General features: G+C 43.7%; 2 protein-coding genes across 2 annotated transcripts in view; one reads left to right on the top strand and one right to left on the bottom strand.

Moving 5' to 3' along the window:
* The first annotated feature begins 19,993 nt into the window (after positions 1 to 19,993).
* On the top strand, positions 19,994 to 43,184 carry shisal1b (shisa like 1b). The gene is given in 5 exon segments (XM_048256146.1): positions 19,994 to 20,236; positions 34,281 to 34,468; positions 37,574 to 37,787; positions 42,862 to 43,078; positions 43,080 to 43,184. Coding segments are annotated over 4 exon segments (603 nt in total). The 5' UTR covers positions 19,994 to 20,236; positions 34,281 to 34,401.
* Positions 43,185 to 63,360: 20,176 nt separating this feature from the next.
* Positions 63,361 to 72,089, bottom strand: part of parvg (parvin, gamma) — a 24,020-nt gene continuing 15,291 nt past the window's right edge. The window contains exons 3-13 of the mRNA XM_048256366.1: positions 70,941 to 71,005; positions 70,133 to 70,235; positions 69,612 to 69,752; positions 69,207 to 69,322; positions 68,765 to 68,823; positions 68,607 to 68,659; positions 68,388 to 68,449; positions 68,204 to 68,272; positions 67,820 to 67,921; positions 67,021 to 67,093; positions 63,361 to 64,241 (exon numbers count right to left, since the gene is read on the bottom strand). Of these exons, the coding sequence (XP_048112323.1) occupies positions 64,168 to 64,241; positions 67,021 to 67,093; positions 67,820 to 67,921; positions 68,204 to 68,272; positions 68,388 to 68,449; positions 68,607 to 68,659; positions 68,765 to 68,823; positions 69,207 to 69,322; positions 69,612 to 69,752; positions 70,133 to 70,235; positions 70,941 to 71,005 (917 nt within the window). The 3' untranslated portion in view covers positions 63,361 to 64,167. The remainder of the gene's footprint in view (positions 64,242 to 67,020; positions 67,094 to 67,819; positions 67,922 to 68,203; positions 68,273 to 68,387; positions 68,450 to 68,606; positions 68,660 to 68,764; positions 68,824 to 69,206; positions 69,323 to 69,611; positions 69,753 to 70,132; positions 70,236 to 70,940; positions 71,006 to 72,089) is intronic.

Here is a 72,089-nt window from a genome sequence, read left to right as displayed (position 1 = left end):
GCTACTGTTGAAGTAGGTCTAATCTTTTTTTTTTTTTTTTAGATAGGGTTAGTTAAGTGGTCCTGAAACTGAAAAGGTTTGAGAAACACTGTCATAGGCCAAAGTATTAATGTTTTACTCCTACCGCTAGATGGTAATATACCCAAACACAAACACATTCCCAAACAGACTCTCCATCTTAGCCATAGCTAACTTGCTAGCTTAACTTTCCATATTAGCTTACTTGCTAGCAAACTTTGCATCATCAGTCTAACTAGTTAAATAGTTAACATTACACAAATGAACATTTTCGTATGGACATTCTGGGGATGTTAATTTGTATGAGAGAAGCTTCAACTTCTGGGTATGTAGCATTGTGGCATAAAGCTTAGGTAGTTAGCTTGCTAACTCTGGCAGAAATCTCCAGTGTTCTTGTTCCATGTAGTTTCGTGTTGCAGCAACAGCACATAGACTAGCCTACAGGAAAGCTGCGTATGAACTCATTCGAATATTTTGAAAAACGTAACAGCTAGATATTCTGTTTTCTCATTTTGTACTTTAAAATGAAGAGATTTTATCTTAGTTTTTATTTCATGCAAAACATTTTAGTCTCGTCTTTTTTTCGTCAACAATAATGCATCTTAAGATAGTCTTAGTCAGTGTTTCAGGACACGTACTGCCGCCTCTGGCCATCGTTTCATCTTAGTCATGAAAAAAAGGTTGTTGATTTTAACATATTTCCTCGCCTTGTCTGACTTAAATTAACACTGAGTGTGTTCCCCCACAGCCGAAAGCAGCAATGGCAGGAGCTGGATGATCCGGGAAGTCCTGGGGAAACACACACACAACAGCAATTGAAACGAAGCAGCAGTACAGTCAAGGGCTAGGGCTGTATCGTAGAAGAGAGACGGAAGGCAGGTCAAGATTACCGGGGCTGGAGATCAAAAGAGGTAGTCGATCCCGGGGTCTGGGTTCACAGGCAAAGAGTCAGAGTCATTTTCCAAGACAGGCAGGTAACTGGTGCTTGGGTTTGCAGACGATCTGAAAATGTGGACTGAAAAGCAAGGCTTTAAATACAGGGCATGATGAGTGGTGAATGCAGTGCAGCTGGTAGGTAAACGAGGGTGAGGCAGAGCAGAGCAGGAACAGGTGGAGGTCATCAGGCTTCAATCATGGCGTGTTACCAGGCAGAGAGAGCTCGCGACAAACGGACAAAAGCTTTTCAACTTTGGCCTGCTAAAATGTGTATGGAACAGTCTAGCTTAATGCCACGCATTTCATCAAGGCCCATTTGGACATGTCAGTTATTTGCACCACTGGTTAGATGTAAAACAGCATTTCGTTCAGACTAGGCTACTGTTACTTAATTTGTGCATTAACAATAACGTTTCAGACTACTGTTACTTAATTTGTGCATTGACAATAAAAGTATTACATGAACTAAAGATGACTAAAATCTTATGTAGAAGAAGAAACATTCACAAAAATCCATCCATCCAAAAAATGACCTTTGTTTTTGATAGCTGTTGAAAACGCATGGAACTGACAGAGATGTTTTGTTTATAAATACATAAAAAATAAATAAATAAATAACATTATGCTGATACCTTTTGCTTTTCCCAAATACAATGTAGCCTACAAGGTGTAAGTGACCTTTCATCAATCCAGTTGCAATGGATGAACTGTGATGAACTGCCCTACTTGTGATTGTTTAGAGATTTTAAAGGTTTTATAACAATTCTACATCTTCTTTGGCTATTCTACAATCTATTCACCTTTTCAGCACCAGTAGGGTACTTTCTGTGCAGCCGCACACACACTCAGGCATGCCAAACAAGCATACACAAAAGTTTCAAGAGTGGGGATGGAGTAAAATATGGAGACAAATTGAAGTGTGATTTATTTTCATGAACGGATGTACAGGACTGGCTGTGGTCATATTTTTTTGTACCGCTATCGCGTACATCTAGTTAGATATTGAGACTGCATGAAACAAGAATATCTTCTGATATGTAAATCATTCACATTCTACTTCAGCTAAATTACACACTTTCATGTGATACACTGTAAGGTCACATACTCCTTTTGTCATAATTCTCGGCAAATTCTTGCTATGTTCAAATAAGCTGCAGTCCATTATTTAAATGGTGAATTTGTTTACTATTGTTTGAAAGTGGTTACTAGATTAATTTGTTTAATTTTGATATTCACATGCACTTAACAACACATGTTTATTGGACACCTGTGATACATGGTTGTGCACAGAGTACTGCTGTTGTGGTCTGTAATATGTTCCAAACGTCTCCCCTGCAGATAATCTGTCATTGTCTTTGCTTATTCCAATCAATAGACGTTGCACTAGTTTTGTCAGAGAGCTTTCATTCATGACAGCAGGGGGTGACCTCTGGCTGCCCGTCCTCTGGGGCTAGGCTAATGATTGGGGCTGGACACCCAGTAATGCCCCAGTGTGAGACACAAGCAAGGGAAATCAATATTCTAATATTCTGTGGTCTCTACATCAGTGAATCCTGCTTTTGAGAGATCATGCCCATGTTGAATAACACTTACCTTCACCTGTACAGTATTTTTCATATCACAAACTTTTTTCACGCCCTGAAAAAAAATCTATTTTGGTGCCTTAGTAACTAAAGTCATAATCCAGGCTGAGTATAGTTAATGATTTGATGACTTTTATTACATCCTGCTGAACTAATCCAGGCTGAGTATAGTTAATGATTTGATGACTTTTATTATGTCCTGCTGTTGAAAAGATTCTGTGGAGCTCTGAGATTCTATATGTACTCACAGCTTAACGCAACACATACTATCTCCAGCAGGTCTCTGCAGTCCATGGGGACGGGTGAGAGTAACACAGTGACAGCCGTTATCACCACGGAGCCAAAAGCCTCTTTTCTCTTCAGCTCAGTTCATATGGGAGCGGGCAGAGCCGGATGGACACTTGTCTTTCCCTCCTGCTCACTCCAAAAGCATTTTGGATTTGTGTCCTGTGAACCTGGTGCCTGACTTGCCATGAGGCCCAAACAAACAGAGTATCAAACTGCCAATTTGTCCCTCTGCAGTGCAGAACAGAAAAAAGCAAAACAACCCTAGATTTAAAAAAAAAAAAAAAAAAAAAAAAAAAAAAGACATACAAATGGATGGTACAGTGAAGTGGACAGCTGGCTGATAGCAGCCAGGTTACCATGGAAACAGTTAAGACTGATGAAAAAGGACTGTGTACTTATAACAAATTAAACAGAATGTTAGCTGAAACTTAAGTCATATTTTTGAGGAAACAAACAAAGGATTTGTAAGGTACGTGAAGTTAGCACTATGCTAATCAATCTGTCAGTCAGTGAGTGAGTAAGTCAGTTAGTCAGTCAGTCTGTCTTCCCTTGAGCAGCAAGAAATAGCCTATATTTTGCTACCAATATATATGCAGTATGTTTTTCAATGTTTAGCTTAATTATCAGAAATCAGCAATGCATCCTTTTGTTTGATTTAATTAGCCTTCATAAAATGTAAGAACTCCATAATATAGAACTTAGAATATTGACATTTTTAAAAGTTGAAATAATGTAATTCGTAGCACATCAAAGTACTGTGCTCTTTAGGACAAAGATGTGACTGAATTATCAGCACACCAATCTTTGAACCAGAAAATAGATGCAAATGTCCCCTATATTTACCGTAAAAGTGCAGCCAAGACTCCCAATGATGTGGATCCCAACAATCCACTCTCACTCCCCTGCACATGTAATTATTCCCCTGGTGAAGACTATTTCTGGACCAATTGATGTCTGAGGCACAAATGGGGCAAGTCGCTGGAATAGATCCTCAATCCCGTCAGCCCCTCTTCACCTTTGCTTTCACACGCGTTCAACGAGCTGTTCGGCCATCGTTCTCTCTTCTCTTCCTGCTCAGCAGTTCTCTCTCCTCTCTTCCTGCTCAGCAGGAGATGTCAGCTCTGGTCTATTTCCTTACAATACTTTGCTCTTGGAAATGCAACTTAGATAGCCATTATCAGTTGAATCATGACACATAAGAGCAGACACTGAAGATGCCACCACCTTTTTCTCACCAATCATGGCCAATTCAGTATCTCTTTAGTGTGTAGGAAAGTTGATGGGTTTTGGTTATGTATGTTTTTCATAGCTTTACTTTTTTTAGTTTTAGTTTATATCATTAAGGGCCCCCATAATCCCTTGGTCAAAGGCTGGCACCCAGAATGGAGATGTATCAGGGTAAAACAGTAACATTGTATGATTTAAGACCTAGGTAGACACATACATATAGGCTGCACTTAATAAAAGTTGGTGTTCAGGAGTGAATTGGATTGTAGTTGTGTGGCATGCCAGTAGATCATTGGGCCCAAGTACTGCCCTGTCTCTGAGTGCGTCCCACCTGGACCACACCTGGGTCAGACCTGGACCACACCTGGGTCAGACCTGGGTCAGTCCTGGGTCAGACCTGGACCACACCTGGGTCAGACCTGGGTCAGTCCTGGACCACACCTGGGTCAGACCTGGACCAGACCTGGGTCAGACCTGGGTCAGTCCTCGGCCTCCACTTCCAGCATTTCCATCCCCCGTCCCCCCCCCCCCATGTGGATCTGCCTTCTACTTACCCACTGAGGAGCACAAGGCTGAAAATAACAGCGAGCACTTTCTCTGGCCTGCCTGACGTCACACTAGCCATGGCAACTAGACTTCATTGATGGTGCAGTCCGCTGTCTTCAAACATGAATTTTTACCAACTTCAAAGTGCAAGTCTCATCCACCTCTAATTGCACTGCGTTTGATGTGTTGCCATCATGTATGCACACACATATCGTACTACGCAGATAAGCACTCACACGTGAAGACATATTGACTAATTCATGGTTAATGGATGAAGATGCACTAGGTCTATGTAATGGAATTACAGTGCACTTGTTTGCGACTCTTACAGAAACCTTCCCTTTAAAAGGGTTATTCATTCATCTCATTTAGGATTGAGGCTCTTACAGAAACCTTCCCTTTAAAAGGGTTTTTCATTCTTCTCATTTAGGATTGAGGCTCTTACAGAAACCTTCCCTTTAAAAGGGTTATTCATTCATCTAATTTAGGATGGAGGCATTGGGAGTTGCATTAATAAACAGTGAAGCATTTTAAATTGCCTCTTGTGTGAAATGTTCTCCAGAGATCATTTATTTATAGATAACTCTGGAATTGAATAATAGCATCATGTTGAATAGCACTGAACTCCTAATGCATTATAGGAGTGAATCATCCTGTTTTTATCCTGGTTCCTTTGGAACAAGAGGCGGTCACTTTAAAAGCCATCATTTTCTAATCAGTTTTGTATTGTAGTGGTGGATTGAGGCAATTTCCTGCAGTCTCCTTCACTTTTGCTGTTTATATTTTATGTGGGTTTGTATATGTGTGTGTGTGTGTGTGTGTGTGCGGTGTGTGTGGGTTTGTATGTGTGTGTGTGTGTGTGCGTGTGTGTATATGTGTGTGTGTGTGTGTGTGTGTGTGCGTACCTTTACATCTGGAGAGTCTTATGCTATGCTCAGAGGCTTGGAGGCTGAAATGACAATGAAGATTTAAACCTGAATGTCAGTAGAATTTCACTCAGTTCTTCTGGCCACCTGGAGCACGTTCACACACACACACACACTATTTGATACAGGAACCCACATTGTAACATTCAGATAGTGAGGATGAAAGTCAGACACGTGACAAGTGAGTAAGTGAGTGAGTGTGTGTGTGTGTTTGATCAAAGGAAGCTGACAGCCCCAGGGTCTAACTGTAATACACACTCATCATGATTCAGGGGGGTTTCAGTGTAAACTTGGGAAACGGATACAACAGAAAGACCTGGATAACTTACGTCAGTTCGGCCGATTTAGTTTTTTGGTTCTTTAAATTCATTTGAATGCTTTAACTAGTGAGCTGATCATGATGAGTGTGTATTACAGTTAGATTGACCTTTTCCTCCTGGTGGCATCCTAGAATTTGGGCAAATAAATAAAGACATTAATATGGGTGCACCACAGTCAATTTCCATCTCAAATATGTAGAATTCAACCAGCTGTAATATCAATAAAAGACATTAATATGTTGAATTCAACCTGCTGTGATATCAATAAAAGACATTAATATGTTGAATTCAACCTGCTGTGATATCAATAAAAGACATTAATATGTTGAATTCTGCTGTAATATCTTATGATGATGCAGCGATTACCAAAGTATGCACATGTTGAAAACAGAAATATGAGTTATTTCTTTATTCTGGTACTATATATTTTCATAATATAATATTTTCAACTTGCAATTGTCCAAGTTATAATAATATATGTTCGTTATATATGTCAGTTATAATAATATACGTCAGTTTGTGGTTTTAGTAGTTGCTGCGATTGTTCCATTATATCAACAGTAGTATCAGTATTGCACAATATATTTTATTTTGTTTTAATATAATTTTACATTCTTTGCTGTTGGCTGTACATGATTAAATATGTGTGGGTTTTAGGTCTAAAGTTGGTCTCAATTAAGATGTTATGCAATGATGTTTGTCCTTTACTAAAACCAATAATGGACCACATCATATTGATTTCATATACACTTGAAAAAAAGGGAAAAAATCTATACTGCCTGAGTGCCAAATTGATCTGAGTGAAGAGTTCTGTCCATTGTTACCCTAATTACAATTGATGCTCACCACCTATCAGTATTGCATAGTGCTCCCCAAGTGCTGTCTAAAGGAAGCAAGCTACTCAAGTGTGATGAGGAGGAGGTGAATGGTGGTGGTGGTGGTGATGGTGAAACTGGACAAAGATGAGAATGGGCAACACAGAAGGTGTGTGGTCTCATCTATAAATGCACCACATTATTAGATATTTTATGCCACTTCCATGTCAGTTGTGGGGGCCATCTTATTTCGACCAGTCAGTTCCTGACTTGAATGCGCTGTATGAACAGAGAAGTGATGTGTGTTAATGTTTTATAAAGAGCTCCCTTTGGGTCTTCTCTTCTCACGTCAGGAGGTGCTGTGCAGCAGAAGATGGCCGTGTGTCTGATGTGTTCCTCTGCCTAATGAGCACCCAGCAGATGGAGACGCATGTGTTCGTCTGTAAAGCGATGAAGAGAGAGGGCTATGTGCAGAGGTATGGGTGCCGCTTTTGCCTTTTGCCTACGCTAACAAGCACACAAACAAACAAGCATGTACAACTCACACTACCTGCTGAGAAGGACATAGAGCTTATAAAAATGTTTCTGTTCCATGCAGTAGCTGCTATCATCAAGCCTCAATTGATTTCACACTGAAACTAACAGCAGTGAAAATCAGACACTTAGGCTGAACTGGGAAGACATGAAGAAATGATTTCGGCAGCAATTCCACTCACTTCAGACTGATCTACTACATGATGCTTCAGTAATATTCACACTTTATCCAAACTTGGATACTATTTATATGTAAAAGGCAGGGCTCTACACTAACCTTTTTTTCCAGGAGCACTTGTGCGCCCAAGTTAAAAAATTTAGGAGCACAGACAAAAATTTGGGCGCACAGTCAGTTCTGTACTTAACTTACACATAATCTAACATTACACTGCAGCTAACACTTAAACATGCCAGTGCACCAATTGCGAATATTAAGAATGACTGACAACATTTAGGCTACAGGAAACAGGATTTTAAAGATCAGTGCCTACTTTATTTTCGGTCTGTTCTATTTTCCTACATTTTGTTAATGTAAAATAGTATAATACATTGCCATATTTGCATTTAGCCTGTATATCAAGTATCCTGCCAAATGTAGGCTAATTTATTTTTTTGTGAATCCATCTGTAGCTAATCCAAATATGCCCATGGTGACCTATCTGACTGCATACTGCCTAATACTACTACTAAAACAGTCCATTTTCTCTTCCACAAAACCCAACATAGGCTAATTTTTTTTTTTTTTTTACTTTTTTTTATTTGAAATATCTGCATTGATGGGGCAGTAGGCAAACGTTAGGCCTACTTTCGTTTTGCACTTCAGCTTGTATTCGTGTAAACAAACAAGCATGCGTGGAAGCCTGGAGTTGTCAGTAGCGTTCTACCTTTGAATAAAATGGGAGTAATACGGGGAAGCTACTTTTGTGCCTGTTAGCTACAGCTATATTTTGCATATTGCAGCCAATCGTCAACTGGGCTAAAAGGCATGTTAGGTTACCTTTCCTTCTCTCACTGCATTCTCAGAATCTCATCCTGTTCCTCCGATATCTGATGAATTCGGTGGATAGAAGAACTAATTTCTTCAATCTTTGCATCTTGGCTGGCTAGTCTAACTTCCACTTTTTCTGCTTGCTCTTGGATTTGATAGAAAGGCGACTACTAGCGAGTCACAACGCAAACTGCTAACGTTGATGGGAGGTGTAGTTTTTGCTGCATGCAAGCGACATGATTCTTTTGCACCAGTAATGTTTCTTGATGTTGCGGTGTATTTTGTAGACAAACATTGACATGGTTAGAAGTCATTCGCACCAGTGCGTCTAAATATTTTTTTGCACTCGCACGCCATAATTTTTACTCGCATGTTCGACTGAAATGGGCGCACTGTAGGTAAAAGGGCTCTCAGTAATATTCACACCTTATCCAAACTTGGATACTATTTATATGTAAAAGGCCTCTCAGTAGAGTGCATACCTCAAGGCCCAGCAGACCTCTTTATTTTCCAATGTTACCAAAAGCAAAACAAAATTCATCCAGGTGTCCTGTAAGTTCATTAAATGGGTTCTTTCTTGACCTGTGCTACACAATTCCACCCAATTTCGTGAAAATTGACCCAGGAAGGCGATACGCATCTTCTTTATTCCGTCATCATGTGTGGTCAGTTGCCTTGCAGCTTGCATTGCTCGTCATCATGTGTGTGGTCAGTTCTTCTTTATTCCGTCATCATGTGTGGTCAGTTGCATTGCTCGTCATCATGTGTGGTTGTTGCCTTGCAGCTTGCATTGCTCGTCATCATGTGTGGTCAGTTGCCTTGCAGCTTGCATTGCTCGTCATCATGTGTGGTCAGTTGCCTTGCAGCTTGCATTGCTCGTCATCATGTGTGGTCAGTTGCCTTGCAGCTTGCATTGCTCGTCATCATGTGTGGTCAGTTGCCTTGCAGCTTGCATTGCTCGTCATCATGTGTGGTCAGTTTATTGCTTTCGTCATCATTGGTCAGTTGCCTTGCAGCTTGCATTTGCTCGTCATCATGTGTGGTCAGTTGTCATCATGTGTGGTCAGCTGCTCAAATCATCATGTGTGGTCAGCTGCATTGCTCGGAAAAGTTTCATTTTCATAGATGGTCATGAACAAATGTGATGGTTTCCTGTATTCACAGCAGTTGTTTCACTGGGTCTGCTTCAGTGTTCATTCTGTGGTACTACATCAGGCTGCTTCCTTGTCAGAGAATGGAGTTGACATTTCAGACATTGAATAGATGTCTGCTAATGTTACAGTACACTTGTATACAGGGAAAGCATCAATTTGAGTGGGCAACCAATTTGTGCTTTCCCTGGGAAGGCTTAATCGTGGATGTTTCAGGATGCTTCATTATGACTAAGAAGAATCTTTCCATTTTTACAGCGACTAGACTGACAGGAAACCATTTCTCCCTATCACTGGCAGATTCTTCTAGAGAGAGAGAGAGAGTTAACACAGCTAAGAGGATCATTGGGGCACTCCCCTCCCTGCAGGACATTTACACCACCCCTCACCATAAGCACTAATGATTGTCAAGGATACAACCCACCCTGCACACAAACTGTTCAGCCTCCTGCCCTCTGGAAAGCGGTACAGGGGCCTCCGCTCCCGCACCACCAGACTGGCAAGTAGCTTCATCCACCCAAGCAATCAGGATGCTGAACACTCTACCCACTCTCCCATCACTGACAGCCCCCCACCCACAATAGCCAGCCAGGAACCTAGGGAAACTAGGATCCCTGTCTACCCTAACCCCCCTCCCCCCCAACACCGCCCTGTGGAACTGCACTGTGACTGCGCAGCCCTAACGTGTGTTGCTGCTTCACATCAAGCCTGATATACTTGAAATTACTGCATACTGCATATCAATGTAAATATACAGGTCCACACAAGCACAAGTTTAAACTTCATGTAACTGTTAAGACTATATAAATATACAACACAACTACCTCTATTTTTTTATATATATATGTCCTATTTCTATTTTGATACATACATGTTCTATATTTCAGTCTTGCACTATAATTTAATGTTTATTGTCTATGGCTATGTCTATAGTATGTCTATGTCTGTATTTAAAGCATGTCTATGTCTGCATGGGAAAGTAAGAAACGAAATTTCAATTCTTTGTATGACCAGTGCATGTAAAGAAATTGACAATAAAAGCCGACTTGACTTGACTTGAGAGATGTCAGTGAGCTGTTTATCTTGTGCTAAGATGACTATGGGCTTTGATCAGCTTCTGCATACTAGACAAGTGCATATGCAATGGCATGCACTTTAGGAAGCTTTGTCTGAATTCTTGAATGACAGCTGCACCCCTCTTTCATTCTGGCTTCAGCTCCAGCCTCTCGATCACTTTCAGCTTCATAGTCCTGTACATGCTCCCACAGCATGCATGTCAAGTGGGTGAGGAATCCTCTTGCTTTGGCTAAGTTGGTGAAGTCTCCCGCTGAGAGCTCTAACTGACCCCAGGCTGTTATTCTGTAAGGCTTGCTTGGTCTAGTTAAAATTTATGTCAGCCATTGTCTTTTAACATGCATTTGAAAAATGGTGTGGACAAGCCAAGAGATTTCTCTGACTGACTGAAATGCAGTGTATTGTTGTTGTTATAAAATATAAAAAATACGAGAAAGCAAGCAGCCCAGGTGTGAATGAATGGGTGGATTGAAATTTGCATTGTATTGTTTGTTTATATATGTGAAGCACATCAGGATGAAAGGATTTTTTTTTTTTGTTTTAGGGGAATGGCAAAGCTCCTAACAAGAACAAATCCATGCCATCCAGACATGCCAAAAATCCACTTCCACCAGAGCCACTCCATACCACCCACTGCCAACTCACAAAACAGCCCTTTTACCTGAACTGACTTTCAAAGCTTCATAATAAACCACAGCAGTGACCACATGAGACACAATCAAATGCATTGGCTGGGGAAAATTGCTGGTACAGCAGTGAGCGCAACAACCAACTCTGCCAAAAGCTATAAATCAACACCAAACTCACACAAGGGCATTAGTGACACCTTATTTCTTTACCTTAAAGATGCAGTCTGCTATTCTTCTAACATTTGAAATCAACAGCCAAATACATCTCTACATTGCCTTGAATTCTGATGTGTTTGTCCAAGCCACTTGTTTCCCATTGAGCCACTTGTTTCCCATTGAGCCATATGTGTCCCACTGAGCCATATGTGTCCCAGCCAGGAATGTGTATGAACACATTATATTAACTCATTTCACAGGGAAGTATTGGCACAGCCATATTGCAGCTAATTTCCTCTCTTAGTTTAGCATACAGATAGGTGGTGAATCTCATGGTGGCAGAGGGAGGGCCAACCCCTGCTGATGCCCCAGGTGGAGACTGGACCCCAACTCTTTGCCTTCCTTCTCAGCCACAGCCAGAAACTGCATCTTTCTGTCTCTTCTGCCTGCTCTTTCATGGCTTTCTGGTGCCTTATACCTGTTGACACCCATGTCCCGGGGATCAATAAAGTATAAATCTCTATCTCTATCTCCAAGTCCTCCTTCCCATGGGACTGTAAGCTCCACCATCAGGACGGTCTTGCAAGCAGCAGACCACATCACCAGATCTGGACGTTTCCACTATCTCCTTGGGGAAATGGAGCTGCTTCCCAAGGTCGACTGCTAGTGTCCACCCCTTGCCTGGTGTGAGAAGACTTCCTGTGTCCTTCAGGTGGTGGGTGTTACCCCTCTCCCCAGCCCTTGTAAACTGGATGGAATGTGCAGTTAGGGTCAGGGGCCTGCTGTTTGCTTTCTGCCTGCATGTCTCCACCACCTCAGCGAGCTTCAGCACCAGGTCATGCCTCCACCTGTAGCAGCCTTGTGCCAACGCTGTCTTGCAGCCCGTCATGATGTGTTGGAAGCTCGCGTTGGTAGCGCTACACAAGAGACAAGATTCCTCGCGTTGGTAGAGTTACACAAGAGGCAACCACCTCCCGGTGTTGCAGCCTTCTCATTGCCAGGGCAACCTCCTCCTCGTCCTTCCATTTCCTCCCAGTTGGAACCTGGGCACCCGCAGTTCTCACAGATGAACCTTGAAAATCGCCCGTTTCATTTTTGCACTTTCTTATTACACTTTTAAGTTTTAAATGGGAAAATTACCAGAAATTTCAGTCACTTTCAAGATGGCGGTATTACTGCATGGCGACCTCTCTCTGTCCCAACAAATGCGGTGTTTTGTTCGTTTAAAAGTGTTTGTCCGAAGTTTTCACGTGTTCTCCTTGTCTTACTACCTGCATTTCTTACAAAAATTACAGCAGGCAGTTTTAATCGACATCTGCAAAAACAAGTTTTGCAGCGTTGGACTTTGCAACAGAGGCGGCTAAAGGAACTGGACTACTCCGGTACCAGCAACACGGACTCTGCTACTCCTCCCGGAAGAGAAAGCGTCGGGGCGGTGTCGAGGAAGCAGAGGGGAGGGGCAGCCGGGCGTCGGGCCAGGCTAGCGGCTTGCCTTCGCCCATACCATCCATTCTCCTGGCAGATGTGCGATCACTGGACAACAAATGGATCATCGACTGCTGAGATCAGCGAACCCGGACAGTAAGTAACTGCTGTGTGCTTTCGTCTTCACTGAGACTTGGTTAAATGACAACATTCCGGACTCTGCTGTACAACTGGGCAGCTAGCATGCTCGAGCAGACAGGGCCATTGTAAAGGGAGGTAAATACGAGGAGGAGGAATCTGTGTTTACATCCGTGGCCGAATGGTGCGGGACACTGTAGTGAGTAATGCAAACACTGCTCACCACTGGCAGAGTTTATGATCATAAAGTGCCGACCTTTTACCTGCCAAATTACTGCGCGATTCTGCTGGTCGCAGTATACATCCCGCCACCAACAACAACAGCGATAAGAACGGCTCTTGGTAGACTGTACCAGGCTGTCAGTGAACAGCAGGCGGCACGCAGACGGTTTCACCCATCTTCACTGGAGATTTTAACCATGCTGATCTAAAAACTGCCCCAGTGCTACACCAGCATGTTGATTTCAACAAGAGGAGATAACATCCTGACCTGGTCTACACTACACACAAAGGAGCATACAAAGCCACCCCTCCCCACATTGGACTTTCAGACCATATCACTGTTATGCTAATGCCCGCATACAGACAAAGGGTAAAAGCTTAACAAACCGTTCGTAAGCAGGTAAAGTGTGGCCTGAGGGGCCTCGATGCTCTTCAAGACTGCTTTGACACAACAGACTGGGGAAATGTTCAAGCAGGCAGCCACTTACAACAACCGACAGACATAGAGGAGTATACAGACACTGTAACCTCTTACATCACCTGTGCATGATGATGCTTGACCCTACACAAAAGACATCATCACTGGGCTAACTGGGAAGCCATGGCTGACAGGGGGATGTCCTCAGGCTGCTGAGGGCCAGGAGACAAAGCCTACAGAGCTGGGGATGAAGCTGGCAAAAAAACAGCGAGCCAACCTGTCCATTGGGGCATCAAGGGAAGCAAAAAGGAATACACTCACAAGATAAACCACCCACTTCAAAGACGGCAGGAACTCACAAAGCCTATGGCAGGGCATTCCAGGCCCTCACGGACTACAAGCCAGCGCCACAGAGTTGTGAGCAACATCCCTCTGCTCAACAACCTGAACCTTCTTTGCTGGCTTTGAAGCACAAAACAGCACCCGCCCACAGAAGACCCATCCCCTTCACATGAGCAGCCCCTGTGCCTCTTGCCGACAGCGTGAAGAGGACACTTGCTGCTATCAACACCCATAAGGGCAACAGGTCCAGACAACATCCCAGGTCGATGCGCTGAAGGACCGCGGGGGAGGCAAGGATGTCTTCACAGACATCTTTAACACTTCCTGAAGCAGAAGCTATCAGTCCCCATCATGTTTCAAAGCTGCCACCATCCTGTGTGCCGAAGAAAACTGCTCCATCCTGCTTCAATGACTACCGCCCTGTGGCACTGACACCCATCATCATGAAGTGCTTTGAGCTGCATGTCACATATCAAAGCCATTCTCCCCCACCCTGGACCTTCCAGTTTGCATACCGAGCCAAACGGTCTACAGAGGATGCAATCTGCTCTGCCCTCCACCCAGCCCTCACCCACCTGGAAAAAAGAGACTCCATATGTGAGATTGCTTGTTTATAGACTTCAGTTCTGCATTCCAACACCATAATACCAACAACTCATCTGCAAACTTGACAAACTGGGACTCAGTACCTACCTCTGCAACTGGCTACTGGACTTCCTCTGTCAGAGGCCCCAAGTAGTGCGATGTTGGCAGCAATACCTCAAGCAGCATCACTGAGCACAGGGGCCCCCTGGCTGCGTGCTCAGTCCGCTGCTCTTCACCCTGCTGACGATGACTGCACTGCAAACCTACAGCAACAATCACATAGTGAAATTTGCTGGCGACACAACTCTGGTGGGTCTCATCACCAAGAGGCGTGAGACTCAATACAGGTTGAGGTCGACCCTTCCATCTGACCCACGTGGTGCAGGGACAACAACCTCCTGCTGAGGCGTCAGCAAGACCAAAGAGATTGTTAAGTTGACTTCGGAGGAGTCACACCCAACACCTGCCACTGACCATCGGCCGGTGTTGTGGTGGAGAGAGCCGCAGCAGCACCAAATTCCTGGGGGTGCACATCAGTGAAGACTCTCCTGGACCACCAACACTGCATCACTGGCGAAGAGGCTCAGCGCGCCTGTACTTCCTCACCGAAAACTCAGGGCGAAAGCAGTGCTCCACCAGCCATCATGACCACATTCCCTGCGAGGCACCATTGAGGCATCTATCCAGCTGTATCGCTGTGTGGGGCGGAAGCTGCACTGAATACAACAGGAAAGCCCTGCAGCGCATAGTGAACACAGCTGGAAGGATCATTGGTGCTTCACCCTCCCTGAAGGACATTTACACCCACCCACCTCACCCACATAGTATGACCAAATTGTGAGTGATGCAAGTCACCCGGCTCACAATCTGTTTGATCTACTGCCCTCTGGGAAGAGGTGCAGCCCTGCGGCTCCCAGACCAGACTCACCAACAGCTTCATACACCAAGCTGTAGGGATGCTGAACTCTCTCCCTCCTCTCCCCTCCACCCCTCAGCTACATAACAACACACTGGACATTGGACCCCAATGGCCGCCTGCACTACTCCACCTGCACACTTGAACACTTGCAACTTGTACATCTTTACAACTTGGTGTTGTTGTCCTGAAAAACACAACCTTCTCTTGCTGCTCTTACAACTTGCACCACTATGCCACTTTTTTTATTACTTAGGTCAAACAGTATTTTAAGTAGTATTTTACAGTATTTGCACTAGTATTTTATTGATTTGTCTATGCACAATTTCAAAAAATTTTGCTGCTCTTATTTTTTCAATTATTATATGTGCCTCTTATTCACTTTATTTACTTACTTTTGTTTACTTGAATGTTGTCTGTTGTCTGTGGACTAAAAATTGGTCAAATATGTCTTGTCTTCACCGGGTGGGATAGTGAGAAACGTGAATTTCGATCTCTTTGTATGTCTGGAACATGTGAAGGGAATTGACAATAAAGCTGACTTTGACTTTGACTTTGACTTTTAAGCGTAATGCTAGCAGGAGAGATGCTAATGGTCTAATCCGATTCAATGATCTATGCTAGGCTGGAGCTAAAAGTGGTAAAAATCAATTGTTTAACTCGAGAGTAGGTGGAAAATGAGTGTAATTCCCTTTAATACAGTCTTATTGAAATATCCCTTTAATACAGTCTTATTGGAATATCCCTTTAATACAGTCTTATTGGAGTTTTTAGTAATCAGAATGTGGTCTTATTATGACCTCCATTAGCATAGTGGTTATACAGTATAGGTTTAGTCAAGAGTTTTTTTTGTCTCAGTAAATTTGTGATTTTGAACGATTCCTGGGACACTGAAAGACTGGGCTGCACAAAACATGGAGGGCATGTAGCCCCGCAAGGATGACACGGAACCGTTGTTTTTCTGTGAATATCTCGAGAACCGGTTGGTCTCCAGGGGCCATGTCAACACATCCCATATCCACTCATTTGAGGTGTAGCGCCCAGGGCCGGCTGAAGGCATGGGCAATCTGGCCAATTGCCCACGGCGCCCAACTACCAGGGGTGCCACAGCGTGGCTACAACATTGAAAACACATTGATTGTCAAATAATGACATAGACGGTTTAAATGCGGGAGCAGCAAGTAATTCATTTTCAGTGACATCGGTTAAAGTCATGAATGAGACATTCAAAGCCTAGTGCTGCAGAATACAGAAAAGTGCACAGGTTGAAAAACTTTTCTCCTGCATATGATGAGGGTGCTGATCTTCAGCCTGAATCGCCAGGTTGCTAGCAGTGGAACATGGCAGAGGGGTCAAATCTGAATCTCACCATGTCACTAAATCAGGGCATCAATGAGTTAGTTTTCCCGCAATAAGAAGGTCCTGTTGCGGGGTGATATGAGACAGCGACAACCTAAGTGCGTTCCTAATGTCACGTGTCATGCCATTGACTAGCGTTATTTATTTTTGCGGAGAAAAATGCAGGAATGAGCGGTGGTCATATTTTGTACCGCTTTGTGGTACATCTAGTTTGCGTTATGGCAATCGGGGTTAATGTGTTCACATGACTTATGCGCAATTGGAATATTGTCATTATTTCAGTTAATACAAGAATATGGTGGGCATGTAAACGTAGTTATTATTATGCCAAATGAGCACTTACACTATTAGCCCAAGTGTCCAGCTCTGTACTCAGGGCTGCTTTGACTTGGCTTTGTTGCTGTTGAAATTTTGTCTTCGTTTTGTAATGTGGTTTGATAGTCTCTTGAACAATGTGTTTTTGCTCGACCGTTTTATTGTGAGCCCTGTATGTGTTTTAGCTTGGTTTCTTGATGGCTAGCTCGCTAGCTAGTGGGGGTTTAGCGTAGCAGTCACTCGCTACCGAAGCTGCAGGGGGAGCTATGTCGTGAAATGAATAACCAGACTTGCATAGGGCTTCTTTAAAAAGACAAAAAGCGTATTATAAAATTCTCACATTTTGAAATGTATCTCACCACAGCAAGCTGCCAGCTGGACATGACTTTCATGTGTGTGTGTTTTTGGAAAACCGGATTATGAACATGCTTTGCCATTGAGGAACACATGATAGCGTCAGATTATGAACACGCTTTGCCATCGAGAAACACACGAAAACGTTGGATTATGAACATGCTTTGCTATAGATAAACACAAGATAGCGTCGTATTATGAACACGCTTTGCCATAGAGAAACACACGAAAACGTTGGATTATGGAAATGCTTTGCTATAGATAAACACAAGATAGCGTCGTATTATGAACACCCTTTGCCATAGAGAAACACACGAAAACGTTGGATTATGAACATGCTTTGCTATAGATAAACACAAGATAGCGTCGTATTATGAACACGCTTTGCCATAGAGAAACACATGAAAACGTTGGGTAGGATGAGCTATTATTTTGCTCTGTGTCTCCTCTTTCATCTGACATGCGTGGCATATCTATCCAATCACGGGTTCATGAGTAATTCAAACAAGAGTAATGGGTGCGCAGGTGAACGCAGAGCAGATTTTTTTTATTTGAATACTTGATCGTAGAGACCAGTGCATACTCTCGTTGGAAAGCCCCTCTTCTGCTCTGTCAGGCGATAAAGGTTTCATCTCGCTGCAACGAAGCAATTTAATAGAGATGAATGGTTTGACACACTTTGCGTCAATAGGCCTCTAAGGGTTAGGATTCACTTCTAGTGTAACAGCATGGGATCTCTTCCTGTAGTGTTTTCCCTTCTCTTCTTTACTATTGATGAATGGTGAACCATTCTTTCTGGTTACTAATTTAGTGCTACAGTGATGAGCAGACCTTTAATTAGTGACCATTGGCATGACCGTGAGTAGATAATGACATTTGTGTGTTTATTTTTTTGCAGCTTTTTAATGTCATTCAGCCTCCTAGTGGTTGAAAATGCTGTGTGCACAGACATAGCAGCAGGCTTGTTCATCGGGCAGTCAGGCTGCACAGACATAGCAGCAGGCTTGTCCATCGGGCAGTCAGGCTGCACAGACATAGCAGCAGGCTTGTCCATCGGGCAGTCAGGCTGCACAGACATAGCAGCAGGCTTGTCCGTCGGGCAGTCAGGCTGCACAGACATAGCAGCAGGCTTGTCCGTCGGGCAGTCAGGCTGTGATTGACACTGCCCTTTAGACTTGCACCACTCTCTGGTCAAGCACATCTTCATTTATGAGTGACCGGCAAAACCAGGCAAAGGTCAATATATGCAGGATCAATGCAAAAATGCCATGGATAAATATCTCCATTTGCCCGTGCTGCTGTGGAGCCCATTCATGTGTGTGCTGACCGCTCCATATGAGCCTCTCCGCTCCCTTCTCTCTCTGCTCCCTTCTCATAAAAGCCTTTGGGATGCCTCTGATGTGGACATGTTATTTTGGATAATCTATTAGCCACCATCAGAGTAACACCAGCAGCGAAATGCCTTTTCCTCTGACATACAAGAGGTTTTCTGGAGAGAGAGTGCTTAAGTTGAAATGCCTTTTCCTCTGACATACAAGAGGTTTTCTGGAGAGAGCATGCTTAAGTTGAAATGCCTTTTCCTCTGACATACAAGATGATGTCTGGAGAGAGCATGCTTAAGTTGAAATGCCTTTTCCTCTGACATACAAGATGATGTCTGGAGAGAGCATGCTTAAGTTGTTTTCTTGTAGAGTCACATTGTTAGGGATGCTCACCCCAGAGACATGGCCTCCAAACTAGTAGCTTTTGCCACCCCCACATTTCTCCACCGGGACACTTCTGGAATAATATTTCAGCTCTCTCTCTCTCCCCCCCTCTCTCCTCTCCCTCTCTTCCTTCCTCCCCCTCTATCTTTCCTTCTCTATCTGTCACTCTTGTGTGTGCTGTTTTCTTAAACATTTAGCTGTTATGTGGATCTAATTATCGACACATAGATCAGCTAATGGATTCCAAGGGCATAGTAGACATACACACACTCAGACACACACACACACACACACACACACACACACACTAAAGTATTTCCCCAAAGTGGAAGCATTCACAGTAAATCAGCTGAGAGGTAGCAGTTGACCATGTGCTTCCATCTCATCATATTTCTATGATCCTCTTGTGCACTGACACCCTCTGTTTCTCTCTCTTTGTCTCTTTGTCTCTCACACACACACACACACACACACACACACACACACACACACACACACACACACACACACATCCCACACCAGTATCTCATGTGCACACACACACATCCCACACCAGTCTCTCATGTGCTCTCTCCTTCTCTCTCTCTCTCCTCCCCCTCTCTTCCCTCCCTCTTCCCTCACTACACTCTCTCTCTCTCTCTCCCTCCCTCTTCCTCCCTCTTCCCTCACTACACTCTCTCTCTCTCTCTCTCTCTCTCTCTTCCCTCCCTCTTCCCTTCCCTCACTCTCTCTCTCTCTCTTCCCTCCCTCTCCCCTCCCTCTCTCTCTCTCTCTCTCTCTCTTCCCTCCCTCTTCCCTCCCTCACTCTCTCTCTCTCTCTCTCCTTCCCTCCCTCTTCCCTCACTACTCTCTCTCTCTCCATCAGTATCGCCTCATCATTTTGCGTGCGCTCACCACTCTCCTATTCCAGGTTGACTTTTGCCCTCCCTACTTGGATACGGCTCTGGGGTCTGGACTAGTGCTTCCCCCTCCTTTTCCCTCCCTACTTGGATACGGCTCTGGGGTCTGGACTAGTGCCCCCCAGGTTCTTTGCCCTCCCTACTTGGATACGGCTCTGGGGTCTGGACTAGTGCCCCCCCTCTTCCTCTTTTCTCCTGCTGAAGTTGGTGGCTTTCATCTCCCTCCTGTGTGAAAGAGCAGGATGTTTTTGGGTTGTTGCGACGCGTGGTAACATGAGACGCTCAGAGAAGCATGGAGCGCGTGAGGAGTAATTGACTGGAGGGAGGAAAGCAGGGAAGACCCTCTCCCCAGGAGTCTCTATAGAGGTGAGTGGAACCAGACAGTCTCGCAGAACAGAGAGCGATCACCACTCTAGAACCAACCTTTGGGAACCCCTGTGGAAGTCGTTTTTGTTGGTTTTTGTTTTCTGTCAAAGTTTTTTGTTAAGTGGCTTTATTGGAGTGGTTCTTTTCATTGTAAATAGATGAATATCCTGACAGTAGGAACATTAAGAACCTTGGGATCTAATGAAAAGTTTGTCTTGAATGGCTTGGCAGAACTCCTTAAGTTCCATAGATCAGTTCATCTCACTCTGTTCTTTCACTTGGCTTGGAATTCTATCTGATATCCAGGTGGACTTGCTCTTTGTTTCTCTCTAGCTCAGTATCTCTCTCTCTCACACTCTTTCTCTTTCTTTCTTTCTTTCTTTCTTTCTTTCTTTCTTTCTCTCTCTCTGTGTCTGTTCCTTCCCTGCGCTTGTGAAGCAATTAAATGGGATTGGCAAGCAGCGTTGGTAACTTGGAAACAGGCATGTGGGGGTGGGCTCTGCGCATGAGGGGATTTTAAAGGAAAATAAAAGGAAAATCCCTCTGTGCTCCACTGAGGCAGCCTTCTCCCAGACTAATGATATTATTTTACACACTGCTGTGTGTGTGTGTGTGTGTGTGTGTGTGTGTGTGTGTGTGTGTGCGCATGGCGTCTGTGTATGTGTGTGTATGACTTTGAGGCAGAAAAAAAAAGATTTATTGACTGAAATGAAAAGTGGTGTGTTGCTTGTGTGCATGTCAGCTTGGGCACTTGAGTCTGGACCAACACCCTCCTCAGCTGTGTGCATGTCAGCTTGTCAGCTTGGGCACATGTGTTTTGGAGTCTGGACCAACACCCTCCTCAGCTGTGTGCATGTCAGCTTGGGACATGTGTTTTGGAGTCTGGACCAACACCCCCTCAGCTGTGTGCATGTCAGCTTGGGCACATGTGGTTTGGAGTCTGGACCAACACCCTCCTCAGCTGTGTGCATGTCAGCTTGGGCACATGTGATTTGGAGTCTGGACCAACACCCTCCTCAGCTGTGTGCATGTCAGCTTGGGCACATGTGATTTGGAGTCTGGACCAACACCCTCCTCAGCTGTGTGCATGTCAGCTTGGGCACATGTGTTTTGGAGTCTGGACCAACACCCTCCTCAGCTGTGTGCATGTCAGCTTGGGCACATGTGGTTTGGAGTCTGGACCAACACCCTCCTCAGCTGTGTGCATGTCAGCTTGGGCACATGTGATTTGGAGTCTGGACCAACACCCTCCTCAGCTGTGTGCATGTCAGCTTGGGCACATGTGATTTGGAGTTTGGACCAACACCCTCCTCAGCTGTGTGCATGTCAGCTTGGGCACATGTGATTTGGAGTCTGGACCAACACCCTCCTCAGCTGTGTGCATGTCAGCTTGGGCACATGTGGTTTGGAGTCTGGACCAACACCCTCCTCAGCTGTGTGCATGTCAGCTTGGGCACATGTGATTTGGAGTCTGGACCAACACCCTCCTCAGCTGTGTGCATGTCAGCTTGGGCACATGTGATTTGGAGTCTGGACCAACACCCTCCTCAGCTGTGTGCATGTCAGCTTGGGCACATGTGAGTCTGGACCAACACCCTCCTCAGCTGTGTGCATGTCAGCTTGGGCACATGTGATTTGGAGTCTGGACCAACACCCTCCTCAGCTGTGTGCATGTCAGCTTGGGCACATGTGGTTTGGAGTTTGGACGAACACCCTCAGCTGTGGGCAGTGAGTCCGTCTACACTCAGGCACAGTAAGCCTACAAGGCTAATTATTAAGGAGTAATTGGCAAGGCTAATTATTAAGGAGTAATTGGCAAGGCTAATTATTAAGGAGTAATTGTTAGACTGGTGTGAGATCTGCTGACAGATTCACTCCTTATAACACAGGTGAGCATAATCACCCCTCCAGTCAGAGGCCTTGGCTGTTCCTTTATTAAGCACTCTTGACACAGGGAATTATTTGATGGGAATTATTTAATGGGAATTTTCCATTAGGCACTAGTGGGACATTAGGGAGTCCACAAAATCAATCATTTTAAGAATTCAATATACCAAGCACATATTCAAATGAGGATAAGCTGACAATAGAGTGTTTTTTTATGATATATATTGTTATATTGCTGTAGCCTAGATGTCTATTATACCCAGTGAGTTGGACTAGATGTTTGTGAAACCAGTTATCAATCCTGTGTCTTCTATGGAAGATATACCAGCATAGTAGCATATGTTTGGATGTGGAGAGGGGGAGACAGAGATAAGATTGGTGAGGTGAGGGGGTGGAAGATCCCCACTATGCATCACAAGCTAAATTCAGTTCATGGTTCTGTCTTTGAGGTATTTCAAACCTTTTATGCAAACAAGTTTACAACAGGGCTTAATTTAGAAACTATCTTTGAAGGACCTTTTGTGCTTTAGGAAAAAAAAAAAATTAATGTGTTCTTGCAACCTCCTCTTGTCATAGCACCTAGTAGTCTGCATTCTGGTTCTTGATATACCTTGTGTCTCCTCTTGTCATAGCACCTAGTAGTCTGCATTCTGGTTCTTGATACCTTGTGTCTCCTCTTGTCATAGCACCTAGTAGTCTGCATTCTGGTGCTTGATATACCTTGTGTCTCCTCTTGTCATAGCACCTAGTAGTCTGCATTCTGGTGCTTGATATACCTTAATGTCTCCTCTTGTCATAGCACCTAGTAGTCTGCATTCTGGTGCTTGATATAGCTTTTGGCGTGTCACCTAGTAGTCTGCATTCTGGTGCTTGATATACCTTGTGTCTCCTCTTGTCATAGCACCTAGTAGTCTGCATTCTGGTGCTTGATATACCTTGTGTCTCCTCTTGTCATAGCACCTAGTAGTCTGCATTCTGGTTCTTGATATACCTTGTGTCTCCTCTTGTCATAGCACCTAGTAGTCTGCATTCTGGTTCTTGATATACCTTGTGTCTCCTCTTGTCATAGCACCTAGTAGTCTGCATTCTGGTTCTTGATACCTTGTGTCTCCTCTTGTGTCATAGCACCTAGTAGTCTACATTCTGGTTCTTGATATGCCTTGTGTCTCCTCTTGTCATAGCACCTAGTAGTCTGCATTCTGGTTCTTGATACCCTTGTGTCTCCTCTTGTCATAGCACCTAGTAGTCTGCATTCTGGTGCTTGATATACTAGCTGTGTCTCCTCTTGTCATAGCACCTGGTAGTCTGCATTCTGGTGCTTGATATACCTTGTGTCTCCTCTTGTCATAGCACCTAGTAGTCTGCATTCTGGTGCTTGATATAACTTGGCGTGTCTCTGCAATGGGAAAGCTGTGAAAGAAAAGTTGTCAGATTTGCATTTGCAGCAAATGGCATTTGGCATAAGAGTGCTCCTTCATAGCCCTAAGGCCTCATATGATAAGAGTGCTCCTTCATAGCCCTAAGGTATATATGTATATATAAGAGTGAATGAACGCATCAAACCTCCCCTGTCTGAAGGACAGCTGTGCTAGTATAAGCTACAAAACTGTAACAGGATTCTTGGTCTGATCCTTACAAATGTCAGGGAATGAAGCAATTGGTGCACAGCAGTCTTCCGCCTACCCGGGGTGTCTGGAGGTCTAAACACATCACATCCAAGATCTTGAAATCACAAAGGGCTTTCTATCATCACATCCAAGATCTTGAAATCACAAAGGGCTTTCTATCATCACATCCAAGATCTTGACATCACAAAGGGCTTTCTATCATCACATCCAAGATCTTGAAATCACAAAGGGCTTTCTATCATCACATCCAAGATCTTGACATCACAAAGGGCTTTCTATTTAAAAAGACTCATCTCTCTGTCGATACCAACTACCTGCCAAGTCCCACCCTCTTCACCAATTATGTCATCACAGACAGACCTCCTTTCCCTCTGATTGGTGATGACCCTCTGATTGATCACTGGGCCATTCTCTTCCATGATGTCCAGACTGCATGGTGCAATGCTGTATTTTGCCGTCTTTCTGTTATTTCTGTGCAGTAATCTGACCAGGTTTTGTAAAAGTCAGTGTTCAGGTGATGATCACTATCATCATCTATCATAGCAGATGAATGGCAGCAATCTGTTACTCTGACGTATAGTAATGGTTTTGTGAATGGTGTGAAATGTGTAGCTATTCAGCTTGAGGAGAAAAGAAGTGTCTCTTCAGGCCTCTTGGATAACAGCCTACGCTAAAGCCGTGAGCCAGGAATCAAGGCGTCTGTTGACAGGCACATTCCCAGAGTGACGTGTAGTAACAAAGATAGACAATAATCACCTTTGTTTTATCTCTCCAGTTCTAAAAGTAGACTATGCACTCTCAATTCAGTTGAGTTTTATGCATGCACTGTTAGTTATGAACAATTTTATATGTTTTTAATATGATTAATGATTATTCCACACATATGACCAAAAATTGAAAAACTTAATTTTCTAATTTTATGTCTCGCTGTTAAGGAAATACAAAGGTGGTTAGTTCCAAAGTTTTTTAGTATCATTGACATTTTAGGAAGTAGGTCTAGAACAAAATTTTAGGAAGTAGGTCTAGAACAAAAGACCATGCCAAAGACGTGAATAACACAAGGATACAAGGTAAAACTGGATACAATTGTACAATGCAAATAAAACACAGAGAAGTGGCAAGTGAAAAATATTCTACTGTAGAGCACAACGTGTTGCAGTGGGGAGTCTCTGTCACTGTCACTGTCTCCAGCCAGTGGAGGCCCAACCCCCTGATGGCAAACATATGGGTAAGAATGTCAAGTAATGATCTGCTTAGACGGCATGTTTTTGCTCTTTCCATAGTTTTTACTTTGATGCACTTAGATTAAAATAAGACAGTTTTCCTTTTTGGCTATTTTAGGCTAATCTTTTGAATCACTTCAGCCTTGCTACAACCTTGTTTTAAATGATGTCGAGTAATGACATCTGTCATCTGCCGAAGAAACCTTCAGTCAAAGTTTTCCCCAGGACTGAAAGTGGTTCATTTAAAGGCTAATAGCTAAATGGTTTCCAGAAGAGTTATGTGAACTCAGAGGTCCAAAGAGAACATTTATGTGTTCCCCTATGTGTTCTCCTATGGGGTCAGGCTGGACTCTTCTTCGCATACTTGATGATTTTCAACATAGAGGGAAGTATATCGTACACTATGACAATGACACAAGTAATCTGTCGTCTTAGTGAATACATGCACCAATCCGCATGCATGTTGTGTGCTTTAGCTGTCCTTCAACTGTCCTGCCTGTAGATTTCCCCACAAATATTCTGACAGTGTTGCTTACTACATCATTTCTTTCAGATGTACAGTAGTGTATGTATGTGTTGCTGCACGCTATTCAAAGTGGCTGTTATTCAGAGTAAAGGGAAGCGCACTTTTGGAGGAGCAAGTACTTTGAAATGAAAATGTAAACAAATGAATGTGTTTGGCATTGTGAATGTTTTTTACACAAAATGCTTTTTTTTCTTTTCTGCCCCACATGGTTGTGCCAGTTGTTTGTGTAATCAGCTACGGCAGCTGGATGTAAGAACATGATGTAAGAACATTTAGCTGCCTTGAGCTGCTTTTGACTCCGTAGCCAATTTGAAAATAATGATTTTAGGTTCCATATAGATGTCTGATTTTGAGGTATTTGATTAAGTCAGCGTTTCGTCTTGTATTTTCAAGTCAGGCTTTTTTAAAGTAAACCATCATCAGGTCCTAATCACTTCTTGGAATACAGTAGATGGCATTAGGGAGAGCAATGTCCCCAAAGTAGGTAGTGATCTAATCATGGAACAAATCATATCAGGCCAAATCACATTACAAGTCATCCTTATACAAGTCCAAGAGTACCGTAAGGTATAGCCAGTGTAATAGACTTTACTTTTGCTCTGTTTTTATTATATATTTATAATAAATAATATTCTATATTCCAGATTATATATTTATAATAAATAATATTCTATACTCCAGATTGCTCTGTTTTTATTATATATTTATTATAAATAATATTCTATACTCCAGATTGTCCATTTACAGTGCGTGACATAAAGACTTTAGAAAACTTTAAAGTAAACTTATCTAAATGTGTCACAGTGGATACTGGTCTTTTCAGTCCGGTGTTAATAAATAATGAAAAATGTGGATACTTTTCCTAGTCTGTGCACTGACATACAGACAAACACACATTCAGAAGCGAGAACTACCAAAGTGGGATACAGAAAACAAAGTACCACATGCTGTGAAGTGAGTGAACAGGTTATCAATAGTTTCTTCTAGGGATCCTGATTTAAAAAGCCCAAGCTCATCTTGTCTTTACCTTTGTTAATTCAAAATGGAAACTGTTACTACATTCTTCCCCTTTAAGAGCGCCCATCCCACACAAACAACCAATAGAGATCATTATTGATTGTAATGATTAATATATATATATAGTCTGTCATTATCATTCACTTACAGTGATAGCAGTATGAGCTGGCAATGAAGGATTCTAGGTCTTTTAGGCTGCTTTGATTTTATATCAAAGCCTGTACACATGAACCATGTTGTTATTAAGAAGCAAACATGTTATGCAACATGAAAGCCAGCATTAAATAATAATTCTATGAGAAGTTTAGAACCAGATCTAGTCATGTGTGTCTCACTTGTCTGGCTTCCTTCATTTTACTTTACAGATTTAAAAGCAAAACATTCAAAAGTGTAACGAAAAGTGTCTGGAGATTCATTAGACTGGAACTACTGCTCAAGAAATAGTGGCAAATTAAGATCAGACAGGTAATGAAATAAGATTGTTAGATAATATAATCAAGCCTTTCAAGTGACCCTCAAGCCATCCATTTTCTTCTTAAAGTAAGTTTTGGTTTTTGTTATTTTATATAATCATAAGAGAGAAAATAAAACTGTCAGATACAATTTTATTTTTTGACATTCCTTTCTAGCTCTGTGTCTTTGGGTCAGGGATCTTCGGCCAAAGATCAGACATGTATGAGAAAGCACTGAGCCGTGGCAAATAGAAGTAGACAAAAGCACTGAGTTGCTGCACATCCAGACTATTGTGTGATGCTGCCGATCGCCATCATTATTGGACTCAGTGGAGTCAAAATGGCTTGGCCAGGAAGAAAATCAATTTTTGCCATTTCCTGTCACAATTAGTGTTCCGTCATCTCCATTAGTACAGTAAGTGCATTTAGTGCATCATCTGTTTCGCACAACAGAAAAGGCAACTAGTATCCACCGGGACGATGCACATAAGCTAATGCAGTGCCAAGTGGACCATAACTAAGAAAACATCAATGTTCCCTTCAGACACCTGCCATTTGTTAGACAGACTTTATATAGAACATATACAGAGTTAATGCATTTGGTGAGTAGGCAGTATTATGTGTCTGATGGCACTTGGGACCACTGGGGGAGATGAGCTTTGTGATATTTTCTGTCACAGTCATACACAATCCCTGAGCATGTGCTCTAAAGACTCATGTTCTAAAGACTCATGTGTTCTAAAGACTTATGCGTTCTAAAGACTCATGTGCTATAAAGACTCATGTGCTATAAAGACTCATGTGTTCTAAAGACTCATGTTCTAAAGACTTGTGTTCTAAAAACTCATGTGTTCTAAAGACTCATGTGTTCTAAAGACTTGTGTGTTCTAAAGACTCATGTGTACTAAAGACTCATGTGCTCTAAAGACTCATGTGTTCTAAAGACTCATGTGCTCTAAAGACTCATGTTCTCCGGGAGACTGAGGAAGATGTGCTTACCATTGCATCTTCCACACGACATTCATTCATTTTTTTGGATATTTATAAGGGACAATAATGGACTCTGTGGTTACAGCTGGATAATTCTGCATGCCATGGTCTTTTATATCCATGTCTCACATGGGTTAGACTAGAGTTGTGTTCTAACTTATATAATGTTGTAATATAATACATTCTGGTCCCTGACCCACTTTGAACCCTTGATCCCATAATGAATCCAATATATTAGACTACAGTGGCAGGCTCATTAGAAACTATTCAACCACATGCATATTTTTTATCCCTTTGAAAAAGTACTTTTACAGAGAGGCAGAAGTGCCTTAATTCTCTGTCAGAAAAGAGTTCATAGCAGCTTAGCTTAAGCCCCCTGGCTGTTCTAAGGTATAGCCCTGATCATGTGTACATGTACAGATGGAGTTAAGGCCCCTGATCATGTGTTCATGTATGCAGATGGAGTTAAGGCCCCTGATCATGTGTTCATGTACAGATGGAGTTATAGTATAAGTATATATACTCTTTTGATCCCGTGAGGGAAATTTGGTCTCTGCATTTATCCCAATCCGTGAATTAGTGAAACACACTCAGCACACAGTGAGGTGAAGCACACACTAATCCCGGTGCAGTGAGCTGCCTGCAACAACAGCGGCGCTCGGGGAGCAGTTAGGGGTTAGGTGCCTTGCTCAAGGGCACGTCAGCCGTGCCTACTGGTCGGGGTTCGAACCGGTAACCCTCCGGTTACAAGTCCGAAGTGCTAACCACGGCTGCCCCTTAAGGCCCCTCATCATGTGTTCATGTATGCAGACGGAGTTAAGGCCCTGATCATATGTTCATGTATGCAGACGGAGTTAAGGCCCTGATCATGTGTTCATGTATGCCAAATAATGTGAATTAATCAGTGATAATGCAGTTAAATGAAATCACAATTGGCTGAAAACAGCACAAAACAGCAAAAGTTATTACCTAATACTGTGACTTTCCAATTGCGATGCTGGGTGGTCACCTGCTGTATTTGTTCTTATGTATTAAACAGTGTTTTACTCTGAGCTAGCAAAAAGAGAAAAGAGAGCCCCCAGCATAGTCCTGGCTGATTGCTGTTTCCGCTGATGTTGTCAGCTTAACAAAGCACTGAAAAGGAAAACAGGAGTTGCCGACAGCGACAAAAAGAGGATCATATTTTGCAACATATCTCTACATAGAGTATGCAGCAACCCTGCTGTGTTCAAACTGTTTTTCCCACAAGAGACATATTCACATATGTTAATTGCTACTTACTGCAAACTAAGGCAAGATATTTTGACAATTTTGTGACATGAGGTTTCCAAGGAAACACCACAGTACAGTAGCGCCTCATGACTAGTTGGCCACCAAATTTGATCATGTTCTTTTAGAAAGGATTCAAACATTGCAAAGGCTCTCAGCTAGTCCTAACGTTGTGACACTTTATCTGCACAGATCAAGAGAATAACTCATTATTTCAGAAATCACTAGATTCTGTCGAATTATGAAGCTCTTTGAAGACACATTTGAGATTTGCCGTTAAAATGTCAGTGGTAATAGAGAGCCACTATGCCATCTATTAACCGAGCGTTGGCTGGCAGTATTGCAACAGTGTATTATAGGCAACAAGGCCGGTTTTGCAGTAGTCATATGATCTCTGCCTCCCTCTTTGCTAATACAGTGAGAAGCTGTTATGATGTTATGAGAGTGAAGGATTGTCTCATTAAATAAGGAGGACTTATATGGATTGCACTGTTCATTTTTCTCATTACAATTAAGTACCCCCCACCCTCCTCACCCCGAGTAGAATTGAATTGGTTTACGTAGCAGGAGGGCATATAGTATGTGAATGAGCTACACAGCAGCTAGGAAAAGCTGAGACAAACAAACGCAAGTTGTTTTGTTTCCATGTTGTGATGTACAGCCCTCCTCATATCAAGTAGATCAGACCCCCCCACACACACACACACACACACACACACACACCGCGGTCCCCAGCAGGCTGAGGCCATTTCAGACACACTAGAGCACAGAAAGTCAGCGGAGGACTCTCATTAAAGTCATTAAGAGCCCCCACCCTCCCCCTTACACACTGTATGCCCAAAGGCTGTCATCACATCAGAATGTTAATCAAGTGATGGCTCTCAATCTCACAGATCACCGCCATCGGAGTTTTGTGAAGCTGTAAAAAGACAAAACACTTTGTCCAGAGTTTTCATACAGATCTCAGGGACAGATCACGTCACGTCAGCATGAAGCACACTGACAGTGATCGAGTAGCGTCTTTTTGAGGGGGTGGCGAACTCCCACTCGTCAAATACAAGAAATGTATGTTAGTTAGAGTGTCCTTGTCCCTTGTCTGGAGGTGAATATTGTAGCCCTGCACACTCTCCTCTTGGAGGAGATGACTGACAGAGATGCATCATGATGGATGTCTTGGGCTGAGCTGCTGCAACGTCATTTATTTACCAACAATCAGACAATAACACTAGAATCTAGGGCAGAGCCACACTGGACTATTCCATCCATCTGACTCCCTCTTGGGGGGCATAAAAACATCCATAGCATGTGTGTATCATCTGACTCCGTCCTGGACATCCATAGCATGTGTGTATCATCTGACTCCATGCTGGACATCCATAGCATGTGTGTATCATCTGACTCCGTCCTGGACATCCATAGCATGTGTGTATCATCTGACTCCTGGACATCCATAGCATGTGTGTATCATCTGACTCCCTCCTGGACATCCATAGCATGTGTGTATCATCTGACTCCCTCCTGGACATCCATAGCATGTGTGTATCATCTGACTCCCTCCTGGACATCCATAGCATGTGTGTATCATCTGACTCCCTCCTGGACATCCATAGCATGTGTGTATCATCTGACTCCGTGCTGGACATAGCATGAACAGTGCATAGCATGGTGTCATTGAACACTGTAGCCTTGCTGGCTCTTGGAGAGCTCTGGGCCCACAGATCAGTAAGTGAACAGAGAGCATGGGCCTGAATCATGGCGGTCTCTTGGACCAGAGTTGAATTTGGGCCCAGGATCATTGGTGAAGTGAAAAAATGTCCACAGATCAATCTAGGGGAGGGGCCCACAGATCAGTAAGTGAAGTCGTGAGCGGTCTCTTGGAGAGCTCTGGGCCCACAGATCAGTAAGTGAAGTCGTGAGCGGTCTCTTGGAGAGCTCTAGGGCCCACAGATCAGTAAGTGAAGTCGAGCGATCTCTTGGAGCAGATGTTGCAATTTCAACTTGCAGATCAGCAGCTCAGTGGATCCCCGACAGTGACAGGTCACTCATGGTTTGTTACCGGCCCAGAGTTCATGAGCAAGCTCTCAATCTAGCTAGCATTAGCCATTAGCATGGCAGCTCCGTGTTTGCCCAGCAGCAGCTCCGTGAGATTGTGAGAGCAGCGCATCTCTCACAGAGTAGTTAGGGCACCAGTCCAGCAGCGCATCTCTCACAGAGTAGGCCTGGGGCATCAGTCCAGCAGCGCATCTCTCACAGAGTAGGCCTGGGGCATCAGTCCAGCAGCGCATCTCTCACAGAGTAGGCCTGGGGCATCAGTCCAGCAGCGCATCTCTCACAGAGTAGTTAGGGCATCAGTCCAGCAGCGCATCTCTCACAGAGTAGGCCTGGGGCATCAGTCCAGCAGCGCATCTCTCACAGAGTAGTTAGGGCATCAGTCCATCACCATATTATTAACAGAGTAGGCCTGGGGCACCAGTCCATCACCATATTATTAACACAAGTTTAAACATTTAAGAACACTACCTGCCTTTCATCCATGGAAAATGTGTGTCTACTCTAACCTTTGAGCATGTGATCTAAGCAACATAGCACTAATATCCTTGTTTGCAGACTTAATTTTACTTTGTGAAGGGAGTCCTCTCATGATTGGGAAACGTTTCCAACCCTAGCATCGTAACAGGTGAAGACGGGCGTACAAGTCGTAACCAGTCACATTGTCACATTGTGTTACAAGTCATAACCAGTCACATTGTCACTTTGTGTTACACGTCATAACCAGTCACATTGTTCAGGGAATGTACCTCCTACTTCATATAACCTTTACAAACTGATAATAAACCAATCGGCAGTCATGTATTGTCATTTAATATGATTTGTATACATATAAAATCAATTTGTACATTTAATTTTTATGTGGACACAAAAAAGAGCCGTCACGTCTTTCACCTAATTACGGAAATCTCAAAAGAACTAAACGTGCCAGATAGAGCAGCATGACACGCCAGCATCCTGGTTACTAGGCAACAGCCATGTACTTCCTCTGTTTGGTGTTTGAGCATCCTGGTTACTAGGCAACAGCCATGTACTTCCTCTGTTTGTTGTTTGAGCATCCTGGTTACTAGGCAACAGCCATGTACTTCCTCTGTTTGTTGTTCTCTGTTTTCATTATTATGATCTATTTTACTCCACTTTACAACATGAACATTAAACAGATGTCTTCCCATGAAAGTCATACACAAGTTTAACTATCATCCACAGACAAATGGTCCCTTGTCCTAGAAATAGAGGTCACCAATCCAGATTACAGATCCTTGTGTAAAGAAAAAAGGCAAGGAGTGATGTGGAGAACAATTATAGAGGCATTAATGTCAGATTTTGACATCAAGTTTTCAGACAGCAGAGCCACAGTCATTAGCATAAGTGGTTTAAGCTTTGTTTCCTTTTTCAGTCTTTTCTTTTATCTGTGAAAAAGCAAAATATGCATCTGAGCTGCACCTCTCTGACAGAACTAGGTCTCCCAATGCTTTATTTGACGGCTGTTTATGCTTTTAATCCTGACTTTATTTGACGGCTGTTTATGCTTTTGTTGAGTTTCATCAATTACATAATCATAGCCAGGCAGAATGCACACCTGTAAATGCATTATGTATAATCAGTTAATAATAAATAGATTTTCATTCATTCATTCAACCTTTATTCAATGCTCGGAAATACAGTTGAGGGCAGTCCTCTTTTCCAATGTAGCCGATATACATAGTAATTAAAATATAAGGCCAGTGTAGGCCACTAACAAATCATTGTAGGTGAATTCATAAAATATCAATAAAACACGATGATGATCGATGATCTCAGCGACATGAAAACAAATTTTATATATATATATATACCTATACATAAGCCACAGGAATCAATATAGTACCGGTATACAGTAGGTCTGTGATATAACAGAATAAAAATGTCAAGCCAGCAAAACATAGCAATTTCAAGCCCTCTTGAATTGTTTTTGACTTGATTAAAAGACATTGTGCTTGACTCCTCAAGTCATTTGTCACCTTTCAGATCAAGTGAGTTGGAGAGGATGTGTGTCTGAATGTGTGTGGATTTGCTGGGTTGCAAGTGAATCTCATGATGTCATCTCCCTCAGCCTGACTGCATATTTCACAATGCCATGCCAGCACAAAAAAAGATGCACTCATCACTCATCCTACCACAGACATTATGAAAAACAGTCCACAAGACACATGGCAAGGCTGTCTTATGTGAGACTTTTCAGGGAATCTCCCAAGTCTATGCAGATGAGCACTGAATAATGTCTGTTTAATGGAAACCCCAGACATTTTGAGGAAAAACAAAGAATTGCATGCACTCACTTGCACCCAGGCAGCTAAAGTCTGCATGCACTCACTTGCACTCACTTGCCCCCAGGCAGCTAAAGCTACTACACACTCATAAGCCTCTAGAGAGCTAAAGCACTTGCTTACCTCCTGAAGGGAAGTACTGTAAGCAAGCAGAAACCCACATTGAAGACAACGCCTGTTGTGATTGGAGGAGCCTACTCTACCAGAACTTGTTTTGATGTAGTCAGATGCAGCACAGTGTGGTGCTGGCAGTGCATGTAACCGCCTCTATCAGAAATAGTGCAGATATGGGTGATTGTAGACAGTGAAGGGAACATGTGAGCCACCTCTAATTCACCCCCTTTTCCCTTCCATCTCTCCTCCTTTGAAGACCTCATTCCCTCGTTCCCTCGTTCACTCATTCCCTCGTTCCCTCGTTCCCTGAAGGTTTGTGTAGGATGCGCTCCTGTGGCACAGTCGCCCCTTCAGAGATAATGATCAGAGCTACTTTGGAAAGACCAAAAATAGGCTTTGCTAAGCTCCATGCTGCATCTGATAGTTTGTGAAACTCAGACAGAATTTTAATTCCTCACTGGAATCAAGCATTACTCACACCTGTGTTTCATCACCCTTCATTGACACGACATGAACCCACCATCCTTATATGTATACTCACAGTGCTGGCTGCATTCGTAAACTTTGGCCTTTGCTGTTCAAGGTGGACTGGCGTCTCACTACCACAGCCATGGGTGGAGCCAAGCAGAGGGCAAGCAAGATGCTGGAGTTGAGCTAAAGCAGCCCATCCCTCCCGTCCTCCTCTGTTGTGTGGAGAAAAGAAGATGACCGTCACTAGCCGGCAGTCCTTCAACGTCCTGGCTGCCACCTTCCTTCTGCTGTCTACCGCAGGTGAGCTCAGAGTTTGGGTCAGTGCTGTCTACCGCAGGTGAGCTCAGAGTTTGGGTCAGTGCTGTCTACCGCAGGTGAGCTCAGAGTTTGGGTCAGTGCTGTCACCGCAGGTGAGCTCAGAGTTTGGGTCAGTGCTGTTCTCCGCAGGTGAGGTCAGAGTTTGGGTCAGGTCTTCACTGGATCTCCCAATCGCTCCAGTCGCCCATGCTTTTGCCATTGGTTGTTGACCACACTGTGACCACAGCATGCTGGATGTGTGGTCTTCTCTGTCACCAGCACCAGCACACAGTGCAGATCAGGATGAGCTTTGGCCAGAGCATTGGATTAGTCCTCATGAGGTCCCTTTGCCTGCTATGCAGAATATCAACAAACTTCAAGGAGGACCAGTCATGAGAATCAATTTTCAGTTTAATAAAGTAGTCCTCTGTTTAGCTAATGTGGTGCAGAGCTAGTTTGAGGATTTAAGTTCTGTTTGAGCTGAGTACCAATCGGTTTGGACAACCTAAAAGCCCCCCCAGGTGGCAGGTAAGTGCACGGCTCCATTTTGTAGCTACAGCAGCAGCACTTAACTTTTCCAGGACTCCTGCCCAGTACACTCAGACTGGGCCGCAGCTGAGGAGTAAATATCACGCTAAGTAAAACATGGACTCTCCATTATTTATGCCTGTGATGATTTAGGAGATTCTTGTGTCTCATCAACAGAGGGGAGAGGAAGGACACGATGCAGTGAGGATGGCACTGTAGGTCTGCCGGTCTGAAGCGTTAGCCTGAAAATTACTATTACTTTACAAGCACTTACATGGCCTATGTTGTGTATACAGTCTCTAAACAGTAGCATTAATGTCGAATAGAGCTGATTTAAAATTAAACTAATGCATGGATCATTAAATCCAAGCTTTGCTATTTCATATACCATTTGATTAATGTAAAGCAAACCTTGTAAAACAAACAGTATTGAATTGCTTTAAAAAGCCTCTCAAAGGCTGATGCCTCTGAGACCTAAGCATTACCTCAGACAAGACCTAAAATCCCCCAAGCAGGACTGGTTTATAGTTATGCCATAGTCAAAACAAGCAGAAATCCTTTCCCAGAGAGACATGCCAAATATCTGGCTCTAAAATCCCTGCTCTCTGAGGGAAGGTTATGCCCCTAGCATTTCCCTACATTCCTGATTACAGACAACAAATGTTGGAACGTAAATATTTAAGATTATACAGAAAAACATGTCATTCCTTTGATATTATAATAGAGCTTCCTTTGTAATATCAAAGGAATTACATGTTTTTTCTGCAAATTATTTTGATAATGGCCTTACAGTGCTGTTCTACCACATTCAATGATGGGCTCCCTATTATATCCACCTGGTGCACAGGCTATTCAGCAGATGCAGGCGTGGATGTAAACTGTTCTTTTAAGAGTTCTGAAACTAGCCAATCATTAGCTCAATAAGAGATCCACATAGAAGCACTGGGAACAATCCTGCTTTGAATGGAGCAGCTGTTGCTCATTAAAACACTTGAGCGATGTCCTTCCCCTTCTCTCTCTGCTTCTTTACTCTTGTACATAATAACGCTTGATAAATAATGTCGGATCCGTTTGATTTCTGTGTTGGCAGCACCTGCACATTACATTATTAATCTTGTTGTGCATCAGAGCAACTGTTTCAACCCTCAGTCTTTGAAACAGATATTTGTGATTGATAGATATGTAGATGTTTTGTTGTAATACATATGCATCATTGTATTAGGCGTGTGCTTTCATCCTCTAGGCTATTTAAGCCCATGTTGTAGTCTGTAAATGAAAGAACACGCCCGGCACTGGTGTTAGTGCAGTAAGAAGTGCTTCCACCCTCCAGAGTTGCGTAGCACTGACTCCAGTAGCTGCCTCTGTTATTGACCAGGTTTCAAACCCCATTCCTTTGAGTGGGTGATCCTCTGAGCCTGCAGTGCCTGCTGCACCCTCTTATCTCACACGGGTCTCCCTGCGTTCTCATCTAAATGCTAATGACAGCCTGTCCCTCTCACTGCGCCTGTGTCATGGATCAGTCACTCCATAAGAAGCAGACGAGCTAATTGTGCGTAAGCGGGCGAAGGCTTGCACAGATCAGACTCTTATCTGGATTCTAATGGTGAGGCATAACAGCAGGAAACGCCTAGGTATTACCGAATGTTCTTTCGGCAAATTTGTCTGTTAAGAGCCAAGCGAGGATAGAAGCAGAACCCCAACAGTAATTTTGGAGTGGTTGTTTTGATCTGAATGCTGTAACATCAGCTTGGGTTGTTTTGCTCTGAATGTTATAACATCAGCTGCAGTGTCCATCAAGCTACCTTGTTGTTCTCTATTGTGGGTAAAAGTCAGACTGTGCAGCCTCTGAGGTGCAATCTAATATCAGCTCAATGTCATTAGACCTCCAGGTCGCTCAAACACTCAGTCTAGTCAGAACTCATTGTGGACCCTCACCATCAACGCAAATGTGATTATTCTCTTTCAACAATCTTGCAGGAAGCATTATGGTTCTCCATGATCCCATTGTCTTGGTTCAGTGAGAGGACAATCAGATTAGAAGAAATACAGGGAAGAGCAAGCCAGCGCTCCTCTCTGTGTCATTAGGAATCATCTCCACACTCTTATTTATCGCTCCTGATGCTTTGGGAAAGGGTGCCAGTCGTTTTGTCACCAGCTGTAGCCAACAGTGAAGTCTTAGTCCATGTCTATTTCATTGTTACGCTTGCAGATTCATTTCTTGGTTCGTTTCACAGACAGATTGGTAATTGGTGATCATCTCCAGGCGTCTGGTCTGCCAAGTGATTTTCACACGGCTTCAATCAATGAGAATTAATCTCTCATCATTTCCTGGGATCGGGGTTCCTGCAAGACGATTATGCCTCCAAGAGGCAAATCTGTGGTTAGATGAGCCTTGAACACAATTGTGAACATATTGATATACAACAGAAGGCATTTAAAGCAAACATATTGAACATATTCGTTCAAACATATTGATATCTGCAGCTATCAAAATGTGTGGGTTTGTGTGACGAAGTCACAGCCTTATTTGAGGGATTGTGTTCGTTACTGCAATTAATTAGTTTCCTTTACTTCTTTTAGCTCTCTCAGCACACTTCCGGGTGTGCGAGCCATACACTGACCACAAGGGGCGCTACCACTTCGGCTTCCACTGCCCGCGTCTCTCCGACAACAAGACCTACATGTTCTGCTGTTACCATAACAACACGCCGTTCAAGTACTGCTGCAATGATACAGAGTTCCAGCACGTCATGCAAGTCAACTTGACAACAACCCCAGACGGTTACACACACAAGTGAGTGTCAACTGAGAACCGTGAAAATAAATAAGGAAAAATACAACAAAAAGCTTGGCAGACTGCCTCCAGCATTTTGATGAATTTGATGCATTGCCTGCAATTACACAGGGAAACATAGAAAGTTCAGAACTGTCATAGGCTGAGCATCTGCTTTGTAAGTTATCGTGCCATATAAAGTACCTCTACAAAGTATTGAGCCATGAAGGAGTTAAACATTTGATTCCTTAGCTTTTAGTTTTAACATGCTTGGGGCTTCATAGCCTTCGCTTCAACAGACACATGCTGAGAAGAGCAGCGCTATGTCTGGGCAGGAACACGCACATGGACCACACTAATAGACTCCTCTCAGAGCTCGGCTGTGGCTGGCCACTCTACCCTTAAGCATTAAGCCAGCGTCCCGCTGAGCCTGCTGCGGAGCTGATGCTCTCCTGAGGGTGGTCAGCAGGTCTGCGCCTGTGATATTTACCACTGGCCTCAGGTTAAATTGCCCAGAAGTCACATTGACTCAGCTTAGCTCTGTGGTGCCAAGGACAGTCCACACACTAAAGTCTAAGCAAACACACTTAAAGGCGCAGTCAGTGATTGCACAGGAAGTTATGTTTGTTATGTTGTGTTTCTATTTAAATTTTTGTTCAAAACATCGTAGCCTACATTATATTTCAACCAAGGACCAAATGAAACACACCAGAGGGGTAGCTCATCCTCCCTTCAGTATTCCCAGAGAAACTCCACACAGGGTTTTGGTTTTGTTTGGGGGACAGGCTGCCCCCACTTTGTTTGTTTCCAGTTTTCGGAGCCTGGGCTGCCTACTGAGACCGTTTTTTTGTACAGTCTACTCATGGAATCGGCAGCTAGCGATTGTGAGGAGATGATTGCTGAATGTGACTAAAATGTTATGGGCTTGAAATTGTGTAGGATCGCTGACTGCACCTTTAACTTGTTGAGTTCAAACATATTTGAAGCTGTCAGGTGTATTCCCATATTTCAGAATGCTATTATTATTGCTGATATCAATTGACTCTGAAAAATTTTGCTGCTTATTAGCATCACTCTGCTAAATGCTAGCTGCATAGTCATTTCATTTGACTGCACTAAAGTGTTTACAATCTATTAGTTGCCACACTGAGGATGAGATTTCTTGTCTAACCAAACAGTCAATGAACAGGCATTTCATGCAGATGAAAATGTAGTCAAAAAAATCTATTGCATGGCAGAACATAGACACATACACACACATTCACAAAGGAAGATGTTAATTTTGCCTAGTAAAATCCCTAGAGGTATAATCAGTCATTCTTACTGCTTAGCATTTTGTCTTAAACTAAATTAAAGTCAAGTCAAGTCAGTTTTATTTGTATAGCACATTTAACATGCACAGAGTAACCCAAAGCGCTCCACATATAAGACATTGTCATTGACACATAGGGTCTGTTCGAAACGGGAGACAGCTTCCTACTGCCTCCCTCCCTACATAGAAAGCTGTCTCACTAGACATGACCTTGGATTAAATGCATCTTTTAAAAACGAGCGTAGCACTCTAGAGTCTTTGGTTAACACTATGGTATGACGTTAGCAAAGGCCTGACGTTAAACTAAATTAGCTTACGTAAGCTAGCAGGCTAACGGTATAAATTAGTTTTACGGCCGGCAGATATATCAGACCAGACGCTATTAATGGTTACAACAATGGCATAATCAGATAGTAAATTGTTTATTTCTCATCTCTAATCTACAAATCTAAGCAAAATAAGGTCACACAAATGACATTTTAAACAGATTCAGCAGCCATTACCGATGTCATCTGCCATGTTTGTTTACCTTTCACAGCTGTTTCAGACGTTGCCCCAAGGGATTATGGGTAGGAGGGAGCATGAAGTGTGCACATAGACAGTAAAAGAAATGGACGAACAGACTCCGTCGTTCTCAGTGGGAGGGCACTGAGTCATTTTTCAGTTGGTCCCCACAGTACTGCGCAGACTCGCACTTAACTTCGTGACGTTAAGGCTCTGGTATGGTCCTGCGTCACATTTGCGTGTGTCCAAGACATGCGTCATTTTTGACGCTTACACAAAGCATACTCCAGTTTTTGATCTCTTGAATGCGCGTTAGCCGATCAAGATTAGCGCATGCGCACTACGAATGAACTGTGATACTCTGCCCCGCCAACGGGGGGCGGTATGTTGAGCCTGAAAGTAGGACACTCCCACCAAAGAAGAAGTTAAAAGCAGGAAGACAGTTCACATTTTAGCAGGTGTGCAGTGGTACTGTCAACATGTCGACCTATGAAGAAGAAGAGTAGTTGTGTTGCATGTTGCTGTTGTTGGAAGAAGAGCAACGCATGAAGAGAAGAAGGTGGGATGTGCGACCACTAAACGAAGGAAGAGCCAGGGAAGGAATGTTCAACACTTATGTGCAAAAGATGCGGCTGTTAGATGAGGAGAAGCACCACGAATACTTTCGCATGTCTGCTGAAAAGTTTGATGAGCTGGTTCGTCGCATCTCTCCATTTATCATCCACCAGAACACTCACAGCACACCTGTTGGTATAGCTGAGAGACTTGCAGTCACTTTGCGCTACCTGAGTACGGGAACGTCCCAGAAAGCAGTTGCAGCTGACTACATGCTGGGGACACGTACAGTGGCGAAGCTGATTCCCGAGGTGTGTCAGGCCTTATGGAAAGGTCTCCAGCCATCGAACTGAATCTTGTAACTCATATGATAGATACACAGAAATTCTTCTCACACTTCCTTCGCCTTCAAAGTCATCAAAGTTAAACATTTATTTATGTATTATTATTATTAATATCATCCTCACAAGTGATATCATCAAAAACAGTCATGGTAAAACAAAACAAAAAAGTTATAGCTTCTAGCATTGAAGCTAATCTTCTTTCCACTTTTCTGACCTACAGTCAATCCATCGAAAACCTCTGAAATGATTATCGTTAGACTACCTAACGGTAAAACTACTGTTTTTCATTAGGTTTACTTGCCTCTATGCTTTACCTTAACATACAATGCTATTGTAGGCTACATAGCTTTGTTCACGAGTTTCCGTGCTGGCTGGACTACGCTTCTTATCCAAACAATACGGTTATCTCCCTTCAGTGCGTTAGCTTCCCTTCAACCGGACATGCTAAACATTCTTCTTACAGGAACCTAACGTTACGTACGAGTTAGTCGAGTCTTGTTTTGCCTTTTATTGTTTATGTAGATAACACAGAAGCTAAAATATCGGCAAATGATATATGTTATATGAAGTTATGGGAGTTAAAAAAAATCCTAAATGAATGGGCGTTCTATGGGGTTAGCAGAGAGTTGATAACCACCGCTACATCGATGCTTCTACTTCCGGGAATTCGCCTGCCCCCTTGAGTGAGCATCGATGCTGCCTCCAAAAATGACCGTTATTTGGGAATTCTAAGATATCTTAAAAGGCAGCAGAATTAGTTTTTTCGGTTTTGAACTGTACTTGCTGCCTTGCTCCCCAGTTAGATATCTTAAAAGGCAGCAACTTTACCCGTTTCGAACACACCCATAGACTAACAAAGACAATAGCGGACGGAGCGGCGTAGTCGCCAGCGTACCCGTGACACCAAGACATACAAGACAGACAACAAACAAATGGATAAATAAAATAAATAAAACATAAAAATAAAATTAGTCCAATTTCCAACCGGCTGAAAATGTCCAAGGGCAATGATGACTCGCGTGAAACTGCGCACAGCTGTGTCTCCACAACCGATGCAACGCCAACAAAGTTCTTTACACTCACTGGCAGTCTGGAGATAACATGGACGTTAGGCCTTGTTAGTTTGGAGATCACTGGAAGCATACCAGTCAGAAAGTCCTGGGCGATCTTATAGATCAGCAACTCGGTGGACTTAGCTGCTATAACAGCGACAGTTTGTTGGTCCATAATGCAGAGTTCTTCAACGTTAACGTTAGTCTGCTCAATCCAGACTCCAGGCAGTTGGCATGGCAGCTCACAGGTCAGAAACAGCTCGGCTGCCTCGGCAGATCTTTCGCAGAGTAGCTCCAGCTGCTGTCCTGAGAAATCCCCTCGACCAGACAGCGAAGTGCAGCACCGGTTCACAGATGGATGTGAAGGATGTAAGAGGCCCAGGGCAAAAGCTAGCCATAGCAAGCTCCCAATGGACAGACGTTAACAACATCAGCCGACTTGAAAGCAGTAAAAAGGACTAAGAGAATAACACGAAAACTATCAAAAATAACGTAAATAAAGAGAGAAAACATTTAACTAGACAAATCAATACAAAAAATAAACATGACATTACATAAAATTACAAACATTACATAAAAACAAACAAAAACATGATGCCAGACGGAGCGGTGTGTCTCACCAGCGTCCCCGTAACCAAAGTGCACATCTCAGTGTTCTAATATGACAGTCCACATCTCAGTGTTTTTATATGACCGTGCACATCTCAGTGTTCTTATATGACAGTGCACATGCACTTAATCCACAGCCTGGAAGATATAGTGAATATTAACATGTCCAGTGCTCCTGATACTCGGCCTTGTGGTTGTTTTGCAGTTGCCCCTTGAGCCTTCTTGGTTAGTAGAAGTTAACCACAAGGCCAATTAAGTGGATGTTAAACATGGGACATGTGCATGTCTTTGGACTCGGACAGTTTTGTTTATCTGTTGAATTAAAATATCAGATAAAGTTATAAACAAACAAACAAACAAATCCAGACTACATTTGCTTCTTTTACTTCTACTGGACTTATTAGATGCCTCACAGTGAAGTAAGGAATGGACAGAATAGAATTTATTATTTATTATATATTATTATTTTCCCACATACTGTGCCTGTTTTGAGTATAAAATAAGTAGCTAGGCTAAACATGGGGTAAACACATTACGTTTGAAATATTTGCATTTTAAAAAGAATCTCCTGCATAATTACTCATTGTCCTACCATGTCTGTTTATTGGCACTGTATTTTTATTTTGGTATAATATTTTCCAGGGAAGGATTTTGAAATAAAAAGAAAAGCAGCTTCATTTCAACTCTGTTAACTCTGTTCCCTCGCCTCCCTCTTGCAGCAATTACACAGCCTTGATCGGCGTGTGGATCTACGGCTTCTTCGTCATGGTGCTGCTGGCTCTGGACCTGCTGCATTACTCAGCCATGAACTACGAGCTGTGCCGGGTCTACCTGCAGAAGTGGGGGCTGGGTGGCCACTGGCTCCGGCAAGCCAGGGTCCAGTGGAAGAGCCCTGAGCAGGAGGAGAGCCAGCTCAGCTCCAGACCCAGTCCGCAGCGCCGGCCCCCTGGGCCCAGGCCTCTACTCCCACCCCAGACACTGCCTCAGAGGAGATGCCCAGAGCCCCACGCTGCTCCCGCTGCACACAGCCGACGCCTGGTGAGTCCACAACATCCCTTACGGCCACCGCACACCGCGCACCGCACACAGGCTCGGCCAGATGATGGCTCCTCAGAGAGACCTGTCAGGAAGGAGAGCAACCGCAGCCACATGCAAAATAAAGCAGATGACAGCTGACCAGAAATGCTAGTTTTTCCCGGACTCGGAAGATCAGATCCATTGATTGTCTTGACAGTTCAGCCTTGGATGAAAACTATGTGTACTTCGAAGGAGGCTAGGTTTTAAAACAGCATGAGAAAATACTTCCAAATATTTGCCCTAGATTACATTGTTTTGGAGATTGGCGAAGGCAGTGACACTAACAAGGGTTATTTGTTTCTCTATTTAGGATCTGAAAAGGTAACAAACTTGTCTCAGTGAGTTTGTGATTGTGTAAAAATACACATTCAGTTATGAACGCCCAAAGCTGACATGCCCAAGGGGCAGGGGTGCACCATGTTATCTTCTGAAGTCACAGGCTTTGATTTCCCCAAAACAACTCGCAAAGTCTTCTTCTCAAAGTAGTTTGTCTCGGACGCCTGTCAGGCTTCATACCCCGATAGTCAAGCAGTGTACAAAAGACTGAAGAGAAGATGAGGCTTTATGAGAATGGTCATCAGGGTCCAACACGTACTTCATGAGAGTGGTCATCAGGGTCCAACACGTACTCCTCTCCCCTCTCACCTGCTCACCTCTGCTAAGAACGTGACGCTGTTGCTAAGCTATTGTTGCCACAGTGCTGTGACAGCCCTCCACCTACTGAGAAGAGGAACAATCATTAGCTCAAACCTTATCCTTCGTGTCAATCATAAAAATACAAACTATGCATACGATACAAAATATACCATAACTAAAATACCATTGCCATCTGTTAGGTATCCTTTTTATATATTTAGATTTTTAAAAATATTTTAGATATGTAAAGAAATACATTTATCTGAGCTGAATCTTAGAGTGGTCATTTGGTATCACAAGAGGAGTTGGTGGCAATTGGATTTCTGTCATATAAAGAATATCAGATAAGGCTGCTGAATGCAAAGACTGTGACTGAATATCTGCCAAGTCTGTGTCAGTCTCCCAGCGTAAGGAAAGCATTCAAGTGAGATGTGCCAAAAGTGGCATCAGCACAAATCTAATGTGCTCATCTCTGATTCTCTAACATGACAAACAGGCTGGTGTATCTCGGACGCTGGCGCAGTAGGGGCGGCCTGGCCGGCCACTGTGGAGAGCTCCGTGCTGCTCCGGGCTACCAGACGGCTCCACTGGAGGTCTATGATGTATTAATGAGAATAGAGGGCTGACAAATGGGCCTGGGATCCTAGCTGGACAGAGCGTGTGGTGAGCAGGAAGTGTGTCTGTGCAGACGAGAGGGCTCAGATGGTCCTGCTGACTCCTGAGGGCCTCCGCCCACGCGCTGGATCTGCCTAATTAAGCTGGCCAGTGCCTGCGGAGGGGCCTCGTTAGCCGGGCTGTCTCCAGAGCGCCATCAGCCTTCCTGTCAATCCCCACGGGCACAGCAGCTGGCATAACGAGGCCACTTCTCCTCCACAAGGAGCAGCATGGTGAGGGCCCAGTTTTGTAACCTTAATGAAGGCTCAAATCATTAATCATTTGGGCAGACACATACATTAGGGTCAGTTAACCTAAAATAAGATAGCTAGTTGGCCTAAGAATATACTGTACTCCTGAGACAAATGCACATTTAAAGGGCATATGCCCTTAAGGCAAATCTGAGCCACCACAGACAAACAATGCGTCACCAGATGGCCCTGTGTCAGATTGTCTGGTGGAAGTTATTTAAGAAGCAAAGAGGCCTGTCCCCCGAGAAAAGCATGCTGAGAATAGAGCTCAGTCTTGCGGAGAAACATCTGCCTGAATGTAAAGAGAGAGAAGCAGGCCAAGACCAAGGCAGGGCAGGCAGGCAGGCAGGCAGGGCAAGACCAAGGCAGGGCAAGACCAAGGCAGGCAGGCAGGCAGGCCAAGACCAAGGCAGGCAGGGCAGGCAGGCAGGGCAGTTGGCACTGATGCAACCAAGCGTGTCCCCAGACTCCTTGAACTGAAATGTGTATAGAACGAGCACAGGATGGGTGGTTTGCATGTTATATAGTTTTATCACATTTTTTCATAGCCAGTGATCCATCAACTCTGCAGTCATACCCTTTCATTCAGGCTGTTCCTTTTCTCATGTGTAGGCTCAGCATCAAAGCACATGTATGTAGCGTGTGTAGGCTCAGCATCAGAGCACATGTACTGTATGTAGCGTGTGTAGGCTCAGCTTTAAAGCACATGTATGTAGCATGTGTAGGCTCAGCATCAGAGCACATGTATGTAGCATGTGTAGGCTCAGCATCGGAGCACATGTATGTAGCGTGTGTAGGCTCAGCATCAGAACACATGTATGTAGCGTGTGTAGGCTCAGCATCGGAGCACATGTATGTAGCGTGTGTTGGCTCAGCATTAGAGCACATGTATGTAGCGTGTGTAGGCTCAGCATCAGAGCACATGTATGTAGCGTGTGTAGGCTCAACATCAGAGCACATGTACTGTATGTAGTGTGTTGGCTCAGCATTAGAGCACATGTATGTAGTGTGTGTAGGCTCAGCATCAGAGCACATGTATGTGAAGCGTGTGTAGGCTCAGCATCAGAGCACATGTACTGTATGTAGCGTGTGTAGGCTCAGCTTTAAAGCAAATGTATGTAGCATGTGTAGGCTCAGCATCAGAGCACATGTATGTAGCATGTGTAGGCTCAGCATCAGAGCACATGTACAGTATATAGCGTGTGTAGGCTCAGCATCAGAGCACATGTACTGTATGTAGCGTGTGTAGGCTCAGCTTTGAAGCACATGTATGTAGCATGTGTAGGCTCAGCATCAGAGCACATGTATGTAGCATGTGTAGGCTCAGCATCAGAGCACATGTATGTAACGTGTGTAGGCTCAGCATCAGAGCACATGTATGTAGCGTGTGTAGGCTCAGCATCAGAGCACATGTACTGTATGTAGCGTGTGTAGGCTCAGCATCAGAGCACATGTATGTAGCGTGTGTAGGCTCAGCATCAGAGCACATGTATGTAGCGTGTGTAGGCTCAGCATCAGAGCACATGTACTGTATGTAGCGTGTGTTGGCTCAGCATTAGAGCACATGTATGTAGTGTGTGTAGGCTCAGCATCAGAGCACATGTATGTAGCGTGTGTAGGCTCAGCATCAGAGCACATGTACTGTATGTAGCGTGTGTAGGCTCAGCTTTAAAGCACATGTATGTAGCATGTGTAGGCTCAGCATCAGAGCACATGTATGTAGCATGTGTAGGCTCAGCATCAGAGCACATGTACAGTATGTAGCGTGTGTAGGCTCAGCATCAGAGCACATGTACTGTATGTAGCGTGTGTAGGCTCAGCTTTAAAGCACATGTATGTAGCATGTGTAGGCTCAGCATCAGAGCACATGTATGTAGCATGTGTAGGCTCAGCATCAGAGCACATGTATGTAACGTTGTAATGGTCACCCATTAAAATGATGTGTTTTATTTTGAGCATGTACTCATATGGTTTTGAATGTTACTGCTGGTATAATAGTAATTATGTGAGTCATGAACATTAGATAGGCTACCAGAAATTAAGTAAACACTGCGGGTATAGGACTGATTTTCACTCTGATAATGAGGAACTCCCATCAATTGGCCTGTCAATCAATGGGGAGGCGTTCGTGGGACAGGCTCAAAGTTTTCTTAGGTTCTGGTATCACGTTAGGTAGAGGCATTGAACAGGCCTATGTGTTTGACATGTTGGACTCATTGAGTGTGGAGTATCGTCGACGGTCTCGGATTACCCCTTTTTGTTCTAAAGGACATTGTTGGATGCTTTGCCTTTTTTCTATATGGGGATTACTCATCTGGACGGACGTTTGCCAACAAGGACAGGCTGGTGAGACGCGGGGTTTTTAAAACCGGACCGCCGTGTCCTTCCTTATTTTTTTGCATTCGCGGAGAGGCTGCCACTTCGTAAACGGACATTGTTTTGTTTTCTCGGACATTTAGTTATTCCACGGTCTTGACCTATTGAACAATATACTTGACATTGTTTTGTGGGTTGTTTTGTGGGTATTTTTGGGGTTGCTGGTGCGATCTTGCGCGACTTTGTTTTGTTTATGAGTGAATGAATGGAGCTGGCCTATACTGTAGATTCCGCCCGGTACAATAATTCTATAAAGCCACGGAGGTTTAACGTTTGTGTCCTTGTGTTATTCAACCGTGTTTGGTAAAACATCCTGGGGTTATTGCTAGGACGATCCATGTTTGTATTTTTTGGTTATTTAACGCATGTCCACTACTTTGATTGCCAGCAAGTGTAATGGAATAGTCGCCCGCACCTTTTGATGCGTATTGTAGCCCTCACTTCCGAAAGCATTAGAGAGCGTTTGTTACATAGTGGTGGCCCGTGCACGGGGACTATTAAGACTTTATTTTGTTTTTCCATCCAACGTTTTCATAGGCATATGAAAAGTGTACATGTTTGTTAAGAATTTACTATACAATAATTTTTTGTTTGTAGTTAAACACTGCAATACACTACACATACCATTGTCTGCTAAACATTAACATACACAACATACAACATAACATTCAACATGTTTAGTGAGCATCAGGTAGTTACAGATGTACTTGAAGAAGGTGATTTGGTATCACCTATAGGAAGTCTAAGCATGGCCAGCTTCAAAATGTCCATCCACACCGCCATGTGACTGTCAGAGCTGACCGCAGTGGCGTCAGTGAGATAAGCAGTCTTTTGGACGGGCTGTACTTGAATGAGCCTGAGCCTGATGAGGAACAACAGGGTGTTTTGAATGAAGTAAACGCTATTGAAGAACAATTGGAAAGCTTTAAAAGTCGTATGGATGCTCTGGAGGAACAACAGAAACAATCTATTGATAGTGCCTTGAGTCGTGAAGAAGGGATGAGAGCTTCAATTGATACCCTTGCAGAGGAATTTAAAGGATATGTAGACACTAGAATAAAAAAGCTGGATGAAGCTATAGTGGCTTGTTTACAACGGCGGGACCAAATGTGGCATGAGCAGATTACGAAAATTATAAATAAATCACGGTTGTCCTGGCGACCCACGTCTTTCTCCACGCCTTTCACAGTGGGTGATGCCGATGGCACAAACTTAGGCCTTCAGCCTGTCCGCAGTAAACCACCCATCCACCTTGAGTTTCCCCAGTTTGGCACGCCAGGAAAATCCAGCTCAGTGGATGCCACAGAGTTCGTAGAGCAATGTGAAAACTTTTTGTCTCTGAGACCATTGAGTGACATTGAACTTATTGGCGCACTTAACACTGTCCTGAAAGGCTCAGCACATAGTTGGTGGGTCGCTACTCGTTCAAACATTACAAACTGGGCTGAATTCAAGGAAGCATTCCTGGTAGCCTTTCTGTCTTCTGATTATCAATCAGAAATTGAAGAGCAGTTACGGACCATGGTGCAAACCCCATCACAGTGCCTGAGAGATTTCTCATATGATTATCGGGCCTTGTGTCTTAAGTTTGCGCTCTGATATGCGGAAGAGGAAATTGTGCGGCGTATTTTGAATGCTTGTAACCCACGACTAGCCAGTGGATTACGAGGCATTGTTCGGACAGTGGAACAACTTGTAAAGGTTGGGTCTTTAATAGAGAGGGACTGGAGTAACACAAAAAGAATATTGGACGTGTGCAGCAGGCCAGCCATGGGACAAAAATTCCAAAAACTGCAAAAAAAGGGGCCTGAAAAGAGCAGGGATGCTGATCTAGCTGTGGTTCAAGGCATGCCAGATCTCCTGGTGGTTCCTGTGGAGGTTAGAGGCATTGTAGGAGATGCTGTTGTAGACACAGGATGCACCTTCACACTTATGAGAAGAAGCCTGTGGGAAAAGATAAAAAAAGAAAAGATGAGCCATTAAGCACAGGCTTAGGTCAGAGGTTTGTTATGGCTAATGGACAGGAGAGTACTGCTATTGGGAGAACAACATTGCTCTTTCGGCTGCATGACTTACAACTTTCTGCCGCTGTATTTGTCCTGGATGATAAGCACCTGTATATGCCACTGTTGCTGGGTTTGGACTTCTTATGTGCCAGTCAGATGGTTTTGAAGCCGCATATGGGAAAGTTCAGTTTGCCCGGTGACCAAGAACATAAGTTCACACGGAAGTCCGGGGCGGCTCTTCAATGGGGCCAAGATGGGCCAGGAGTCCACTTTTATCTTGCTGTCCACGGAGGCCACAGACACTAACTCAAACATCACCCCACTGCTGGAAATGCAGCCAGAAGTAGTGAGACCATTGCTGCAGAGATGGTCTTCAGTCTGGACAGAGACCAAAGGTGTCACTAATGTCCTCAAGCATCAGATCTTAACTTTGGATGAGGTGCCAGTGAGACAAAGGGCGTATAGGGTGTCACCTCAAAAGCAGTGCATCATAGCGGAACACATTCAGAAGATGTTGAAGGAGGGTGTCATCGAGCCGTCCTCGTCAGCTTGGGCCTCCCCAACAGTCCTGGTACCCAAAAAGGCGGCTCTTATAGATTCTGTGTCGACTTTGCAAGTTAAATGCCAAAACCCACCATGATGCGTATCCGATGCCTCTTGTTCATGAAATCCTAGAATCCATGCAGGGTGCAAGTGTCTTTAGTTCATTGGACTTACCAAAGCGGATACTGGCAGGTAGAGATGGATGAAGACAGCAAGCGGAAGACCAGCTTGGTGATAACACACATGGGCCTGTATCATTTCAAAGTCATGCCATTTGGTTTGCGTAACACGGCGCCACCTTCCAGCGACTCATGGAACATATCTTAGGAGAGCTAAGAGGAACAATTTGCTTTGTTTATATCGATGACATAGTTGTCTTTTCAAGGTCCCTAGAACAGCACCTTAGTGACCTGGAGGCAGTGTTCCAAAAGCTCCACCAAGCTCATCTCACTCTCAATATCAAGAAGTGCCACCTGTTGCAGACCCAGTTAAAATTTCTGGGACATGTTGTGTCAGGCAAGGGAGTTGAGGTAGATTCCTCTAAAGTGGAAGCTATTAGCAATTACCCTGCACCAACCGACTTGAAGTCATTGCAAAGATTCCTGGGGCTTGTGGGCTGGTATCATAAATTCATCCCGAATCTGGCTGATGTGTCTGCTCCGATGAACCAGCTGAAAAAAAAAAGCGGTTGCTTGGAACTGGACCGCCAGACTGCCAAGCAGCATTTGAGCAGCTTAAGCTGGCTTTGCAGGCTCCGCCTGTCCTGGCACATCCCCACATCCGTCACCCTTTTCAGGTGCACACTGACGCAAGTGATGTGGGGTTGGGTGCCATTCTCACCCAGAATGTTGCTGGCGAAGAAAGGGCAATTGCATATGCGTCTAGGGCACTAAAGGATGCAGAAGTGAGGTACTCCACAGCAGAAAAAGAATGTCTGGCTGTAGTGTGGGCAGTGGAAAAGTGGAGGCATTATTTGGGGGAGCACTTTTGATGTCTTCACTGATCACAGTGCTCTTTCTTGGGTTTTTAACTGCCCAAAAACCTCATCCAGGCTTACACGGTGGACCTTGAGATTGCAGCCTTTTTCATTCCGCGTCCATTACAAGAAAGGGTGTTGCAACGTTGTCCCCGACGCCCTGTCCCGCTCACCTGCAGGGGACATGTGCATTGCTGTAGCCAAGACACACTGGGCTGAACTGCCAACAACCCTACAGGAGATTGAAGAAGCACAGCAGACAGATCCTGTCTGTGAAGAGCTGAGCAAGAAGAACCAAGAACAAGCCCAGGCGAGGAGTCCACTATCAAGACCAGCAGGGGAGTTCTGTATCGTGGAGTGCCATCCAAATACACTGGATTTAACTACCAGCTGGTGGTCCCGAGCAAGATGGTGCCAGAGTTCCTTGCTTACTTTCATAACAGTCCTATCGGAGGCCATCTTGGAAGGATGAAGACCCTCCTCAGGATCTTGGAGGTGGCCTGGTGGCCATCTATCTGAAAAGATGTGTGTGGGATCATGTCCGCTCGTGTCAGAAATGCCAGCAGTATAAAGCAACAAACGAAAGACCTGCTGGCCAATTACAACAGACGAACGTCCAGACTCCTGGTGAGATGATTGGAGTAGATTTCATGGGTCCATTCCCACTCAGTAAGGCCCGGAACACAATGCTCATGGTTGTCGTGGATTATTACACCAAGTGGGTGGAGTTGTTCCCAATGAAAGATCACGAAGACTCCTGGTCTGTAAAATCCTGAAGGATGAAGTCTTCACTAGGTGGGGGGAGTGCCTGCCTACATGGTATCGGATCGTGGACCCCAGTTCACCAGTCAAGTCATGTCCTCTCTGTGTGAGTCATGGGGGGTTATGCAAAAGCTGTCAACAGCATACCACCCTCAGACGAACATGACTGAAAGGGTGAATAGAACCATGAAAACCATGATAGCATCTTTTGTGGAGCAGCACCATCAAAACTGGGACAGGTGGCTCCCAGAATTCCGCCTGGCCATTAACAGCCACATGAGACAACTGGGGTGACACCAGCCTTGTTGGCTAAGGCGTTAACATTTAAGGGGCCATTTGAGCGTCTCATCTCCAAAACACCAACACCTACCTCACCTGCATACACAACAGTTCACAGACAGCAAAACATTCATCAAGAGGTTCAGCGACATGTAGGTTTAGCCAAAACCAGACAAGCCAGATACTACAATGCACGCCATAGGTATGTACACTTTATGGTCGGTGATCTGGTCTGGCTTAGGCACCCACTGTCGAAAGCAGCTGTCAAATTTTCCGCCAAACTTGCACCCGTTGGTGGGACCTGCTAAGGTAGAAAAAGATTAGGTCAGTAAACTACCGTGTGCGTGGGGTGTCGGATAATGCAAAAGTAGACACAGTCAATGTGGTGGACATGAAACCCTTCTTTGGTCCAGATATACGCTGGCTGGGGGAATGTAATGGTCACCCATTAAAATGATGTGTTTTATTTTGAGCATGTACTCATATGGTTTTGAATGTTACTGCTGGTATAATAGTAATTATGTGAGTCATGAACATTAGATAGGCTACCAGAAATTAAGTAAACACACGGGTATAGGACTGATTTTTCCTCTGATAATGAGGAACTCCCATCAATTGGCCTGTCAATCAATGGGGGCGTTAATGGGGACAGGCTCAAAGTTTTCTTAGGTTCTGGTATCACGTTAGGTAGAGGCAGCCGAACAGGCCTATGTGTTTGACATGTTGGACTACGTGAGTGTGGAGTATCGTCGCCTGCGGTCTCGGATTACCCTTTTTGTTCTAAAGGACATTGTTGGATGCTTTGCCTTTTTTTTTCTATATGGGGATTACTCATCTGGACGGACGTTTGCCAACAAGGACAGGCTGGTGAGAGGCAGGTTTTTAAAACCGGACCGCCGTGTCCTTCCTTATTTTTTTGCGTTCGCGGAGAGGCTGCCCTTCGTAAAAGGACATTGTTGTGTTTTTCGGACATTTAGTTATTCCACGGTCTTGACCTATTGAACAATATACTTGACATTGTTTTGTGGGTTGTTTTGTGGGTATTTTTGGGGTTGCTGGTGCGTCACGCGCGCACTTTGTTTTGTTTATGAGTGAATGAATGGAGCTGGCCTATACTGTAGATTCCCGCCCGGTACAATAATTCTATAAAGCCGCGGAGGTTTAACGTTTGTGTCCTTGTGTTATTCAACCGTGTTTGGTAAAACATCCTGGGGTTATTGCTAGGACGATCCATGTTTGTATTTTTGGTTATTTAGCATGTCCACTACTTTGATTGCCAGCAAGTGTAATGGAATAGTCGCCCGCACCTTTTGATGCGTATTGTAGCCCTCGCTTCCGAAAGCATTAGAGAGCGTTTGTTACAACGTGTGTAGGCTCAGCATCAGAGCACATGTATGTAGCGTGTGTAGGCTCAGCATCAGAGCACATGTACTGTATGTAGCGTGTGTAGGCTCAGCATCAGAGCACATGGATGTAGCGTGTGTAGGCTCAGCATCAGAGCACATGTATGTAGCGCAAGCTGAGCTGCCATGAAGCTGGTCCTGGCACAGTAAAAAGGAACATTTGTGGACTAAATTTAATTTGCTTTGGCAGTGCACATTTCTGTTTTGAATAAGATCTGTCTGTTTGAATTGTGCCCCCATTTTGGAAAAGTGGGGACATACGCAGATTGGCATTTTGGGAAAGTGGGGGCATACGCAGATTGGCATTTTTTCTATAAAGCCTCTGTGTGCCACTGACTGCTTATTTTGACAGCATGCCTTTAATTTCTAATACCCAATGCAGAGGATAGGACTTTTTTTCTGGATATTATCATACTCAGGGGACTATTCAGCAGCCCTTTCCACAACAATAAACACAGCTGTTCCAGGAATCCCACGACATATTGCTTTAAAGCGTTCTCCTTTGAATTATTTAACAGTCTGTCCTTTCCAGAGAAAGCCATAGACAGAGATTAGAGGGGTGGGGTGGGGTACGGGGGCCAACTCATGCCATGGTCTTTCCTGCCTCCCACTACCCCGGGGCTAAAAGCCCCATCGCCCCCATGGCAAGGGGCTGCACATGTCAGACAGACACTTGGGGGGTGACCTGGACACAGCGCTGGCCTTTACTAGGAATACACCACTATTCTTAGAGTGGCTCGCTGACCCACTGAGGGTCTCTGTTGAACTCTCCCCGCCACAGACCAGCAGTGTGAGAACAGAGGGACTCTGGCGAGAGGAGAGAGGAGATGCCCTTGGCCCATCACTTTGCTTTACACTCTCTTAAGTGAAGTGGATGGGAATGAAAAGCTCCCAAAGCAGTTTGACCAGTGGCGATGGGCATGTTGATGGCGAGCTGAATGCAATCTCATTTGTTCTTGGCCAAGGGCCTGGGCCTGGTCTGGACACAAGCCCAGCTCAGCGCAGCGTCCCTGCTGGGTGGCACCTGTTGCCAAGGTCGGCCGAGGACTCGTTAGTCGAGAGATTCCAAATGACACGGCATCTGTCACAATACTCAGGCAACCCCCATGGAGATGTGGTTAATGGTGCCGCCATTACCTGGTCAAGCAGCAAGGTCATTACCTGGTCAAGCAGCACTCTGGGTTCGTCTGGCCACTCAAACACTGTTGGGCCTGAATGTCCGCACCATACCAATGGGTCTCCTCTATCATTTAGGACGCTACACAAGTGTCAACATCTCCTGACGTTTGCAACAGAGACCACTGGTTGACCACCACTGATGGCTCATTCCCATCTCTGCTTTGCATTGACTCCATTACACTGCATGTCATATTTTTATGAAGCGATGTCAAATTTTACCTAAGAAGCTATGCTTTTACGGCACAGCGTTCCTGCTTTTAATTGATGGTCATTTGGCCACAGTCCCTAGGCAGACTGTGCAGGTGGTCAGTGGCTCAGGCAGGGCACTGGCTACAATGTGTGTGACCGGGTTTCTGAAAGAGGTGACATTTATGATGTCCTTTACGCCAGAGTGGTTGCCAGAGGATGCTCTCACAGGAATGGTCAGGAAAGGTCAGCGCTGCTTGAGTCCGTCTGAAAAGCCCTCTGTGTTGCATGTCACAGGGAGACTTGTTATTGCCACTATTATTTCTACCCCTGAACTTTACAAATGATGGCTCTGATTAGTGCATATTTCAAAGACCATTAAGTTCCACACACAGCCCTAAGATGTTCAACTGAAGGACAATGTAGCTGTAGATTATACACTATAGACAATTTATTGTTGATGTTGATATGTTGTTTTTTAAATCACTGACCAATATGATGCAAATATTCACCCTGAATAGGTAATTGCTGCTGAAACTGTGACTGTTGACTGCATATCTTGAATTAATAACAAATGCTGTACTGTAGGCTAGTGCGTCTTCTCCATGGCCAGTGGCCAGTGTAGGGAATAACATTCTAAATGTTTTCATCTCAGCTGAGAGGTTGGACAAAGGAGGAAGAATACCGCACCGCATCTGTCATAATGATCACCATGGTGATGATTTAATCATAAATGCCCATAATATTCATGATCACCATGGTGATGATTTAATCATAAATGCCCATAATATTCATGATCACCATGGTGATGATTTAATCATAAATGCCCATAATATTGATATTCACCATGGTGATGATTTAATCATAAATGCCCATAATATTCATGATCACAATGGTGGTGATTCTTTGGCACATTCTTTCTGATTATCTTAACTGTCACCTTCTCATAGAGTGAATCTATGGCGGGATACCATCCATTGCACATCATCAAAGAGCATCATGGGAAAATAAGGGTCAGGATTTGGACCCTGGACTCGGCCCTGGGAAGAGCTCCTCTGTTCTATTCCACAAGACCTCTACAAATCAGAAGACACAACAAGGCCAGTGGCTGTAGCAGACATGAAGCAGGACAGCAAGACCACACGCCCCACTGACCTCCTCCACACGCCCCACTGACCTCCTCCTCACGCCCCACCTTCCACCGATGGCCACTGTTCGTGTCCATGAGAGATGGAGGTGGCCGGGCGCCCACACCACTGACCCTGTATCTGTATTGTTTGCACTGCTGTATGGCCTAGTAGGGCCCAGAGTCAGTAGCTATGTAGCTGTATATGGTTCCCTGTGGGTTCTTATTGGGTTCTTAATGGGTTCTTTGTGTTACTGTCAACTAGTCAGGGAACTGTATGAGAGGCAAAAACTTAGGATGTGTGTGGATTTTTGTTTTGGGTTTGATCCACTGTTGATAACCTTTTGAGACATGTAGTCTTTCTTGGGTAGCCCACGTGTTTGAAAGCACTTTTTGTTACTGAAATACACTACCGGTCAAATGTTTGGGGTCACTTAGTTTTTTTTTAATCAGGGCAGCAGTTTTCAGATTACATTATGTGTTTACATAATTACAAAATAGTTCTCCAGTGTTTTCACAGTTAGCATTTTAAAATGATATCAGATTAGTAAACAGAATGTGTCTTTGGAACATTGGATGAATGGTTGCTGATAATGGGCAATAAAGATATTGCATTAAAGATCAGCCATTTCTTTCTACAACAGTCGAGAGCCCTTTTGCAATTATGTAAGCACATAATGTAATCTGAAAACTGCTGCCCTGATTAAAAAAACAATACAGTTGATCTCGACTTGTATTCTGTCTATAATGGAGTGGAATGGACATTTCTAAGTGACCTCAAACTTTTGACCTTTTGGTAGTGTAGGTCTGGTCTGCCATGCCACAGCTTCGAGGGGGAAAAAAGTCCTGAAACATATGGACAGCTCAGTTTTAGTTTTCATGAAAACACATAGACATCAAAAACACATTTTACTACTGAACATTTCTATCATTCATTCTGAAGTGTCAAGAGGTTTGTAAGACATAACAGTATTCCATATCTAACTGCCACCATCAAGTAAGGACTTGAAGCACATTCATTCTCATCAGAAAAAGGTACTGCTGAGAATGTGTCTTGTTTTGTTTCAGAATTAGTCAGTTTGGCAAAACATGTTGGTAAACAACTGAGAGCACAACCAAGAAGTGTCTGTGACCTGTCGGTATGAAAATAAATGATTACATTATTCAGAACAATTTTGATTTGACATAGTCAATGATTGCACCACTGCCTCACCAATGTCTACTGTAGGTCTGTAGTCTCCACTTCTCACATGTCTAGGTCTGAATTCACCACTAACATATTTGATACATCTCTCACGTTCCATCACCAGATGATAGGAGATTGTTTCCTGTTTGTTTTGAGCTGCTACAGCTGTATACGCTTGCTAATTATTGTAGTAAATCACTGGTGACTCAAAATACCTCAGAGTATTTACAAGGTCTATCTAATGTCCACAAATGTGTTTTTTCAGCGCCATAGAGAATAAAATGTGATTTGGGCCAGAATATTATTATTCATAAGAATTATATAATATGATTTTTTTTGTTCATAGAATGGTGGTTATTTGATTGTAGATGTTCGATGACGTGTTTCTCAGACCTTAATCATTTTCTTCATGAATAGTAAACACTGACACATGATGTATTATTCAGGTGAAGAGGCAGCAGAATGAATTTAACGACACACCTCCAATACTATAAATTAAGTGGATAAGCATGATTTGTATCAGAAATGTGTCAGAGTCATGACACCAATTCCTATGCAATTCCATCTGCCTCGTAAGAGTGTGTGTGAGTGTTGTAGGCACAGATATAGCACTAGGATCATGGGTAATGCGGTGGCAACAGTGTTGCGAGAAGCCCATAGTGTCAAAAGAGAGCTCTCCGGTGTGACGGTGGATCGTGCGTCGTGCTGCATATGCTGCTGAAACAGGAGAGAGAACTGAACAAAGTGTTGTGTGTGAGAAGGGAATCTATAGATTAGATGAGATTAGATTCAACTTTATTGTCATTGTGCAGAGGACAAGTACAGAGACAACGAAACGCAGTTTGCGTCTAAGCAGAAGTGCACATGGGGGCATGAAGAGCCGAGTAAACAGGAAACGGCAAAGAAATACAAATGAACGTGACAAACATGACCTGACAAATGAACGTGACGAAACATGACATGACAAATGAACATGATGGACATGACATTACAAATGAACATGATGAACATGACCTGACAAATGAACGTGATGAACATGACATGACAAATGAACGTGACAAACATGAAATTACAATGAACGTGACGAACATGACATGACAAATGAATGTGATGAACATGACATGACAAACGAAATGACCATGACAAATGAACCTGACAAATGATGAATGTGACTTTAAGTTGATGCTGAAGTGAATTGTGGTGTTTAACATCTGAAAGTCATACAGAATTACTGCATTTGTGTGTGTGTGTGTGTGTCTCTGTGTTATTATGAAGTAGACTGTTGGTATGGTGATGACGTGTTTTTGTTGTTGTAATTATTTAGGAGGTGTTGTAATTTCCCTGTTTTCACTAGCAATCATTGAGTTTTGAAATTTGATTCTCTAATGAAAGCAGTGTCATTGTCACATTGTCTCTGTTAAGTCACACACCACAGAGCTTAAAAACACAGAATGTCAAGGACTCATATTTGAACGCAAAGTAGATTAAGCGCTTTGGCTGGCTAATTCACATGCACATAGTATATCGATCCATCCTCCCTTTGTGGGGAAGCAGCCATATGGCTAATGTTGAAATGCAATGTGCAGGGACAGTGACATTGTTTACTGTACTGTAGCTCCAATACAATTATAACAAGGTCAATGTCTGCCCGCATTTTCAGTGTGCCTGTGAGGTGAGTGAGTGAGTGTGCTTTATCATGAGATTTTGAGAAAGGTGGAGTGTCAACTGTCAAGATTAACATGACAGAAAAGTTCTACGTGATTACACTATGTAGTGTAGTCATTTTTAACAACCTGTAATTTGTGATGGCAAAAGAATATTGCCTTATCATTGCCACTGTTATGTGAAACATGGTGTTTCAGCATTTTATTCACTCAGGCTTGCAGGTGTAATGATTTGTAATGATTAGAACTTTCCACTCAAAATTCTTCCGTAGCTGTGATTTTAGTGTCATGGTTCAAATGAACGAGCAATAACCTTCAGTACAGCATAAGAAGTTAGACCCACTTACTGTAGGTGGGATGTTCTTTTTTTTTAGCTAGCTCCAGTTATTCTGTCTCTTCCAAATGCAGGGCTGTAAGGCAGCTGAGATGAGGCTCCCCCATCCTAGAAATAATTGGCCAGGAACAGGAGAGGTGCTAAATTGCCTGTCCTCCTCCTCCTCCTCCTCCTCCTCCTCCTCTCTTCCTCCTCCCTGACCGCCGACACAAATTGAAGATTTTTTTAGTCGCTGCAGTGCAAAGGGGAGTTAATTGGGACGTCTGCACAGAAGTGGAAATCGGACGCAGTGCTCTCATGGGGTCGGCTGTGATGGACATCAGGGGAATGACTCCGTGAGCGCCCTCTCGATCACACTAAAGCATGTGTGATATTAGCGTGTTCCTGTTTACACAATGCAACACAACACACAAGTAGCTGTGGGCTATAGATGCCATGAAGTGGTACATTTCCTCACATCAAATGCTCCCATGACTCTTGAAATAGTTATGATCACTAATAATGTGAGTGAATCTACGTATGAGTCGCTGAATGAGCTGCCATTGATTGAATGAGCCATTTGAGCTTTAAAAAAAGCTTTTAAAAAACATTCATTCATAATCCGCTGTGAAAATGTGGTGGTGCTCTCACATTAAGAATCCATACAAAACGTATCTGCATCAATGCTTGTCTAAACTAGCACATTGAAGTCAGGCTTATTTAATGACTGAAAGCCAGAAGATATATGACTGTGGATTTTACTGATGTTAAAAAAGTATGAAGTTGTAGGAAAGGTCACAGTTCAACTAAAACATTTGTTATTGCCTTACTATGAGAAACTATCAGCTAGTCTGAAGTCATGGCTTTCAGATACACTAGTGACACAGTTGCACACAAAACATGAACATACAAACGGCAGCCACCACATGGAGCACATCACAGTATCAATGTGTCAGATTAGAGCTTCAAATGTAACTGTGTATTGTTAAAATGGAAAGAAATAAAACTATGATGTTTTCCAGTCTGTTCACAGGCATGTGCAGTGATTTGTGTCACCTTGCTGATATTGGTATCTGAACTTCCCAGTGCAGCATTTTGAACAGCAACAGAGTGATGGTCCTCCATACGATACTCTGATACGATACGATACTCTGAGTGATGGTCCTCCATACGATACTCTGCTGCTGCTAGGTTGCATTCGGACTGCAGGTTGTCACTGGGCCCATTAGATAACCAAAACAATTCATCCCTCTGTTTCTCGGTGCTTGCAAGAGGAATACGATAACAGTCCTGTTGTGGTTACATCAGCTGAGCCGCCATTCAACAGAAGCAGATAATATGCAGTATGTGCCATAATAGCATCTCTATGCAAGCTGTGCCCCCTGCTTTTGTTACTGAAATGAGCCGATCTTGTGGGGTTTGTCCCCCATTGCTGTCATGTTTACTGCCCTTCTGCTCGTCAACAGGAGCACCTCTGACTCACCGGTCAGCACATTTAAGGCTGGGCTTGGGCACTTCTGGGTTCGACCATGTCCGTTCTAATCAGATGACCTCCAGCTGTTCTGCTGTGGCTTGCCGGTCCATTTGCAGCAGGTGGTGATGAGACCAAGGCCCTCCTATCATCACTCACCAGCTTTGTCATTGATTTATTTGTGATAAATTGGGAATGAATGAAGTTTAATCACAGATTGTATATCTTCACTGCTCAGATTTTGGCATTTTATTTAGTTGGAAACTCTATGTAAGTGTATTTTTTAAATTGAGCAGTGTAATATAAGTGATATATCGAGGGACTATGAGCAGTGTCATAAGTGATATCGAGGTATTATGCTGTTAATGTTTTCCTTCACTAGGTCCTAATTTTGGCTTGTCTTTAATTTCAATGAACCCACCACTTTTGATGACAGGGCATGCTAAATATAAAGTCTAGCCTTCTTTTAAAGTGGCTTTCCCACCCAATCAAATTTTCCAGGATATGCTGAAAAACATAGCATTCTTCAGCACAGTGAAAGTCTTTTCACAAGCAGCAACTTTTGAAATGGGTCACAGATCTAAAAGTCCTGGGCTATGTGGCGGCGTCCCTTCATCAACAGCGGCAGATGAGACAGCCTGTTCTCTGTCTTGGCCTGCCTCAAAGGCAGACAGGTCGACAGAAGTTTTCCCTCAGATGTGTGTCTCGTAGGGGCCAGAGCACGGAGCAGCAGCGCTAGCAGCCCGACACGTTCACGCTCCGTGACTCCCATCGCTCAGCGGACAGCCGGAGTCACCGGGGCTGCGGTGCATCATTAAGGCGCGCGGCACGCTCTCCGACAGGCCCTCTGACCAGGCTGACCGTGTCAGGCCCGGGGTCCTGCTTCCAAATTAGAAACAGCTGCTAACAAGAGTCGTGTCAGAAGCCTGCAGGACAGTGTTTTGTTTGGACACCCCCCATGAAAACTTTGAACATTTGAATGACTTTTTGTTCTATGAGGGGTCTTCACATTCTCTTTTCATCTCTACGCATTCACTCCAAACACCATTTACCTGCCTTGTCTGTTCCTCATTGTCCTTGTTGTGCTTAACTCCATAGGCATGCTTTTGTAATGAGTGTTTTAGAGCTCCCTTTGATGCTTTTGACTCAGAGTCAACAAGAGCGAGAGAGAGAGAGAGAGAGAGAGGAGGCATGAGGGATGGTGAATGTTTGCATACATGAAATACTCGAAATACTAATTACACACATTTGTCTTGACAGCAAAACCTAAACCCATTTTCTGCCTCCTGGTAGTCATTTATGAGGACAGCATATATTAATAACCCATCCATCCAGACAGCATATAAGAATAACCCATCCAGACTCTTTACAACGTCCCCATCATCACCTCCATCATCATCTAAATATACACCTCCGCATAAGCACCTCCGCATAAGCTCTCATGACTGACAAGAGATCCATTTCGGGGATGCATGTCAGTGAGTGTTGGTCCCCAAAAAAGCCAGACTTTTCCGTTAGTGTCCCCAGGAATTGAGATAAATTATCCTGCTATTTGCTATCCCATAATACCTTGACATGTTTTCCACTGGATTTAGTGTCATCATTTCCAAAATGGGACATTGAATTATGCCCACTTTCATTCCATTTAATCACCCGAAACATCACTCCAAGGTCATGCATTATTCCTTAACAAAGCCGCAATCAAGGAATCTCCAGTAGATTTGTATCACATTAATGAAGCCCCACATTAGCATAATGCTATTAGTAATTACTCTGAATCAGCTCTGCAGCGCTCTCAGGAATTCGGCTAATTGGCCTGCAAATGAATCCCTGCTCTGTATGGGAGCACCTCTCTCACTGGTTAGAGCAATGCCTGTCAAATCAACTCCAAGTCCTGGGGGCCAGCTGATTGTATGAGAATTCCTTGTGTCTGGTGGAGGTGTTGGTCATAGTGTTGATCAGAAGGTGAGTAACAAGGTGGCTCCTGTTGTCAGACACCCTGTTGTTAGGATACCAGAGTTCTCTTTAGCTGAATGTGGTTCTGTTAGGATACCGGAGTTCTCTTCAGCTGAATGTGGTTCTGTTGTTAGGATACCGGAGTTCTCTTTAGCTGAATGTGGTTCTGTTAGGATATCGGAGTTCTCTTTAGCTGAATATGGTTCTGTTAGGATATCGGAGTTCTCTTTAGCTGAATGTGGTTCTGTTAAGGATACAGGAGTTCTCTCTAGCTGAATGTGGTTCTGTTGTAAGGAACCTGGATGCCTGGATGCCTCACTGCCTTGGTACATTGGCTGGTGGTCAGACGGTCAGCCAACATCACAAACATCCTTGTCTGTCACTTCCACCACCTTCGCCTCACTTTCATAATGACTTTTGAAAGTGTCTACTTGAACTACTTTACTTCAGAGCCACACAGCCATTTTTTCTGACTACACCTGCCTGACCATTACAAAATAAGCAAGAGGTCCGGTTTCCTGAAGTGAACATGAATCTGCTCTTTAAAGTGAAGCCCATCTTGTCTGAAACATGAGATGATGCATCTTTTCAAATTATACAACTTGTCTTTTATGTTCAAAAAGAAGGATTGATAATGTTGACAAATACAATACAGATTAAGCATTATGTTGTGCCATTCTAATAATTTAGTAACGATTAATATACACAGTCTTTATCATGTTTTAATACATTCTTTACTCACATTGATATGAAATGACTTACATATTGTGCATTCAAATCAGCATAAATTAATAGACCATGAAGGCATTCAAATCACCATAAATAGACCATGAAGGCATTCAAAAGAAGCCAAGGAGAGAAGTGGCCGTACACATTTCAAAGGGGAAGCCAAGATCCTAGAAACCTCCACAGCTTTCAGGACTGTTGGAAGGGAACTCCATCGTGCTGATCTGATGCAGTCAATAGTAACTGTGGAGATGGTAAAACGCTGAGGTCGAGCACATGGACTTCATCATGACCTTTACACTTCAAGTCCCAGAAGGACAAAGGAGAGCATACTGCATATGGCACACATCTTACAGTCAGTCCCAAGGAGAGCATACTGCATATGGCACACATCTTACAGTCAGTCACAGAAGGAAGGACTGCATATGGCACACATCTTACAGAGAGCATACTGCATATGGCACACATCTTACAGTCAGTCCCAAGGAGAGCATACTGCATATGGCACACATCTTACAGTCAGTCACAGAAGGACAAAGGAGAGCATACTGCATATGGCACACATCTTACAGTCAGTCCCAAGGAGACCATACTGCATATGGCACACATCTTACAGTCAGTCCCAAGGAGAGCATACTGCATATGGCACACATCTTACAGTCAGTCCCAAGGAGAGCATATTGCATATGGCACACATCTTACAGTCAGTCACAGAACGTCAAAGGAGACCATATTGCATATGGCACACATCTTACAGTCAGTCCCCTGAGGCCCTTGCAGTAGTTCAAAGGTAGCAAATGGAAGAATGAAGGGGGAGGATTCAGAAGAGTTGAAATATGTGACATTCAGTAACGTTGTTATCCAGGAAAGCACACTTCTCTTGATGGCCATTGTGGCTAAGGCTGCTCACTGTCTTGTTAATGTCAGCGTGAGTGACGAATCTCCCCCACTGACTCCCACCCTCTCTGCTCCTCCACAGGCTGAGCACGTCAGGCACATGGCTCAAACTCATTATTCTATTCAAATAATACTGTTGAGGCCATACCATGGATGTGCTGTCTGTGTGTGTCTGACCGTAATGATGGGGTGAGAGGGAGGTGTGGAAAATGGGTGTGGGTGAAAAAGAAGAACATAATCTAAAGCAAATTCATTGTTTGGTGACACTGTTTTGACTTGGTATTATTGAACACTGTGTGAGTTATGAGCTAAGATCTCCTTGGTGGTTCCATCGGCTGACCCTCAGTCCCGTCCCAGGTCACTTGCTCTTGTGCTTCTTAAACAGCGCGTACAGGACCCTCAGTGTGGCCTTTACATCCTGGGCCACAATGTCTACAAATAGATAAACAACGTGTCACACAGTGGCAGCTGGTTCGCATAAGAATGAGAACAAAAAAAGACAAGAATGTTGCCAGAGCATCGCAGCTTGAAGCCTTACATATCCAGCCTCGGGTCTCAAATAAAATAGCTGTGTCTCTCTCCATCCCGATCACCATCAGTCTCCCACACTAACCCACTGGGGCTAATGGTCTTCATTCTTGCCCCTTAATCACACTCAAAATCCAACAGTTTGGAAAGAAATGATCTCTGTGTCACAACCTTATTGAAAAGAAGATCAGGATGACAATGTCCGTCTTAGCTACACTAAGAGTTCGGAGCCAAATCCACCACTGAGAGACAGTCAAATCACTACTTAGTTATTAGTTGTCTTTAATGCTCTTGAAATCTTCAAAGGACAAAAGTGGTGAATGAGTGTATGTGTGAGGGTGTGGTTTCTGCAACACAAATGCACAAATACAGAATGGCATGTCATGTACAATACAGGCAATCCTATCAACACTGCTTGGTTGAACAAACAGTTAAATGTGCAGCTTGAGACAATTATACCATCTGTCCACTAGGCTGCACTCATGCAGTTTACCATGGCTAGTGCTAGGCTAACACCAATGGCCATGAGGTTAGCACATGCGGTACACAAGCAACATGCATGATATAGTGGCTAAGAATCCACAACACGGTTATATGTCCTAAACAGATATTAAGTAAGTCATAATGAAACATATCTAAAGTTTAAAGTGCACTAGCATTTATACAAGCCATGTTAGCTTACCAGGGCTAATATCTGTAACTAGCATGATAACTAACAATTTAGCAAACTAGCACCTAGCAAATTATTAGCGGCATGGCACATTATTAGCGACATGGCTAGCCTTGAATTCTATAGCCTAGCCTAGAATTATTGTATTTTAATTAAATACAGTTGTCACCTCAGGGTAACATGACTTCTATTATAACAACTTACATTTCGATGGACGCACACTAACACAGGAATTTATACACAATTTCTGAACACACTTCTCATCTCCAACCTAATGAGACATCTCAAGCATTTGGATTGAACTAACACATGGACTGAACCAATTTGCAGGGGGAGAGCAGAACAGTCCAAGTAAGAGGGGCCTTTTTTACACTTATACCAGAAGTGGGAGCTATGTCATTTTTAAACTGCCACAGCTAAGGAGAAGAGTCAAAGCATTTAATCAAAGACATAAAGGTCAGGAAAAGGTAATTTAGTTATGTGTTCATTTAATGAGTCTGTTTTAGGATGTATCATCCCCCTCTGGCTAAACTAATTACTTTATCCCATGAAGTTGTCATCCACATGTCCTGTCTACAATGAGTATTTCAATGCATGAGGTTATTTGATAATTGAAGCAAGCGCTTAATGGGCTAATTCAGTTTATGGCTTGCTTGTGGGTTAGTTTGCACAATTTGTGTTAAGTTCCTTGATTTAAGTTTCATCAGTCAACATTAACATTTAAAAATAAACACAGACATAAACACAAACCAAAATACATCATATAGGCAAACACACATAAGCATATATGAACACACATAAACATATAGATGCGAACACATACACACACAGACTTTCTCCCATATGAGATTAGGATTCAGATCTTTCCTTCCCTGCTGAAAAAAACAACCTGACCAGCTAAAGGTGGTTTGCTGGTTGACCAGCTTGACCAGCAAATCTCTTGCGAAAACATACCTTCAGCTGGTTTACCCACCTAACGATGGTAATTTAGCTGGTTTTGCTTGTCGTACCACCTCAAGCTGGTCATTTTAGCTGGTGTTGCTGGTCTACACTGCTGGTTTAACTGGCCGTGCCAGCTTATGTTGGTCAAACCAGCATGACCATCTTACACCAACAATGTCAAGCTTGGCAGGCTGGTCACCAGCATGAACATCTTGCACCAGCTGTATCCCATACGACAGGCTGGTCAAACCAGCATGACCAGCTTCCTCAGATGGTTACGCCAGCATATCCAGCTGGTGGTCCAACCAGCTACACCAGCAAAGACCAGCAAGAACTGGAAGAAAACCAGCAAAGACCAGCTAAAACCAGCTACCAGCATAAGCTGGTTTCTAGCTGTTTTTTTCAGCAGGGTTAGCTTGACGTGATACCACAATATGTCAGAGGCAAGCCCTTCAGACACACACTCAGACACATCCAACGCCCATTCATATTCATCATTTAGCCCAGAGCCCATCCACAGACTGACACCCTTCCTCCGGGGGCTTTGACTGACTGAGAAACTCCCAGTGAATGATTATGTCCTCTGGTGAGCAGGGCCGTTACGAGCCGCATGCTCTCCCATCCATGTCCCACGCGGCTAACGCTGCCTGTCCCTTCATACATTTGTATTCAGAGAGTGATGGGGCTCAACACAACCGGTGGGCACAAATCAGCATTTGTTCATAAGTGTTGCACCGCTTCACAGCTTTGTAGCTGTCGGCTGGACAAACATGTTTACTGCTTAGCATAACACTACCTGAGAGAAATGATATGCTGCTGCCCAACTCTTAGCATGACACTACCTGAGAGAAATGATATGCTGCTGCCCAACTCTTAGCATAACACTACCTGAGAGAAATGATATGCTGCTGCCCAACTCAATGCCAATGCCGAAAAGAATTGTTACTACCTGCTAGCTGCAAGTTGTTACTCACGTGTTGCAAGCTTCATGAGCAGGAAGTGTCAACACATAGGCTAAATGCAGAAGTCTGCTCTAGAGACGTGAGAGACGTAAGAGTCTGTTAGTCTCACCTTGGGGATCAACATTGCCCACGTGGATGTTTTGGTCATGGAGTATTTCCAAGGCCAGAGTGACATTGTGTAGCTGCCAATCATAGACGTCACATGAAAAAAAGAAAATATATATGCTCATTAATGGAAGCATTTGAGAGTGTCATTAAAGTATTTATGATACAGTATTTATATTTATGATACAGTATTTATATTCATCCGTCATTTCTAATGGAAGAAAGGTAGGATTGAGGACTAATGAGAAGACCATGCTCATAGAGCTTGACTTATGGCACGGAGCCAATTCTCCTTACAGGACTTGGAGGGTACAGGCACAGTTGCAGCACTGTCACACAACCTCACCATGTCAGGGTCAGTTGCAGCACTGTCACACAACCTCACCATGTCAGGGTCAGTTGCAGCACTGTCACACAACCTCACCATGTCAGGGTCAGTTGCAGCACTGTCACACAACCTCACCATGACAGGGTCACATGATGGACAGGTCAGCACTGTCACACAACCTCACCATGTCAGGGTCAGATGCACTACTATCACACAACCTCACCATGTCAGGGTCAGATGATGGACAGGTCAGCACTGTCACACAACCTCACCATGTCAGGGTCAGATGATGGACAGGCACAGTTGCAGCACTGTCACACAACCTCACCATGACAGGGTCACATGATGGACAGGTCAGCACTGTCACACAACCTCACCATGTCAGGGTCAGATGATGGGCAGGTCAGCACTGTCACACAACCTCACCATGTCAGGATCACATGATGGACAGGTCAGCACTGTCACACAACCTTACCATGTCAGGGTCAGATGATGGGCTGAGGCTGAAGTCATAAAGGGGGATGAAAAAGCCCTCAAGTTGTCCAATCAACAGGAGCAGCATGACGCCATCTGCAAACTGAGCGAACCAGCATGACTATGACAACATGTAGTCTTCTGCCATGTAATGTCATTTCTCAGAGCATGTCTTTGTGTTGTTGTGTGTATTTGTGTCTTTGTATGTGTGTGTGTATTTGTTTGTTTGTGTGTATTTGTTTTTTTGTGTGTATTTGTGTGTTTGTATGTATTGAAGAGTGTGTGTGTGGCATGTGTCTGTGTCTGTGTGTGTGTGTGCGCACACGCGTGCATGTGTGTGTGTTTGCGTCTGTACGTGTGTGTTGGGGGGGGGGTCCCTTCATACCTGCTTCTCCATCTCCAGCACTTGCAGACCCAGGGATGACATATTCTTGTTAACAAAATGAAGGATGGCCTTTTGGGGGAGAGAGAAACATAGATAATTAACCAGCATACAATGTGTTCCTAAAGGATGTTCAAATGTATTACAAGGTAGAATTGCTAAAAATATAACTGAAATTCATTAGCACCTGTTTGAATGCAGAGATCTTTTGTGGTTCAAGGAGCATGAGCTGATCAATATGGTCTTGCTCTACAGACAAAAGCAGAGAGAGAGAGAGAAAAGAGGAGAGATCTTATCCCAGCAGTATTAACACTTGCGGTATCCCAACGGTATTACCGCTAAACTCACATCCCCTTATACAAGGCACAAAGAGAAGCCCAGTCTTCAAATGATTTTTTTTACTCACTTTCAGAATGGTTTCCTCCCCCTGACACTTTGTCAGAGTCTTTATCTAAATCACTGTGAAGATGACAGGAAGGCGATAAAAGGTTTAGTTCCTTTAATACTGGGGCCAATGGAAGGGACACCAAGCCAAATTGAAATGTTGAAATTGAAATGGCCTACCTCCGACCCTCTGTGATGTGTTCAATGTGTTTAACTGATTTGATTCCACTTCTGTTGACCTGGGAGCGGGAGGAATATGTTTGTATGGTAATTATGTATGAATACAGGTCTTACACGAGGAATAGAACCTCTGATGTACGTTACAAGTCTCTGAGAGTCTTATCCAGTTGCTTTATTGGTAACAGAATGCGCAGGATATGAGCAGCAGTCTGCAGGACTAAAGAAAAGGGAATAGGCTCTTCACACGTTGTTATAATCTAAATATAAATAAAGATATGAGCAGCTGTCTGCAGTACTAAAGAAAAGGGAATAGGCTCTTCAGACATTGTTATAATCTAAATATAAAACATAGCCCTGCATGTAGGCATAGTGATTATTCATGGGAGATAGTGAGCGCGCTCTGTTGTGGAAGAGCTTACAGTTTGGGGTTTGCTGAACATACCTCAAAGCGGACGACTTCCACGCTGACGTTTGGGGGCAGCGGCAGGTCAGGCTGGAAGCGCTTCACCATGGTAACCAGCAGATGAAGAGTGGCCAGCAGGTCCTTGCTGTGGATGACTGGGGGAGAGGGCATGGGGGCAGTGCTGTTAGCACCAGTAACGCTTCGCCAAAGACAAAGACGTGTGACAAACACCAACATAATCCAAAATAAATGGAGAAAACATGGAAAAGAAAACATCATCATTATCAATGAATGTCTTCTTATGTGGTATGAATGATACCACAGTTTTTGAAAAAACATTAAGTCTCAATCTTTGCAAAGAGCATCCTAATCCAATTCACAACTAATATGTAATTGTGATGTATTGTGGATACTGTTTTATGGCTGCTTGTCAACTTGACTCACGAGCAATGCTCCATTTTGCGGTCTCATCAGTGACCCCCAGCTTGGTGTTGAGGGCCTCCATGATGACCCCCAGCTTCCGCACCTGGGCCTCTGACGTGATGGCGATCTCCTCCACGGGCACGTGCTCGTCTGCCAGCCTGCCTGAGATACGCACGCATAGTCGTTATCAGAGGCTGCGCTGGCATAACCCCTAACCCTAACTGCTAGCCTGCCTAGCTCATGCCTGAGATATGCCCTAGCCTGCCTGATAGTCATTATCAGAGGCTGGCATAACCCTAACCTAACCCTAACTGCTAGCCAAAACCATTCAGACACAAAACCATTCAGACACATAACCACACACACACACACACACACACACACACACACAGCTCATATAAACAGAACAGGACAGGTACATACATATATTAACACACAGACACATAACACAACCACACACACACACACAGCCCATATACTGTAAACATAACAGGACAGGTACATACATACATATATAAACACAGATGGAGCCACAGGCTCACCTAAGAGATGATGCAACACCAGCCCATCATAGAGGTCCTCCTCTATGTTCAGCACTACGATGTGTTCTGGCTTCAGAGTGGCATTAATCCAGTCCACCAGGACCTGCAGCAACACACACACACACATGTGCCATACACACACACACACATGTACCACACACACACACACACACACATGGCTCTGTGATCAACAGCAAGCACACACTGCTGCTGCTAATAATCTTCCAAACCTGCTGTCTGACCTTTTACACTTATACCTGAAATACTTTTCTCTGATTTAAATATGCTATAGTATCGCACAAAGCTGAGCAACCAGGTAGTCATGTCTGTCTGAAGGAAATATCAAAGTGATTATGTTGCAAAGCATGATGGGATGCAGAATATAAGCAACTGTAATCTTATGGGAAACTGACTAAGGATGGAAAAGTGTTTTATAAATTAATCAGATATGATAGGCTAAGTAATATGAAAGTGTCTTCTAACAGCTGTCTCTATAAAGGAACGTTGTCCACAGCTTATGAGGTAACCGCAGTAGCAATTCATTTGGTTTAATGTGGCACTTGGGCTTATCATCAGCATTTAGTGACGGCCCATGTAAGACCATTTTTATTACCTCTCTAGGAGTCCTGCAGTGCCAGGACAGGTGGAGATAAAGCTGCTCACTGTTATGCAAACTTAGTTCTTTATTGGTGAGAGGTAATAAAGCGAAAGGGAGAACTTCCTTTGTCGTCTATCTTATCAGGAGCCTATTTGACATGGTCACCGTTGGGACTGTGGGAATTTTAGGCACTGAAGAAACTGGCCTCACCTCTTGCAGAATCTTCAGTTTGGGGTCATTCAGGCACGTTGGCTGAATCATCTGTCTCTTTTCACCTGCATTCAGAGATCATAAAGATCACACAAAATTCATATTCTGAGCTTGAAGCTTGAAGCCTTGTTGTTGTTAGAGGTGAAAGCATATTTTAAAGATTATTTTGCCTGGTTGGAAAACTAATTTGACCCGCGGTCACTACATCTGGAGACATAATCAGGTTTAAAATCACAAGCGTGTGATTAGGAATAGCAGCAGTACAGGAGGGTGGGGCAGTACAGGAGGGTGGGGCAAAACATGGGCCTGGAGACTCCTGGTGGATGTCAGATGGTAACTGCAAGTTCCAAAGCGTATTGTTGTGAGTGTGACTACGTTGAGACCAGACATGGTGTTGTTTTTGTGTGTCAGCGCATCGGCTTCTTCTTTGAGCAAACGATTTTCTTTGAAGGTGTGATGAAGGAAGCCAAAAACGGAAGATGTTAAAGTACAGAACTGGCAGCAGAAGCAAGAAAACAAGAAAGGCAAATACACACACAAGACCAGTGAAGAGGGGTGCTAGAGGCTTTGTATTAAACACACACAAGACCAGTGAAGAGGGGTGCTAGAGGCTTTGTATTAAACACACACAAGACCAGTGAACAGGGGTGCTAGAGGCTTTGTATTAAACACACACAAGACCAGTAAAGAGGGGTGCTAGATGCTTTGTATTAAACACAGACAAGACCAGTGAAGATGGGTGTTAGATGCTTTGTAGCAAAGTCACAACCCTTCTGTTAGATTTTGGCTTTAAAGGACGATCACTGAAAAGAGCTGTGAAGGCGTTGACTGAGGCAAGACAAGAATAGTTATGGCTGAGGTGCTCACAGACAGCAAGCCCATAGTTATGACTGAGGCACTCACAGACTACTGAACACAAGCCCATTATGGCTGAGGCCAGTGGTGGAGGAAGTACTAAAACTCAGTACTTAAGTAAAAGTACAAATAAGCAGATAAATATTTACTTTAGTAAAAGTAAAAGTACCACAATGCCAACCCTACTTAAGTAAAAGTAAAAAGTACCTGATTTTAAATGTACTTTAAATATTAAAAGTAAAAGTACTTGGATAAGATAATGATTTATTATCTTAATATCTATAGGCCTATAAA

Source organism: Alosa alosa, chromosome 11, assembly GCF_017589495.1.
Source record: "Alosa alosa isolate M-15738 ecotype Scorff River chromosome 11, AALO_Geno_1.1, whole genome shotgun sequence".
Lineage (NCBI taxonomy): Eukaryota > Metazoa > Chordata > Actinopteri > Clupeiformes > Clupeidae > Alosa > Alosa alosa.
Note: the sequence above shows the minus strand (reverse complement) of the source record. Positions and strands in the feature narration are given on the sequence as shown.